At 43.8% G+C, this 72,089-nt stretch overlaps 1 protein-coding gene across 3 annotated transcripts; it reads left to right on the forward strand.

Moving 5' to 3' along the window:
- Positions 1-26,722: 26,722 nt before the first annotated feature.
- Positions 26,723-49,523, forward strand: pcdh10a (protocadherin 10a). Of its 3 annotated transcripts, none has more exons than XM_079647105.1 (5): positions 26,723-30,595; positions 32,277-32,335; positions 32,873-32,979; positions 45,518-45,678; positions 47,826-49,523. In XM_079647105.1, exons 1-5 carry the CDS (start codon positions 28,052-28,054, stop codon positions 47,877-47,879), a joined length of 2,925 nt encoding a protein of 974 aa, XP_079503231.1. In that variant the 5' UTR covers positions 26,723-28,051; the 3' UTR covers positions 47,880-49,523. The 3 variants fall into 3 exon arrangements, with proteins under 3 accessions (XP_079503231.1, XP_079503229.1, XP_079503230.1); XM_079647104.1 differs by having other exon boundaries at positions 26,728-30,595; positions 45,518-45,901; XM_079647103.1 differs by having other exon boundaries at positions 26,725-30,595; positions 45,518-49,523.
- Positions 49,524-72,089: the final 22,566 nt, after the last annotated feature.

Here is a 72,089-nt window from a genome sequence, read left to right on the forward strand (position 1 = left end):
TCACCCATTTTTGATGGTTCTCCAAAAAATAACTCTGACTTTTTCAGAGTGTGGAGGAAGGTGAGGGGAGTTGACAGGGGACTTTACCCGCCTTATGGGGCACTATTCTCGGATACATTTTTTCATTTTCACCCATTTTTGATGGTTCTCCAAAAAATAACTCTGACTTTTTCAGAGTGTGGAGGAAGGTGAGGGGAGTTGACAGGGACTTTACCCGCCTTATGGGCACTATTCTCGGATACATTTTTTCATTTTCACCCATTTTTGATGGTTCTCCAAAAAATAACTCTGACTTTTTCAGAGTGTGGAGGAAGGTGAGGGGAGTTGACAGGGGACTTTACCCGCCTTATGGGGCACTATTCTCGGATACATTTTTTCATTTTCACCCATTTTTGATGGTTCTCCAAAAAATAACTCTGACTTTTCAGAGTGTGGAGGAAGGTGAGGGGAGTTGACAGGGGACTTTACCCGCCTTATGGGGCACTATTCTCGGATACATTTTTTCATTTTCACCCATTTTTGATGGTTCTCCAAAAAATAACTCTGACTTTTTCAGAGTGTGGAGGAAGGTGAGGGGAGTTGACAGGGGACTTTACCCGCCTTATGGGGCACTATTCTCGGATACATTTTTTCATTTTCACCCATTTTTGATGGTTCTCCAAAAATAACTCTGACTTTTTCAGAGTGTGGAGGAAGGTGAGGGGAGTTGACAGGGGACTTTACCCGCCTTATGGGGCACTATTCTCGGATACATTTTTTCATTTTCACCCATTTTTGATGGTTCTCCAAAAAATAACTCTGACTTTTCAGAGTGTGGAGGAAGGTGAGGGGAGTTGACAGGGGACTTTACCCGCCTTATGGGGCACTATTCTCGGATACATTTTTTCATTTTCACCCATTTTTGATGGTTCTCCAAAAAATAACTCTGACTTTTTCAGAGTGTGGAGGAAGGTGAGGGGAGTTGACAGGGGACTTTACCCGCCTTATGGGGCACTATTCTCGGATACATTTTTTCATTTTCACCCATTTTTGATGGTTCTCCAAAAAGACAAGTTAGTCTTTTTTCTTCCCCTTCCTCTTCTGATTTCTCACTGATCGAATGGCAAACGCGACCCGCCATCGGAGGGCCTCCGCCGGCCCGGCCTCGTGCCGGTGCTCTGGCGGTCGGTTCCTCCGAACTGCGGGTTCGACTCTGATGGCCGGGAGGGACGAGGGAAACGTCGGGGGGGTCTGCTGGAGGCTCCTGCTGGAGTCTTGCGTTCACTGGGACCTGGCTCGAAAAACTCGAAACCCTGACTCCAGTGCGGTGTTGCGGCCATGCGCCTCCGGGTACCAGACTCCCCTGCCTCCTCCGTGTTGCGTGGGCTGCGTGGGGGTAACCCTGCGTGTCCGTTACCCTGCGTGTCTCTTACCTCCCAGGCCGACCGATATGAAGCGTTTCCAAGACGAACCGTCTGACTCAGGGGTCCCACCACAGGTTCCGTAGCGGGGTGGAAGTTCCACCTCCCCTCTTTGCCGCGGAATGCAAAACAAACACCTGTTTCTCTCATCCTCCACTGTGGCATAGCGGCCTTAGTCGGCTGCGGCATTCAGCAATTGGCCTTGCTCCGGGCACAGGACCCTACTTCATCAAACTACCTATTTGATCCTGCGTAACAACCACATATATGCTTGTCTGCAAAGACATTGATCGAATGGCAAACGTGACCCGCCATCGGAAGGCCTCCGCCGGCCCGGCTTCGTGCCGGTGCTCTGGCGGTCGGTTCTTCCAAACTGCGGGTTTGACTCTGCTCCTGGGAGCACATATGCTTGTCTGCAAAGAGGGACATGCCTGGTCCCGCCCAGGTGTTCTTCTACGGCTAGTGTCCAGCCAGCTGCGGTATCATCAACTTTGACCCGCCATCGGAGGGCCTCCTCCCCGGGTCCAGCTTCCGGTGCTTGGCGGTCGGTTCCTCCAAACTGTGGGATTGACTCTGCTCCTGGGAGCACATATGCTTGTCTGCAAAGAGGGACATGCCTGGTCCCGCCCAGGTGTTCTTCTACGGCTAGTGTCCAGCCAGCTGCGGTATCATCAACTTTGACCCGCCATCGGAGGGCCTCCTCCCCGGGTCCAGCTTCCGGTGCTTGGCGGTCGGTTCCTCCAAACTGTGGGATTGACTCTGCTCCTGGGAGCACATATGCTTGTCTGCAAAGAGGGACATGCCTGGTCCCGCCCAGGTGTTCTTCTACGGCTAGTGTCCAGCCAGCTGCGGTATCATCAAATTTGACCCGCCATCGGAGGGCCTCCTCCCCGGGTCCAGCTTCCGGTGCTTGGTGGTCGGTTCCTCCAAACTGTGGGATTGACTCTGCTCCTGGGAGCACATATGCTTGTCTGCAAAGAGGGACATGCCTGGTCCCGCCCAGGTGTTCTTCTACGGCTAGTGTCCAGCCAGCTGCGGTATCATCAAATTTGACCCGCCATCGGAGGGCCTCCTCCCCGGGTCCAGCTTCCGGTGCTTGGCGGTCGGTTCATCCAAACTACGGGTAATCCTGGAGCGGACATAAACAAAGAATGATATTTTACAGGACATGATGGATATGTGTTTTTTCCAGGCTTTTTGGAAATAAACCAAATGTGATTTTGCAGTGCATGATATAGCTCATTTTACCCATGTGATGTTGTGCAGTACATTACTGAGCTCATTTAACGATATTGGTCTACCAGGTGAAGTGGGATGCTGCCATTTCCCAACTGGTCTCCGGAGGAATATAAGGAGAGTTGACAGGGGACTCTGCCCAGTGCTCATGAACCAAATGAGGGGTGTGTTAGAGGGGAAAGGCTCTGGCTGTTTCTGCAGCCTCTGCATCTACCTTCTCTCCCCACCCCGATACCAGCGCGTGCCTGCTGTAAAAGGCAGGTGCACGGGCTCTCACTTCCACTAACTCTGAGCCTGGCTCCCGAGCAGCACGTTCTCCCCGGCAGTCCGCCAGCAGATGAAAAACACCCACCTCTCCGCCTCTTCCGAGGGACGAGGGAACCGCGCGGGGGGGTCTGCTGGAGGTTCCTGCCGGGTGCTCCGTACTGCGTTTCACCGGGACCTGGCTCGAAAAACTCGGAACTCTGACTCCAGTGCGGTGTGGCGGTCTCGCCCTGGCCGTCCACCGTGCGCCTCCGGGTACCTGACTCCCCTGCCTCCTCCGGGGGCAGGTGCGAGGGGTTCAATGCCTCCTCCCCCCGCTGCGGCGAAAGCCGGAGCGGGACGGAGCGCCCGGAGGTACTGTTACCCCCACGTTTTGTACCAAAACTGTCTTGTGAGTTCGTGGCAGAACCATGAAACAAAAAACAATCAATGTATCGGACCCATCGCCAGTCGCGTTGGTGCGGAGGTGGGACCATTTTAACCAGGTGGTAACCCAAGTCCTCCCCTTGGTCCGTGTTCCCTGCATTGAAGCATCGGACCCATGGTTGCAATCAGCAGTTGGCTAACGCATATAAACGGAGAAACAGAAAACCATTTAAATAGAATTCATTGTGTGTGTTTTTGGAAGGATGTTGACCGAATGCCCGGTGTGCAGCCTCCGCTATCTGGCTTTGAATAAGCACCTTAAGCACAAACATGCAGTGCGGAACCTGGATGAAAGAGGCATCATTCTTAAAATGGCCAGTGGTAGAATAAATGTTCGGACCAAACCCTGTCCCATCACAGGGTGTTCGTATGCTGGGAGGAAACTACACCGTCATGTAACTCGTGACCGCCCTGAGTTCTCCCGAGATGAGGCACATCAGGTCATGGCAAGGCTGAAGCATAGTGTGGCCCTGCAGTTGCTCCATGACCTCCGAGAGACTAATCCCATCATTGGAATGGCTACATCATTGGATATAGACAATGAGGAGGAATACCCGGTGCACCCTCCACCCTTCTCCCCACATACCGAGTGTGACGAAGAGGACTGCATGCAGGTGAGGCTGGACAATGTGGCATTGAGGGCTCAGAAGGATGCCCTCATTGATGAGGTGAAGACCCTGCGCTCCAGGCTAAAACAGGGTCTAAAACCCAGGAAGCAGAATGCCACTGCTGCTCTGCTTGAGGAAGACGAAGAATGTATACGATTTAAGGGCGTAGCAATCCCAAGTACCCCCGACATGAACTCAGTAGCCTCCGGCAGCAATACCCCTCTCAAGACCCCGGTGAAGACTGTCATGCGGTCCATAGAAGCCTCTGCGAGTGAGACCCCCCTCAAGTCTGTGATGCGGTCCCCAGAAGCCTCCGGAAGCAAGACCCCGGTGAAGACTGTCATGCGGTCCGACAAAGCCTCCGGCAGTGAGACCCCGGTGAACACTGTCATGCGGTCCCCAGAAGCCTCCGGAAGCAAGACCCCGGTGAAGACTGTCATGCGGTCCGACAAAGCCTCCGGTAGAGAGACCCCTCTCAAGTCTGTGATGCGGTCCCCAGAAGCCTCCGGAAGCAAGACCCCAGTGAAGACTGTCATGTGGTCCCCAGAAGCCTCCGGTAGTGAGACCCCAGTGAAGACTGTCATGCGGTCCATAGAAGCCTCTGCGAGTGAGATCCCTCTCAAGTCTGTGATGCGGTCCCCAGAAGCCTCCGGAAGCAAGACCCCGATGCAGACTGTCATGCGGTCCGTAGAAGCCTCCTGTAGTGAGACCCCTGTATGCCAGAAGACCCGTGCGTCTGTCTCCAATAAGCTGAAAGCTAATCTGGCTAAGGACTGGCCCTCTTCCCAAAATCAATGGTGCACTGGGAAGGGACTGCGGAATACCATGCGTGAAATCACGTTGCCTAAAAGCATGGAGACGTACATTCAGACATACAGAGGTCATTGTGAGGGTCTTGCACCGACAGTAAAACGGAAAGAGAATTGTATGTCCAATGTCAGCCGGATAAAGAACTTCATAGTATTCATGGCCCATGGTTTTGACCGGCTGTCAGACTGGCTGTTTCTAAAAGACACAAAGAGGGTCCGTGGCTGGAGCAAGTATATTTCAGAGTCGGGCCGGACAGTCACAACATCGCTGTTGTTCCTGAAGACTGTGAACCATTTCCTGAGGTACTTGTCTGCATCAAAGCTCCGGGGGTGCAGGCTCACCCAGTCTGATATGACCAACATCATCAGAGAGGTGAAAGCCAACATTAACGATTTGAAAAAGTCTGTCACTCTCCACCAGTTTAAGGTGAAGAGGGACAAGCTGGATCGTCTGCCGAGCCAGGCGGAGCTTCTCGCCGCCATGGCGGCCGCTGAGAAGCGCATCCCTGATCTCCTTGACCTGATGGCTAGCAATCCGACCACAATGACCCAGTACCTGCTATATGGCTATCTAACCCTCCATTGGAGCCTCCTGTATGGCCACCGTCCGGGTGTGTATGCAAACATGACCAACACGGAGGTCTTTGAGGCGGACAGAAGGGGCACTGCTGAGGGCTACATCATCCACGTGCAGGATCACAAGACTGCCAAGACATTTGGTGAAGCACAGCTGGTGCTTACAATAAAGGAGTTTAGCTGGGTCATGCGGTGGATGGGGATAAAAGAGGGCTTGTCGGGTCCTCAGAATGAATTCTTCCTTTTCACATCGGGGAAGCAGGCTTCCAAGAACCTGAACGCTCACTTGAAGAGGGCTTGGGCTGATGCTGGGCTAGAAACAGCCGTCACCTTCACCATCTTGCGCACTGCCCTGGCTGACAATATCAAGCATCACCAAGATCCAGAAAGCAGGTCGATTCTGGCTAGGTTTATGTGCCACGACGTAAGCACTGCAGACCGGTTCTACGCGAATACGCCTGGAATAAAGGAGGCATTGAAGATCCGCTCCATGTTCAGGGCGGCGGCAGCAGCTGCAGCAGCATCATCATCAGAAGGAGGTCTACCACCGTCAGCTACCTCCGAAGAGGATTCAGGGGCGGAGAGCAGCGATACCTCTTCTTCAGGACCGATTGGTACTCCTGATGAGGGGAAAGGGGCCGTGGACTCAACCTTTTTTCCCCGGTGCACTGTACAAGTTAGACGGCTAATATGGCCCCCAGGCCCCTGTTAATCATGTTGTTATTATGTTTATTTTGTATACTGTTTTTGTAAAAGTGGTGTGATAATTAAATAAAAAATAAAAAAAAAACATTAGTATAACCTTGAAGGTTCCCAGGGGCAAATACAGTGCCTGTCATTTTGCAGGATATAATTTAACATGTAACCTCTCCTGGAAATGGACATACTCTGTGCATTTCCAGGAGAGGTTCCATGTTAAATTATATCCTGCAATATCCTCCAAAGAAGGGGTGGTAGTGTCATGAATAAGGCCGAATATGTATGCCGATGTGCGGACGGTAAAGCACCGCAAAATCCACCCCTTTAGGGTAACCAGGGGCATGAAGTTCTGTAGGGTGTGAACATCTGGGTTTAGTCCGAGTGAGGAGTGCTCGAGCGTGGGAGGATGTGTAAGGCAGAGGAGGGGAACAAAAGGTGTGTGCAGGAGCAGGGAGAAAAGAGAAAATAAAAAGCCTCAAAGTGTTCCACCTTCCAGCAGCAGCAGCAGCAGCAGCGGGCAGGCTCTGTCTGTGGTGCTGAACACCTGCCTGTCTATGTGGAATACAAAAACAAACAAAGACAAACACCTTTAAGGTCACCAGGGGCGTGAGGTTCTGGTTCTGGCGGTGTGCATGGAGGGGTTTAGTCCGAGTGAGGAGTGCTCGAGCATGGGAGGATGTGTAAGGCAGAGGAGGGGAACAAAAAAAAACGAATACAAATAAGTTAAAGTGTGAACCTCCAGCAGGGCAGGTGCTGCTGCTGCTGCTGCTGCTGCTGCTGCTGTGAAGGAGGACGAATATTGATGCTTGTGTTCGGACGGTAAAGCACCGCAAAATCCACCCCCCCTTAAAGGTGACCAGGGGCATGAGATTCTGCAGGGTGTGAACATCTGGGTTTAGTCCGTGGGGGAGTGCTTAAGTCCGGGGGCCCGGGGTCTCACGGTGCACGAGGTTATGGAAGTGCCACTGTTGCCGGAGGTCCTTAGTCCGTCCTTTGGGGCTCTGTCAGGGGCTACATAGAGGTGGTTTTCCCGGTCCCTCTCCTGGAGGTATGAAATAACCTGAGCTCCATGTGAGGGAGCCGTGCTGGAGCTGCTTAGTCCGTCCTTTGGTGGTCTTTGAGGGGCTAATGAGAGGTGTTTTCCCCGGTCTATTTGATGGAAGTCTGACACGAGCAGAGTGTGCATGCTTTGAAACTAATCCACCCACACTTAGCATGCTATTTTAGGGTATACATCGTACCTTGTCACCATGCACTGTGCTCCCTGGGACGACGCGCCCTCCTGTGGGGACACATGAGAACTGCACTCAAATCACTTTGTGCTTTTTAAACAGTTTAACATATTTTTTTCCACATTTAAAAAACGCTTTCTGCCCTGGAAATCATTTCTAATCATTATTACCGTTATGGAGGGGCTGCAGGAACACTTTCCCCGCCTTGCAAACATTTATTCCTGGTTCAAATAATCAATTTGTTCCGCCTGCTTTGCGTCAGCACCTCTGCGGCTGTCGGATTAACACAGATGAATGCACTTTTAACACTCACGCAGCCAGAATTCCTGCTCTTTTCCTGGGTTACAAAGTGAGGTGACGCAGCCTGTCCTCTGAGTCTCCCCGCCTCTCATAGACTTATTTCTGGGTAAAAAAAGCCATGTGCTCCGCCCCCTGGATCTCTGCATGTGTGTGTGTGCCTGTGAGTCTGTGGCTACTGTCCACATGCCCGCATTAGGAGGCACTATTTTCGGATACATTTTCTCATTTTCACCACTTTTCATGTTTTTATTATGTATATTGTTATATTATTATTATTATTATTATTGTATATATGTATACTGTGTATACTGTTTTTGTAAAAATCATGTGATTATTAAATAAATAATAAAACATGAATATAACCTTGAAGTTTCCCAGGGGCAAATACAGTGCCAGGTGTCAGACTATTTAAACAATGTTTACCCAGGATTCCGACACCTTCCCTGGCTTGTAAAATGCGGTGATGCGCCCTGGAGGTATCAGAGTATTTTAAACAACTTTTCCCCGCCTTTCAAACACTTTTTCCTGGCTTATAGCCTGTCATTTTGCAGGATATAATTTAACATGGAACCTCTCCCAGGGGCAAATACAGTGCCAGGTGTCAGACTATTTAAACAATGTTTACCCAGGATTCCGACACCTTCCCTGGCTTGTAAAATGCGGTGATGCGCCCTGGAGGTATCAGAGTATTTTAAACAACTTTTCCCCGCCTTTCAAACACTTTTTCCTGGCTTATAGCCTGTCATTTTGCAGGATATAATTTAACATGGAACCTCTCCCAGGGGCAAATACAGTGCCAGGTGTCAGACTATTTAAACAATGTTTACCCAGGATTCCGACACCTTCCCTGGCTTGTAAAATGCGGTGATGCGCCCTGGAGGTATCAGAGTATTTTAAACAACTTTTCCCCGCCTTTCAAACACTTTTTCCTGGCTTATAGCCTGTCATTTTGCAGGATATAATTTAACATGGAACCTCTCCCAGGGGCAAATACAGTGCCAGGTGTCAGACTATTTAAACAATGTTTACCCAGGATTCCGACACCTTCCCTGGCTTGTAAAATGCGGTGATGCGCCCTGGAGGTATCAGAGTATTTTAAACAACTTTTCCCCGCCTTTCAAACACTTTTTCCTGGCTTATAGCCTGTCATTTTGCAGGATATAATTTAACATGGAACCTCTCCCAGGGGCAAATACAGTGCCAGGTGTCAGACTATTTAAACAATGTTTACCCAGGATTCCGACACCTTCCCTGGCTTGTAAAATGCGGTGATGCGCCCTGGAGGTATCAGAGTATTTTAAACAACTTTTCCCCGCCTTTCAAACACTTTTTCCTGGCTTATAGCCTGTCATTTTGCAGGATATAATTTAACATGGAACCTCTCCTGGAAATGGACATACTCTGCGCATTTCCAGGAGAGGTTCCATGTTAAATTATATCCTGCAAAATGACAGGCAACAACTCTCTTCCAGACGTTTAAAAACACTTTTCCGACTATTTTAAACAACTTTTCCCTGCCTTTCAAACACTTTTTCCTGGCTTATAGCCTGTCATTTTGCAGGATATAATTTAACATGGAACCTCTCCTGGAAATGGACATATTCTGTGCATTTCCAGGAGAGGTTACATGTTAAATGATATCCTGCAAAATGACAGGCTACAACTCTCTTCCAGACGTTTAAAAACACTTTTCCGACTATTTTAAACAACTTTTCCCCGCCTTTCAAACACTTTTTCCTGGCTTATAGCCTGTCATTTTGCAGGATATAATTTAACATGGAACCTCTCCTGGAAATGGACATACTCTGCGCATTTCCAGGAGAGGTTCCATGTTAAATTATATCCTGCAAAATGACAGGCAACAACTCTCTTCCAGACGTTTAAAAACACTTTTCCGACTATTTTAAACAACTTTTCCCTGCCTTTCAAACACTTTTTCCTGGCTTATAGCCTGTCATTTTGCAGGATATAATTTAACATGGAACCTCTCCTGGAAATGGACATATTCTGTGCATTTCCAGGAGAGGTTACATGTTAAATGATATCCTGCAAAATGACAGGCTACAACTCTCTTCCAGACGTTTAAAAACACTTTTCCGACTATTTTAAACAACTTTTCCCCGCCTTTCAAACACTTTTTCCTGGCTTATAGCCTGTCATTTTGCAGGATATAATTTAACATGGAACCTCTCCTGGAAATGGACATACTCTGCGCATTTCCAGGAGAGGTTCCATGTTAAATTATATCCTGCAAAATGACAGGCAACAACTCTCTTCCAGACGTTTAAAAACACTTTTCCGACTATTTTAAACAACTTTTCCCCGCCTTTCAAACACTTTTTCCTGGCTTATAGCCTGTCATTTTTCAGGATATAATTTAACATGGAACCTCTCCTGGAAATGGACATATTCTGTGCATTTCCAGGAGAGGTTACATGTTAAATGATATCCTGCAAAATGACAGGCTACAACTCTCTTCCAGACGTTTAAAAACACTTTCCCCGACCATTTAAACATTATTTATGGCTTGTAAAGTGCGGTGATGAGCCCTGACAGTATCAGACTATTTAAAGGGTTACCAGGAGCATGAGAATATCCTCCACAGAAGGGGTGGTGGTGCCGTGAATAAGGCCGAATATGGATACCGATGTGCCGACGGTAAAGCACCGCAAAATCCACCCCCTTTAGGTTAACCAGGGGCATGGAGTTCTGTAGGGTGTGAACATCTGGGTTTAGTCCGTGGGGGAGTGCTTAAGTCCGGGAGTCCGGGGACTCACGGTGTGCAAGGTTATGGAGGTGCCCATGTCAGGGACACATGCTGGAGGTCTGTGGTCCGTCCTTTGGGGGTCTTGGAGGGGCCACAGAGAGGAGATTTCCCCGGTCTCTGTCCTGGATGAGTGAAATAAACAGAGTCTCCATGTCAGGGACACATGCTGGAGGTCTCTCTCCCGAGAGTGGACGTCCATTGCCTGTAAATTGGTCTAACATTAGGTCTGTCACTTTGGCTAACCGCACCACTGTCTGTCGTCTCCCGCAAGTGGACATCCATTGTCACTTTGGCTAACCGCACCACTGTCTGTCGTCTCCCGCAAGTGGACATCCATTGCCCCTAAATAGGGTCAGGAGGCTGCGCCCAGTAGTGCACGCCTCCACCCCGCAGTGGGACCTGCCCCTGGTGCTCGAGGCTCTAGTATCAGAACCATTTGAGCCTCTGGAGCTCTCCTCCCTGAAAGCGCTGTTGTGGAAGACAGCTTTGCTTCTTGCCTTAACGTCAGCCAAAAGAGTGTCCGAGTTAACGATTCACTCGAGCGGCTTACTGATTTGGGGTGACCGGAGCGGCGTGACACTCAGACCGAACCCCTCCTTTGTGCCCAAGAGCCTACGGAGTGTGTTCAGGTCGAGGGCTATTCAGTTAGGAGGCTTTAGTCTTCCCCCCCATGGTGGGGCCAGGGAAGCTAAGCTGCACCTCCTCAGCCCGGTGCGTGCGCTAGGATGTTATGTGGAGCGAAGGGCTGCCCTTAGACGCACCGAACAGCTGTTTGTGCGCGTCAGGGGCGAGGTGATCGGGAGAGCTCTGTCCAAGCAAAGCCTGGCAGGCTGGCTCTGTGAGTGCATTGCGCATGCCTACGGACAGGCGGGGAGAGCCTGCCCCACGGGGATTCTTGCGCACACCACACGGGCTGTAGCTGTGTCAAAAGCCTTATTCAACGGTGTGAGTGTGGAGGATATATGCACAGCGGTGTCTTGGTCAACACCAGGCCCCTTAATAAGGTTTTATCTCTTGGACATATCTGGCTCTTTCTCCTCGTCTGTGCTTGCTGGGACAATACATGTGGTGAGGAGGGGGGGAGGGGGGCGGTGGGTCAGTAGGCATCTGACTTCCTCCCCCGGACGTAATAATAATAATAATAGATTTAATTTGTTAGCACTTTTAGAGGTGCTCAAAGATGCTTTCCAGATAATAGTGAAGAGAAAAGAAAAGAGAAGAAAGGAACAACAAATATATATATAATTAAAGTTAAAGTCAAATAATACAAAAACAATCACACATTAAAAGCCAGATTGAAGAGGTGAGTTTTTGTGAGTTTGTAATGCGTCTTCGCCCCATGCCGGGCCCTCTGAGGGGTCCCAGGATGGGTGAGATGCGCTTTGGCCCATTACGGGGTGGAAGCCGTCCACACTATAGTCCACAAACACTGTGCATGGGGTCAGTGCTTGAGTGTGGGGCATGGGCACTTGCACTCTCCCTGTGATCCTTAGGGACTCAGAGAGGTAGGTGCACAGTGAGCCCATACAGGGCTGGGGATTCTCCCCATCTACCTATGGGCGGAGGGGGGGGGGGGGGGGGTGGACCTCAGCACTGTTTTTTGAGCACACTTTCTGCGAGGCAAGCGCAGCAGAGTGTGCTCTGTCAGCCGCAGCCCAGACTTCTCCACCGGGGTAAAGGAAAATGTGGGGCAGCAGCTGCTGACCGGAAAAGCCGGTCAGGGGCAATAGGGTGGAATGGTATCGTTGGACGACAGTGCGCATATACATCAGGGCTCCACCCACTGTACCCATAGAGTCCAGTAGAGGGCGGAGCCTGTGAGAGATATAACAAGGGTTACGTATTGTAACCCTTGTTATATTAACACAGCACTTTACTTAGGGCACTGTCTGTCCTATACTGCTCGCTGAAGAGAGGTGTAGGATGATAGTCAGGAGGCGAGGCCTCCTTTTATACGGTGAGATGCGCGCGCATTCAGGTAGGCCCGCCCCAAGGCCGGCTACGTCTATAGAAATCTCAGTTGGTGAATGATGTCATAGAGGGTAGTAACGATAGAGTCCAGTAGAGGGCTCCGTCTGTGTTAATATAACAAGGGTTACAATACGTAACCTGGCGTTTTATAATGCCAAAAAGCTGCTGTGTTGTTTATTGCACCTCAAACATGAAAACAAATCCACAGTTACGTTTTTCTGTACTTCCTCTAAGAAAAAAGGACAGTAAAAGAAGAGCTCTGTGGCTTGAGGCTTGATCGCCATTGAAATTACAGTGTTGTTTCCCCCAAAACTGGGCGGGTCGTCATTTTCGCCCTGAAGTGATCTAGATGTTACTCTCATCTATGGACATCGATCGTCTACTGCTATATTTAACCATATATCGAGCCCGATCGTCGATTTCCAATTATTTAATGTAATTGTTCGCCTGTCTGGCCATTGTAATCGGGCTCTTTGAAGATCCAAAAATCCGCGGTTTTCTTACATTTCTGATCGGATTGGCAAAAACTTCAGAATTTGAATGGACCGCCATCCAAATGACAGCTTTGTTTTCCCCCAAAAGTGGGCGGAGCTGTAATTTTTGCCCGGAAGTGACGCATGTGTTACTCTCATCTATGCAAACGTCGAGACCGGCTTGATATTGAGTAAGAAAATGTTTTTATGAACCACACAGCTTCCAGTTTTCTAAGACCCGACCGGACAAAAAGACGTGGTGCAGGCACGAAACATACTACCAATAGAAATACATTGATTTTAAAATCGTTCTGTGTGACACAAAAAAGGGGATAATCGTGTTGGTGAACACAAATCAATAGATTGCATTTCGTGACTATAACACGAAATGCCGTGAGACTGGGTTGTCCGATGAAAATGCCAGATCGTCTAGTTTGGAAGGTCAGACAAGAAAATGAATCTGAATTGGAGGAAATGATGAGAAAGACCGAGATATAAGAAAAATAACAGATTGACCATCTAAAGCAGGGATGGGGAACCTCCGGCCCCCAGGCCATATACGGTCCGCGAGAACATTTGATACGGCCCTCGAGGTAATTTATAAACACACGCAAAAAATAAATTAAAATGTAAGAAATCTAGACCGCAATAGAATTAAACACGCGACTGCCTGTTTTTCCTGGCCAAGGACATTTTTCTTTAACACAGCACGAGCGTAACGTGTTATCAGGTGGTGTAGTGCTGCCGGAACGCCGCTCCAGCACTTCACAAATTGCAGTACACATGAAGAACCAGCACCTTACCGTGGTAGAGAGGTTTGTGTGCCCTGATGAACCTGGGGGCTGTGTTGTCTGGAACCTTGTGTTCCTGGTAGGGTCTCCCATGGCAAATTGGTCTCAGGCAAGGGGCCAGACTAAGATTGGTTCAAAAGACCTCATGAAAGACGACACACGAAGTGAGGATACCCGGCCCGGAGGAAGCCCGGGGTCCCCTTCTGGAGCCAGGCCCAGAAGGAGGACTCGTCGGCGAGCGTCTGGTGGCCGGGCTTGCCACGGAGCCCGGCCGGGCACAGCCCGAAAAGGCGACGTGGGCAACACCTCCGCTTCTCCGTCCTGCGGGCCCACCACCTACGGGAAACAGCGATGGGGTCGGGTGCGCTGCCAGAAGGGTGGCAGTGAAGGCAGAGGGTCTCGACGGACCAGACCCGGGCGACAGAAGCTGGCTTTGGGGACGTGGAACGTCACCTCTCTGGGGGGGAAGGAGTCGGAGCTTGTGCGGGAGGTGGAGCGTTACCAGTTGGATCTGGTTGGGCTCACCTCTACGCACAGCGTCGGCTCTGGAACCTTACTTCTGGATAGGGGTTGGACTCTATTCTTCTCCGGAGTTGCTCAAGGTGTGAGGCGCCGGGCGGGTGTGGGGATACTCACAAGTCCCCGGTTGGGTGCTTCGTTGTTGGAGTCTACCCCAGTGGACGAGAGGGTTGCCTCCCTACGCCTGCGGGTTATGGGGGGGAAAACTCTGACTGTTGTGTGTGCTTATGCACCCAACAGCAGTTCAGAGTATACGGCCTTCTTGGAGACCCTGGAAAGAGTCCTGTATGGGGCTCCTGAAGGGGACTCTTTAATCTTGCTGGGAGACTTCAACGCACATGTGGGCAATGATGGAGACACTTGGAGGGGAGTGATTGGGAGGAACGGCCCCCCTGATCTGAACCGGAGTGGTGGTTTGTTACTGGACTTCTGTGCTAGTCATGGATTGGCCATAACAAACACCATGTTCGAACATAAGGATGCTCATAAGTGTACGTGGTACCAGAGCACCCTAGGCAGAAGGTCCATGATCGATTTGGTTATCGTATCATCGGACCTGAGGCCGTATGTTTTGGACACTCGGGTAAAGAGAGGGGCGGAGTTGTCAACTGATCACCATCTGGTGGTGAATTGGGTCGAGTGGCGGGGGAAGCCTCTGGATAGACCTGGTAAGCCCAAACGTGTAGTTCGGGTGAACTGGGAACGTCTGGAGGAGGCCCAAGTTCAGGAGGCCTTCAACTCACACCTCCGGCGGAGCTTTTCGGACATTCCTGTGGAGGTTGGGGACATTGAACCAGAGTGGTCGGTGTTCAAAGCCTCTATTGCCGAAGCCGCGGCGGGGAGCTGTGGTCTCAAGGTCCTAGGTGCCTCAAGGGGCGGTAACCCTCGAACCTCCTGGTGGACACCGGTGGTCAGGGAAGCCGTCCGACTGAAGAAGGAGGCCTTCAGGGATTTGTTATCCCGGGGGACTCCCGAGGCAGTTGCAAGGTACCGACAGGCCCGAAGGGCAGCAGCCTCAGCCGTGGCCGAGGCCAAGCAGCGGGTGTGGGAGAAGTGCGGAGAAGAAATGGAAAAAGACTTTCGGGCGGCACCAAAGTTGTTCTGGAAAACTGTCCGACACCTCAGGAGGGGGAAGCAGGGAACCATCCAAGCTGTGTACAGTAAGGATGGGACGTTGTTGACCTCAACTGATGGAGTGTTAGGGCGTTGGAAGGAGCACTTTGAGGAACTCCTGAACCCGACAACTCCGCCCTCTATGTTAGAGGCAGAGCTGGAGTATGAAGGGGGATCGACACCAATCTCCCGGGGGGAGGTCACTGAGGTCGTCAAACAACTTCACAGTGGCAAAGCCCCGGGGGTGGATGAGATCCGCCCAGAAATGCTGAAGGCTCTGGGTGTTGAGGGACTGTCATGGTTGACACGTCTCATCAACGTTGCGTGGAAGTCGGAAACAGTACCGAAGGAGTGGCAGACCGGAGTGGTGGTTCCCCTTTTCAAAAAGGGGGATCAGAGGGTGTGTGCCAATTACCGAGGCATCACACTACTCAGCCTCCCCGGGAAAGTTTACTCTAAGGTACTCGAAAGGAGGGTCAGGCCGATTGTCGAACCTCAGATTGAGGAGGAACAATGCGGATTCCGTCCTGGTCGTGGAACGACGGATCAGCTTTTTACTCTCGCAAGGATCCTGGAGGGTGCCTGGGAGTATGCTTATCCAGTCTACATGTGTTTTGTAGACTTGGAGAAGGCATATGACCGGGTTCCCAGGGAGTCACTGTGGGAGGTGCTGCGGGAGTATGGGGTGAGGGGGTCTCTACTCAGGGCCATCCAATCTCTGTACTCCCAAAGCGAGAGCTGTGTCCGGGTCCTCGGCAGTAAGTCGGACCCATTTCAGGTGAGGGTTGGCCTCCGCCAGGGCTGCGCTTTGTCACCAATCCTGTTTGTAATATACATGGATCGGATTTCGAGGCGTAGTCGTGGGGGAGGGGGTCTGCAGTTCGGTGGACTAAGGATTGCACCACTGCTTTTTGCAGATGATGTGGTTCTGATGGCTTCATCGGTCTGCGACCTTCAGCACTCACTGGATCGGTTCGCAACCGAGTGTGAAGCGGCTGGGATGAGGATCAGCACCTCCAAATCTGAGGCCATGGTTCTCAGCAGGAAACCGATGGACTGTCCACTCCAAGTAGGGAATGAGTCCTTACCCCAAGTGAAGGAGTTCAAGTATCTCGGGGTCTTGTTCTCGAGTGAGGGAACAATGGAGCGTGAGATGGGTCGGAGAATCGGAGCAGCGGGAGCGGTACTGCAGTCTCTTTACCGCACCGTTGTGACGAAAAGGGAGCTGAGCCAGAAGGCAAAGCTCTCTGTCTACGGGCCATTTTCGTTCCTACCCTCACCTATGGTCATGAAGGATGGGTCATGACCGAAAGAACGAGATCGCGGGTACAAGCGGCCGAGATGGGTTTTCTCCGCAGGGTGGCTGGTGTCTCCCTTAGGGATAAGGTGAGAAGTTCGGTCATCCGGGAGGGACTCGGAGTTGAACCGCTCCTCCTTCGCGTCGAAAGGAGCCAGTTGAGGTGGTTCGGGCACCTAGTTAGGATGCCACCTGGGCGCCTCCCTAGGGAGGTGTTCCAGGCACGTCCAGCTGGGAAGAGACCAAGGGGTAGACCTAGAACCAGATGGAGGGATTATATATCTTCTCTGGCCTGGGAGCGCCTTGGGATCCCCCAGTCAGAGCTGGTTGATGTGGCCAGGGAAAATAAAGTTTGGGGCTCTCTGCTGGAACTGCTACCTCCGCGACCCGACCACGGATAAGCGGGAGAAGATGGATGGATGGATAAGGAGCCGTACACATGCCGCATTTTTTGCGTGGCTGTGTCTTTCATTGTAAGCCCAGTGGCGATATGTTCATCTGTAATATTGATCATACAGTCAATAACGTGATCGGAAATAATATGCTACATTGCAATACAAGTACTTCTGGGTCTTTGTGTGTCACTCCGGAGATTGTTGTTATTAGCATCTGGTTAGCCAGCTATGCTAACAGATATAAAGAGCTTTTTCTACAACCAGGTGGAAGAGAGCTCTCTCCTGACAGACTGAGAGGCTGACAACCTCAGCTCAGTGAGGTAAAGGCACACCTTTACACGATCATTATAGTTATAAAAAAATACTATAATGACAGTAAAAAAAAGTAGTTATTAATAAACAAGAATACAGTTTAAAAGGGGAGCGATTTGTAAAATATCCATAAAGAAAAATAAATCTGTTTACAGTTATGTTTCATTTGGATGTTGAGAGATGTATCCACAGATCTCTTAATGTTGCTCTCAAAGTGCACCAGATGGATGCTTTTAACTTCGATATTAAAAAAAATAAAATCTTCCTGGGGGAGAATTTCCCCGGACCCCTCTAGAGGAGGTTAGGTCCACCCCCCACTTAAATCAAGTTCACATGAATAGTATACTAAATACATTTGCTCACATCTTGTGCCTTCATACAGTATTTCTATTTTGGTGGTCATGCCACAACTGTGCACGTGCATGCATGCGCGAGTCATAGTGGGTGTCTGCATTTAGGTCCTTTAGCCTTTTACACACTCTCTCCAAAGCACAACATAAAAACTTTGAAAATAAAACAGAAAGATATCTGGATTAAGAGGTTACTTTATCTTTGCACAGCATGAAAGAAAGGCAAAATGAATGGGCTGTGATTTTAGTATTTTTAAGCAGAGATTGAGTTCAATAATTTGTACGGAGGTTGTTTTCCCTTGAGAGGAAAAAGGTTCCCCACCCCTGATCTAGAGACTGAAAACAGTGATACCTAAATTCCTCATTAAGAGAACATCCAGCGGCCCTATCCTCCATCTTTGTTCAAAGAGCATTATAGAGATTGGACTATGAAGTGTCCAGAACAACAACGGATCATTTCGTGGCTAACATATGGATGCACTAGACTAGCAAGGAGTGGTCAACATTGCTTGATTATAAATTATTTCAGTTACAGAGTTATAAAACACTGGTGGTGTGTTCCTTTTATAATTGGATACATGTAAACGAGAAAGCTAAATTATCTCAAAGGTTGTTTAGGGACATTGGGGATGTAGCATCTCCATTTACAGTAAGATAATTTTTAAAAGGGAAATCGCTTCATCAAAAGTGCCTGAAAGAAATGAGTTCCCAGAACATCAAACCCTGCATTCATGTTAGGAACATACTTAGAAATGTTGACAGGTACTCCAGCCAGAATCGTATACTTAAATATGACATTAGCAGCTGAGCAGAAAATTGCATTTCAGCATCAACTAAAGTGCAAAAAAAAACTGAACAAAAGACATTATCTTTGTTGATGGAAGACAGATGTCTGCAACACCCATAGACCAAAAATCCTGAGTTATAATGATTCCAATGGGGCTCTGTTAGGAAAATCCAGCACCACACACAGTGCTGGTACTCTCCAATTGAGCATTACAAAAACAGAGAGTTGCCCCAGGTTTGTTTATTTTGAAACCCATCAGGACAGCTCTGTGTCTGAAGAAGCATGCCTACCACCTGTCAATCACAAAGGCACAACTCGGCCCTAATAATGCCCACAAAAATGCAGAGAAACAAACATGTCCACAGAATAGGTGACAACGCCAAATTTCAAATACCCTTTTACAAGGAAGGAAGTTATTTATTTCCTAGTATGTGGGTGGATATTAGGCGCCAACATACACTTCTTTGAGTCCACTAGTGCAATGTATCTAAAGCTCAGCATTTATGGAGAGTAATTTGTTTGTGACCATATACTGGCTATAGTAGTTATTCTCTTCTGGTATCGGTAAAAACGATATACTGATGCATCTAATTTAAAAGCTTGGATTCAACATTTTTGCCCAGTGAAAGAAAATTGCTCAATCAATAATGATCCGATCTGTGCATGCTATAATGCAACGGGTGTTTGTGTTTTACATAAAAGGTTTTGAATCTTAAACATTTGACCACAGTTAATGGGGTTGTGCTGCTTTCTAGTGTATAACTTGTGTGAGCGGACCCTTCCTGTAATGCAATGTTTGTGTCTGTTCCTGCAATGGCTAATGGCCAGTCCTCCTCCCCCGCATGGGCTTTAAGCATTCTGCAATTCAGAGGAGATAAAGGGAATAGCAACGATAATTTATAATTGAAACAGGTCATCGGCTGCTCTCGTAATGTTAAGTGTTTTGTTTAGTTTAGAACTTTTTCTGTTTTGTACTGGGGATTCTATCTTCATTGATTCATGTGTGGCTTGACTTTGACAGTCTGTTGCTAGAATATCCCATATCATGCCTGCATTTAGACAGAAATAAATACTATTCTCTTGCAATACCTTGATAATTGTGTTACACGCTTACAGTATTGTCCATTATCGGGTTTGCACTCCTACTGCTGGGAAGGTATTTGAGACCTTGACCTTCAGTGACACAGCATGTGGTTGTAGTGACAATGAAGACAAACAAATTAGAAAGCATCATTGATTTGTGTTATTGGTTTAAGTTTAGGTGAATACAAGGGTATGATACATAGTTCCAAGCTCATTCAATCCTATTGCCACATTAGGCCTAAGAAGAAGTTATAGATGCAAGTCTCTTATAACTCTCTGGTTCTTATACTGTAAGTCCCTGAGAGTGAAAACAAATTGGTGATCCATTTTAGATATATATATATATATATATATATATATATATATATATATATATATATACTGTAGATATAGATCAGATATAGGTCATTTATTATTATTATAATTATATAGGCCTTTATGAATTTTGTTTTCATTATGTTATATTTTTGCAGGTGACAAAAAACTTTATAAGTAGTTTTTCAGAAGCATCTTTACTTCCTCTGTTAAAATTGATGCATTTTTGCTTTCGTAACCAACACGTTTCTTTTCAGTTTTTCGTTACCATTTTTCTTTTTTTTATGTATCCCGGCAAATGTTATTTTCAATTTTAAATATTTGCTTTTCCTGTTGAAAGTCTTGAGATTGTAATGTATACAAATGAATATCAATGCAAGTAAAGGCCAATGAGTAGGGATCCTTTCTTCTCACAATCTTACAGAAAAGATAAGTTATCTTATCACCTGTTCTTAGACTACAAACACAAAAATGGAAAGAAATATAATCTGATTAATAAAGTGGATCACTTGAATTTATTTATTTGTCCCTGTCAAGGCTATCGTTGAATTGCTTGCACTTGTTTCATTCCGCATGTCATCTAAATTTGATTCCGTTGTTTCATGCTTGCTTATAAATGATTGACTTAGTCATAGGTTTTCATTTCTGCACTGCCTTAAATGACACCAGCTTTCATTATGGGCTGTTTTTTAAAATGTTTTTAGCATCATGCCAAGATGCAAGCGCTGAAAAATTATCTCGGTGACAATCACTGATGTATTTACAGAAATGGTGATGGATTCTCTCCCTCTGTGAAAATAAACCAATTACCTAAAGTAGCATCAGCTTCATCTTCCCCCCTCTTCCTCCTCTTCCATTTCTTATCAGCACCATTCACTGCTGTCAAGCCCCGATCCCAGATTGCCATCTCTCCATCTCTCCACCTCCCTTCTTCTCACTTTAACACCTCAAACTCCCGAGGCCCCTGTTCCTCCAGCCGTACCCTCATGCTCTCTCGCTCATCCTTCCCTAATGTACTGTCTACTCCTTTATTTGAGCCCCATCTCTGCCTCCTTCCTTCCTTTTCTAACACCCCTTTCCTTTCCTCCCCACCACTCCCTCCGCTATCCATCACACTGAGTAATGGCCTTCAGGGCAGGGAGTCACCCTGCAGCTGTCTGGGACAGACACTGATCACACACACAGTCACTTTGGGCTGAGGGCACGGCCATTCATTTTATACATGGTCTCATGTACTCACACATACTGTGCTTTACGTTGGCCGACAGGGGCCAATGCGTTACAACTGCCTAAACACTTCGATTAGGAGACACGTGCTGCAGTTCAGGAAATGATTCAAATAGTTTGTAGTCAGCGCTGTGCATGTTTGGTCAAGTAGGTTAATGTGTTGTAGATGCTGTGGATGTGTTTTCAAGTTGTTGAAGATGTTTCTTCATTTGCACATGTTTTAGCACATTTGTGTTTTTATAATTGCATAGTTTTGAAAGTGCAGCGTGTTTCTCCCAATGTACGTTTATTGGACCGTTGCAGCGCCTTTCCACAGGTCCGCCCCCATAGTACTTTCTAGGATAAAGCAATCAAAAGAGCCCAGATGAGGCTGATTCCACCAATTTGGGGTTAGAAGGTGAATACATTGTGCTTACATTGCACAACTGTATTCCCACTGTTGTGCATTTCACTCTGTAAAATGGCTGAATGGAGTATAACAGTTATTAACAGCAAATTGTATTTGCTGTGTATTGATCCGTTTTCTCCTAACCTTGATTATTGCGACAATAACAGGGATTGACTCGGGTGTCCACATTTACATTGTTTGTTTATTGACCTATTCCATTCTCTTTTACAGTTTTCACCAGCATTTATGACCCTGGGGCTTCAGTAAGCCAATGAGCTAACATTACATAATTAACAAGGTTTTCTTTCTGTACCCAGAGTACATTTAAACCAGGCTCATTTTCCTGAGCAGTTATTGTGTGCCTAAATCCAAACAATACAGACTCCTGTTGACATATTGAGAGGGCCTATAGCTCCCGTTTACTAGTTTGTCATTGGGCCACAACTCACTTCTATAGTGGTCTCTGAAGTGCAGTTTTTTAAGCAGCGGCTGGGTACAATCCCATGGAAGGGCACAGTAATAGGCCTCACGTATATCCTTTGGGTGCTTACCCTCTTAATGATATCTTAATTGCCTTTTTGTTCATATTATGAAATTTTAATGGCCTTCTGAGCTTTTACCTTAGTCTGTTAGCCCCTCACATCAAGGCTGGTTATGACATCATTTGTCAAACATTATGTCCCATTTGTCATTTGGGAGCTACTAAATTATAAATGGGGCAACAGTTAAAGGAGAACGACCGCTGATGTTGTTAATACTTGTGAAAAAACAACCAGGACTAACGCCTAACCAAATGCAGCCAACCAAAGTCTTTATGTGTGGAATATTTTTCTTATGCTAATTCTTTGACAGTCTAATCAACAGGGAAAGTAGTATTGCACTAATGTAAAGGTCCCTCAAAGGGGCCTTCTTAGGCTTTATGGGTATTCCCTCTCCTGTAATGTGATATAAAGGTCTTGGGGCATATATGGTCTTCAAATGCTAAAATCTCAATGTTCCCTCCAGAGGGAGTTTCTCTCCCACACCCCCTCCATAACATGATGACATCATTATGTAACATTCACACTTTTATTGGCCACTGCCACCGGCAGTAGTGGTTGGACTGTGAACTGTAGGGTCGCCGGTTCAAGTCCCTGACTAGACCTAAATATGGAGTGTGGACTGCTACTTGGAGAGGTCCCAGTTCACCTCCTGCCCTGCCGTGGTGCCCTTGAGCAAGGCACCGGGCATCCCCCTTCCCCCACTCCCATTGCTCCCCAGGCACTGTACACTAGCTGCCCACTGCCCCTGGTACTAGGAGGTTATGGGTTAAAAGCAGAGAACCAATTTCACTGTGTGTGCTGTGTGCTCTGCATGTGTGACCATTAAAGAGGGTTTCATCCCTCTGATTCTATCTATGATTCTCTATCTAGCACTCAAACACATTGTATGTGATAGGCTAAGGGGAAAGACATATCTAAGTGTAGAGAGAGCTGGCCAGCTAACCAATCAGAGAATCAGAGCAGACTGTCTGCAGTCTGCTCAGGATTCAGACGGAGGGTGAAAAGAGGTGCTGCAGCACAGGCAGTATTAGAAAAATAAAGACCTTTTTTAACATTAAAGCATCTAAACATGTCAAATACAAATATGAACCTTAACATTAGCATATTAGGTATGTACATGAATAACTAAATATGTTGGCAAACATGCTTATTCATCTCTTTTTTTGTGATCACATGTCTCATATCTACAGCTAAAGCAAGTAGATGGTAATCCTGGCTTAGCATAAGGACTGGAACACATACATGTGGGCCTTTCATAGCAGAAAGGCTCATGTGTACTATAGTACAGTATAGTATAGTATGCAGTTTAAGCTATTTATTCCTTTTTCCATCATTGTGTAACTTGCACTATTTTACCACACGTTTTGTTACTTATCGCTTTTCATGTCTAAAACATATTGTATGTTGCACTGTTGGAAGAGCTAGGGACTTAAAATGTTCCTTGTCAACAACAACAACAACGCTGTAGCTTTTGTGAGTATGACAATAAAGCCTTTGAAACCTTGAATTGAGGTAAAGACTTTTTTCGAAAATATATTGTGAAAAAAAGTTGTACAGTCAGAAAAGTATGCCTGTAACAGATTGTAACACGAATCAGAACAACATTTTGTTGTTATACGAAATAAAGTTTTTGGGCACAGATTGGTTAAAAACAACCTTCAATTTGTGAGTTATTGCATCAGTTAAGGCTTGGTGGGACAAGTCAGAGATTCAGCTTTGAAAAAAAAGGTCTATTAACATGTGCTGGAAGGCAATATTTCTCCTCTGCTTCCTTTATGCTAATTAAGCTAAACTAACTAGCTTCTGGCTGTAGCTTAATTTAAATGAAGAGATATGAGAGTGGTATCATTCTTATCTTACTCTCTGCAAGTAAGTGAAAACATTTCATGACAACTCCTTTAAGCATGTTTCAATTACAACTGTGATTAAGCTACAGTTTTGCTAATATTATCGTCTGTTTTCACAAGCTTGTTCTTAACATGTCATGTCCTTAATTCTACCTGAGAAATTGTGCACCTTTAATATTCTTATAGTCTCCTTTTCACAGAAGCCATTATGACAGGAAACGCACCAGAGTAGGCAATATAATAAACTATGACTGAATTCCATTCAGCTGCTTTGCATTTCACAGCTCCCCTGTCACTCTGCCACTGTGTTAACATTAAAAGTAACACCTTTGCATTTACTACCACGGCTGTCATAACTCATAATGACTGCTCTTACAAAGGGATGTTTGTGCAAAGAGTTTGGTGGAGTAATTCCCAGTGTAGCTCCACCTAAGGCCAATCTGACTAGAGAGCAAGCCAGCCACAGTGATGCAGACCACCTGTGGGCGTTTACCACAATGCAAAAGGTTATATTGAGCCTACATAAGCGAAGGAATAACAAGAAGAAATGTTCAAGGTTACACCTTTCAAAGTATTCATGCTCGATCCAATCTGACACAAGTTAGCAGATAGTTAATTAAACAAAGATAAAACTGAGGTAATGTTTTTTGAAGCCAAGGCAGAACGTATAAAAGTTAGCGCTGAGCTTCAGTCTGCAATGTTCAAAACAACAGATAAAGCCAGAAATCTAGGTGTAATAATGGACTCTGACCTGAGTTTCAACAGTCACATTAAAACAGTTACTAAATCAGCTTACTATCACCTGAAGAGCATATCTAGGATTAAAAGACTAATGTCACAGCAGGATTTGGAAAAACCTTTCCATGCTTTTATCTTCAGTAGACTGGACTACTGCAATGGTGTCTTCACAGGTCTCACTAAAAAATATATTAGAAAGCTGCAGCTGATTCAGAACGCTGCTGCTCGAGTCCTCACTAACACTAAGAAAGTGGATCACATCACTCCTGTTCTGAAGTCTTTACACTGGCTTCCTGTGTGTCAAAGAATAGATTTCAAAATACTGCTGCTGTTTATAAAGCACTGAATGGTTTAGGCCCAAAATACATTTCTGACCTCCTGCTAAATCATGAACCATCCAGATATCTTATGTCTTCAGGGACTGGTCAGCTTTCTGTCCCCAGAGTCAGAACTAAACATGGTAAAGCAGCGTTCAGTTATTATGCTCCAAATATCTGGAACAAACTCCCAGAAACCTGCAGGTCCTCTGCAACTCTTACTACTTTTAAATCCAGGCTGAAGACTTTTCTTTTTGTCGCTGCTCTTAATTGAACTATTAATATCTTAGACTGCACTGTAACTTTTATCCATGTATTTTTTCTTTTAATGTTTATTTTATTAGCTTTTCTTTTTAATGACTGATTTTAAATGCCATTTTCTTAATGTCTTTCATTTTTTGTAAAGCACTTTGAATTGCCTTGTGTTGAAAAGTGCTATATAAATAAACTTGCCTTGCCTTGCCTTAGTGGCAGAGATTGTGCATACAAACAGAACCTTAAACACTGTCATGTACGTCTGTACGCTAGTTGAGTAAACCAAATACTGTGTTTATTTTATCTGAGGAATTGGTGATTTTAATGACCGGATGAGTTGACACTCTCAGGAAAGTTGGGCTTTTAAAGCTAGTCTGCCAATCTCACTGCTTTTTTTCAATTATCTGTTTGTTTTTGTTTTTTAAATGAAATTCATTGCATCTTGTTTTTTCCCTAGGACTTTGTATGTTGTTGTATGCTTGTAAATAATGTTTATGAGTATCTAGAAAAGTGCCATGTAAATTAATTATGTTATTATTAATACAATATTCAAAGGAACAAACTGCAACATTTAAAGTAAACGTACAAATGTATTTATATTGCATGCCAATCTGTCCATACAAGATAATTAGCTTTAGTTGAATACAGAGTTAAGCTAAGGCACACCATTTTATTAACATTTACGTTCACCTACTGAATAAAAACAAAAACAAAAATTCAGGCAGTGGGCGTATATATTAACCCTTAAAGTATGAGCCTACAGACAGATTACATAGAATAACTCAAATCTACAACAAAGACAATAACTGCTAGTAATACTGTTTATAAGTAATGTAACAATTACCTGATTTTTTTTGTATGTAACTGTAAGGGAATAGAGTCACCTTAATGGTTTGTATCTTGTTATCCTGATTACATAATCCTGTTACAAAAGTTCAATTATTGAAAGAAAGCTTTAGGCCTATAGCTGTCAACTGTACAAACTATGATCACCAGTTCAATACATTTGACAAATTCGACTTGGTTTCTATACTTATTTGAATCCAAAAACCCCCCAAAAAAAGATGTTTGCAATTTTTTCCCCCACATTTTCTTTTTTATAGGATATGTACATTTCGGTTAATCGGTTCACCGTCTTTTTGGAGGTCGAATATTCGAATATACATTTGCTTTCAATTCCCATTCCTAGTAAGAACCAATAAGTTCCCTGGTCCCCTTTCATACAGTAATGTGCTTAAAAGGAAAAGTGTGCAGACGCGAGGGGGCGACGTCGCTCTCTGCAACACCCTGTCGGATCCAGTGAGGGGGAGAGGGAGGGAGGGGGTAGAAAGAGAGAGGGAGGAAGAGAGAGGATCTGCTGTGCGCTCCTGCTCCGAGATCCGACTCCAGTGTCAGCTCGATTCAGTCACACAGCTCCGGCTCAGACATGGCTGGAAATTCATCTAACGTCTCCTCTTTTGTTTCTTTCTGACTTCTATGGCGAGATGCAGAATCGCGAATCTCGCGCTGTTTAATCCGCCGCACAATGGGCACGTCGCTTTGCATTAACTGGCCGACATTGTTGCATTACATTTGGAGTCAGAGACGTATGTTAATTAGCCTCAATTACGCTCTTTTTCATATTTTTAACATCATCCTCCAATAAGTAGTTAGACCCCCGCTACTACTCCCCATTTGCATTTTTAATGTACGCCTTATGAATTAAATTAGGGTGTGATGCAACTTCACTACAGTTAAGGCCAGTACGGTGGGGGGGTTAATGATAAGAATGGGAAGATAGGGGAACTAATAGACTCCAGGCTATTAGCAACACGGTGGGACTAAAGCATGGTGCTTCATTACACTGAATTAAAGGAAGTCGTGTGTGATGCTGCTCTGATGGAACCTCGGATCGCACTGATGCTCGCGAGCAAACAACACAGGAGATATTACTTCATTTAAAATGCTTTCTGTTGCCCCCCTATTGTGCATTTATGTTTCTATCTGAGAAAGAGTGAGAGAGAGAGAAGGGTAGATGGTAGATTGAATTGCGTCAAGGGCAAATTCATGACAGTCATTGTACTTTTTTATAGCAATCTCACATCCATTCGTTACACTAGAGGTGAAGAAAATAACATTATTTTATGATTAAAATGAATAAAAGCATTTTTTATAGTATGATATTTCAGAAATTCCAGCACTCGTTGTAATTTTATCCGCACAGGCTTTGCGAACTGTCAGCCAGTTATTCGACTTCCTTAATTCACTGGATGTGTAAAACATTTAATTTCCCTGCTACAACTGAGGCCGGACCCGGAGGAGAGAGGGGAGAAGAGAGAGGAGCGCAGTGGCACTTAACTGGTTTTGTTATGAGGGGCCCGGTGTGTGCTCTGGCTGGCGTCGCGCAGCCCCAATCAGGTGCCATTACAGCCGGTGTTTGAGCATACCATTGGCTGGTGGGGAAAGGAGCTGTGCGCAAAACCAACCCCGCTGCTCACAGTCGCCTTACAGAAGCCGAGCTGCAAACATCATCCGCTTTGAGCGCTTAGGCGCAGTGATTACATGCTCTCAGAGAGAGATAGAGGGAGAGATTCGCGGGGCTTTATTTAGAAGTTGCATTTATGCTAGATTTGCAGTGCGTAAAAGCAGGACTTTTTTCCCTACTCGTGTGGAATGTCCATGTTGTTTTGTGACTTTGTGTGAAGAAGAGGCTGTCTGTTCTGAGCACAGGGAGTGTTGGCTATGCGTCCTGGCTGCAGCCTGCAATGTTTGCGCTGACGCCAAAACTCACAGACCGGTGCAGAATTGATTAAAACAGAGGAGCTCGGATCAAATGGCCGTGCTTCTCACAGCTGAAACGACACAATGTTCCACTGACCCGAGGCACAGGAGAGGAATTTCACAATCGTGCAGCCTTGTTGCTGTTTATTTCACTGCCTTTTTGCGGACAGAGGACATGGGAAATGCTAATTTATTGTAAGAAAAAGGAATAACACTTTTTTTTGTTCATCTTGAAGTGCACTTTGTGAGAGGAGATGATTTGGTTAATACTCCTTCTCTCCATCCTGCATGGAGCTGTTTCTCAGCTACACTACTCCGTGCCAGAGGAGCAGGAGCCTGGCTCCGTGGTTGGGAATATTGCAGAGGATTTGGGGCTGGACATTACCAAACTTTCCGCTCGCCGTTTCCAGACGGTGCCCAGTTCGCGGACACCTTATCTGGAGGTGAACTTAGAGAACGGAGCGCTTGTGGTGAAGGAGAAAATCGACCGAGAAGAAATCTGCAAGCAAACCACCCCGTGCCTATTGCACCTGGAAGTGTTTCTGGAGAACCCGCTGGAGCTGTTTCGCGTTGAAATTGAAGTGATGGATATCAACGACAATCCACCCAGCTTCCCTGAGACGGACATTTCCGTGGAAATATCGGAGAGTGCCATCCCCGGGACCCGTTTCCCGGTAGAGAACGCCTTCGACCCGGACGTGGGCACGAACGCTCTCAGCACATATGCCATCACGAACAATAACTATTTTTACCTTGATGTGCAGACACAGAGTGACGGGAACAAGTTCGCGGAGCTGGTTCTAGAGAAGTCTCTGGACCGGGAGCAGCAGGCTGTGCACCGCTACGTGCTGACGGCTGTGGATGGGGGCATCCCTCAGCGCACTGGGACGGCTCTCCTGGTCGTTAAAGTGCTGGACTCGAACGATAACGCGCCCACCTTTGACCAGTCAGTGTACTCTGTGAATCTGCGGGAAAATTCTCCCGTGGGTACTCTGATCATCCAGCTCAACGCCACAGATGTTGACGAGGGACAAAATGGGGAAATAGTTTATTCTTTCAGCAGCCACAACGCCCCGCGGATAAAGGACTTATTCAACATTGACGCCAGGACAGGTAGGATAGAGGTGGCGGGAGAGGTGGACTACGAGGAGAGCAGCACGCACCAAATTTACGTCCAGGCTAAAGACATGGGGGCTAACGCCGTCCCCGCGCACTGCAAAGTGCTGGTGAAACTCGTGGACGTGAACGACAACACACCGGAGATTGGTTTCAGCACTGTGACCGAGTCCGTGAGCGAGCAGGACGCCCCGGGCACCGTCATCGCACTTTTTAGCGTCTCAGACCGGGACTCCGGCGAAAATGGACACATGAGCTGCGAGGTTTTGGGAGACGTTCCTTTCAAGCTCAAATCCTCCTTTAAGAACTACTACACTATCGTGACAGACGGACCGCTGGACAGAGAGAACACAGACTCCTACACCATCACCGTGGTGGCCAAAGATAAGGGTCAGCCGTCGCTCGCCACCAGCAAATCCATCAAAGTGCACGTCTCCGATGAGAACGACAACGCGCCCCGCTTTACGCAGGCTGTTTATGATGTTTATGTGACTGAAAATAACGTGCCCGGGGCTTTCATCCACGCTGTGAGTGCCATGGACCCTGATATAGGACAAAACGCTCTCATTACCTACTCCATATTGGAGTGTGAAATACAGGGCATGTCCGTGGACACGTATGTATCCATAAACCAGGATACCGGCTATCTTTACGCGCTGCGCTCTTTTGACTACGAGCTGCTGAAGGAATTTAGTTTCATGGTGCATGCTAAAGACGGTGGAGCTGCCGAGCTCTTCTCTAACGCCACTGTCAATGTGATCATAGTGGACCAGAATGACAACGCACCCACTGTCATAGCCCCCATCGGTAAGAACGGCACAGCCAAAGAGCACCTGCCGCGCTCTGCTGAGCCCGGGTACCTGGTGACGCGCATCATGGCTATGGATTCGGATGATGGCGAGAATGCACGGCTGTCCTACAGCATTCTGCGGGGCAACGAGATGGGGATGTTCCGCATGGACTGGAGGACGGGGGAGCTGAGGACAGCCCGCAGGATCTCCCCCAAGAGGGACCCGCAGGGCTACTACGACCTTCTGATCGAGGTGAGAGACCACGGACAGCCCCCTCTCTCCTCTTCTGCGAGCGTGAGTGTAATATTAGTGGACAGCGTAGTGGAGGGCCGCAGTGGGGACCGCGGCTCGGCCTCCAAGGCGAAGGAGACCTCCCTTGACCTCACCCTCATCCTCATCATTGCCCTGGGCTCTGTGTCATTCATCTTCCTCCTGGCCATGATCGTGCTGGCCGTGCGCTGCCAAAAGGACAAGAAGATCGACCTGTACACGTGCCTGCTAGCCGGAGAGTGCTGCATGTGCTGTGGCTCGTGCTGCAGCAGGCAGGCCCGCGGCCGGAAGCAGAAGAAGCTGAGCAAATCCGACATCATGTTGGTCCAGAGCACCAACGTGACGTCAGGGGTCGGGCCCGTGGGGCAGGTGCCCGTGGAGGAGTCTGGTGTGGGCGGCGTGGGAGGGGGCTTCGGCTCCCACCACCAGAACCAGAACTCCTACTGCTACCAGGTGTGTCTGACACCGGAGTCAGCCAAAACGGATCTGATGTTCCTGAAACCGTGCAGCCCCTCCCGCAGCACGGATACGGATCACACCAACCCCTGCGGCGCCATAGTGACGGGTTACAGTGACCAGCAGCCGGACATCATATCCAACGGCAGCATTCTCTCTAATGAGGTAAGAGCAGCTTGAATCAGCCATCACTGAAAGTGGAAAAACACCCATGATTCAACCCAGATCATACATATCTACAGAGATTCACGCTCTGTGTCTGCTTCACGTCAAAGTCTGTTATCCACCCAGGTCACGCGCAACACAAGTCCCGAGAGGATGTGTGTGTGTGTGTGTGTGTGTGTGTGTGTGTGTGTGTGTGTGTGTGTGTGTGTGTGTGTGTGTGTGTGTGTGTGTGTGTGTGTGTGTGTGTGTGTGTGTGTGTGTGTGTGTGTGTGTGTGTGTGTGTGTGTGGGGAGGGGTGTATCTGCTATTGACTTGGCTGTCATGCTCGGTGGCCTTTTAATAATTGTCATGCGTAATGGTGATTGGACATGTCAATGTTCGAATCTTGCGTGGCCTTTTGGCTTCATTCGCAGTAGTGGTTCTATCAGATCAACCTTTGGGGTCGTGCGCAAAAGGCTGAGTGTGACAGGGAGTTTGACTTTTGGGTATACACTGCTGATCATTTTACTGTCGAACCAGAATTGGATGGGATTATTCTGTGTTCAGTTGAAACAAATCCATAAACAAAAAAAAGTTAAAACCTCTGACTTGGGTTTTCAATATGTGGTTGACCCGAATGGCAATGTGTTTCAGACCATGAGCACATTTTGTTTACCTTATTGTAAAGTGTTACCCTCATTTGAGTTTAGACAATTGCCAAGATGCTTGCAAGACAGTTAGATTACATCAGCAGCCTTAATTAGCTTACCCTCATAAAGAACAGGCGTTTGCAACGGATATATTCTTAATCTTATTAGGTTATAAAGTTTGGGCTGCTCGTATCAGCATGAAGAGTAGGGGGACTTGATAGCGCTGTTTTGTGTGCATTCTGCTTGGGGGAGCTGTGGATTTTTTTTTGTGGAGCTTTTGTGTTGATTGCGCTGCAGGGCTGGAGTAGAGCCAGTCACACACAGCATTGCCTTTGCTGCGCGTTAAGTATTCCGCGCACGAGCCTGCACGGCAGCACCGTGAACAAAGGTTGTTCAGTCTCAGCGTCGCGCGGCTCAATCATTTACGCATTCAGTCGCCTCCCCTAACCCACTCTCCCCTGCTCCCGTCTCCTCTCGCCCACTCGCTCACCGAGTGGATGCGCGCACTGACGCCCCCACCCCACTCCTCCTTCCTCTTCCTAGCTCATTCCATCACCGTTAACGCGTTGACAGCCAATGTATGAGGATGAAAGTCAGTGGTGGAATTTGACTAAGTACATTTACTAAGGTAGCATGTTTAGGTACTTGTACTTGAGTTTATCTTCTTTATAGGAGGTGCTCTACTATATTTTTAAGCAAGTATCCTCCACTACATTTAGTTTGACAGCTATAGTTACATTGCAGTTTTGGATGATTAATAATTAATGCATAATGATGAATAATGGAGGGTTAAGCTACCAAGCAGTACATTCAAATTAGCCACATTTTAACTAGATGCATCATTAAAGTGATAATTGATCTATCAATAATTATAATGTAATGCGCAAATGGGATTTTATGCATGATGAGTATACTTTTGGATTTGTACTTGTACTGAGAATGTTCACATTGTAGTATTGCTATTGCTGTAGTATACTGCTGTATATACCCTGCTTATTTGTTCATGTGTGTATTTAGCATTAACTCTAATCAAATGTGTTTTTTTTTTCTAGACGAAACACCAACGAGCAGAACTCAGCTACTTGGTGGACCGGCCCAGACGTGTCAACAGGTATTCAAAAGCTACATCTCAGCACTTACACACAAACACACACGCCATATTATTATTGCCAACGTGCCGAGCCTATGAGCCTCACACCAGGACCTGTAACATCCAATAGGCCTCATGGAGCTCAGGCTATTCACAGATCTATAAAATTGAATATTACATCCATCAGTGTGAGTCCCGTATACTCTGCATCGTTAATTGTGGCTTTGAGAGGCTACATGGTTCCCAATGTCTCCATAACGTTCATCTTCAATTTGGCATCCGTCCCATAACTAACAGAGCAGGGCCTATTACACCTCTAATGCTGGATTTCATTACATGCCATGTGAAACATCCAATTTCGCCTCTTGACGGCCACCGTGACTGTATTAACGCGGTGTTGATTTCTGGTTCTCTTTCTCTCTGCCCCCTCATTTAATCCTCCTCTCCTCTCTTCCACCCCTCCCTTCTTAATATTGTCTCTTGACCTCTGTCTTTGACCCTTCCATTATTCTCATCTCTGTTTTTTCTGACACAACCTCCCTCCCCCACCTCCTACAGCTCTGCATTCCAAGAGGCAGACATAGTCAGCTCCAAAGACAGCGGGCATGGCGACAGCGAACAGGGCGACAGTGACCATGATGCCACCAACCGGGGTCATTCTGCCGGTGAGTCCAACCCGGCCCAAGCAGACCAAATTACACTGTCATTACCCACACATACACCCTCCAATCCTCCAGTTTCCATAGAGTGTGTTTGCAATTGTGAATGGGATAATTCCGATTTTGTGGTGCGGACCAGTGGTTTTTAATTTCCTTAATTTGAGAGTGCGAATGCCGGGGCCCCTGCCTGGCATGAGCGAGCCCCAGAAGTGTTGATTGTTTTTCACACCCGGATGAAAGGGAGGAATATTTGGGAGAGATCTACTTTTCCTTTTTTTTCTCTTTGCCTTTCTCTCTTTCTCACCGAGTGGTGCTGAAAGGACAGCGACTCGCAGAGAGGCCGTTTGAGGCCCTCAGTGCTTTAGTGGCACAAATCAATAGGTTCTCTCAAGTGAAAGGGAAAAGGCTTGGGATCTAAATTGATATAATGAGATGTGTTTCAATAAACCACGCAGTCGGCGTGTTGTACGGCCTTTGTTGGTTATAGATTCAGCTGAGCAAGGACATCAGCAGCTTTTGGGTTCTTTGTGTTGTTGGCAAAATCTTTGCAGATTTGGCACAAGTTAAGGCAAACATAACATGTTGGAATTAGAGAACATTTCCTGCACTTCAGCTTTGTTTACTTACTCTCTTCTACATTTTACAATGCAGTACTTTTCCCCCCCTTTTAGACACGGTTTTATCATAAGCCTCGTCCTGTTCTCCCTCAAATTCGATTAGGTTAGTACCTGTTTATTGATCAAAGTGGAGTCAGACAAAAAAGTGGAGCAAACAAAATCTCATTTCATATTGAATTGCCCTTTTCCTTCTGAGGAATTGTTCCACGTGACTGCAGTAAGACCCCTGTCTAGACCGGAGCCTGCCGAATATAATATCAGTGCTGGGAATACAAATAGACTGGATTAGATAGGTGTTGTAGGATAGTGAATGGTGCTCATCAGGCTCCATGATGTTTGACATTATTAATGAACCGAGCCAAAATAGAGAGCCGATATGCAGCGGTGGTGTCACAGCCTGCCCTCACTGATAAAGCAGGCTTGGAAGGTCAAATCTGTGCGAGACTGAAATGCAGAATTGGAAGAAATCCAAAAGGCTTGCTTATTTTTCGCTGAAAAGTACATTGTTTTTGTGGAATACATATTAACAAGGGCGTTTAATCATACATTCTGAGTTGTATGTAAGTTATTTTTTAAACAGATTTTCAAGAGGTAGAGAAGGTATAACAAAGAAGATATATTTTATGAATTTGCGATGCATCTTAAACTCTTTATCTAGCAGTCAACATCATTTAGTGATAAGCTAGCCCTTAAAGGCGGCAAATTACTGTATGGTCACTTTTTGGTTCATACTTATGTTTTGGGTTTCTATCAAAAAGTGTTTACATGCTTTAATTTGAAGAAAAAACATTAGACTTTCTCAGACTGGCTGTCTCAATATACTTTATTTATCTTTTAACATAAACAATCCGTTTTAGCGCCTGTCTCTTTAAGACAGACTGCAAAGGTTGTTATTAAGCAGTAATTGGTGATACTCAAATATAGGCTGGTGTTCTCTGATTACTTATAGGCTTTATTGCGAAGAAAATAACTAATAACATTTTTACTAAATACTTCAATAATACAATCAATATTGCAAAAATATCGAATGTTTTCTGAAAATAATCGAACGGGTTGTCTTATTTCACAAGTACCCAAATATATAATAATAATATATAATATATATGATATAAATACATACCGAAGCTCTAACAAACTCTTTTTTTTCTTAAGGCCCCCTTTAAAACATATCTTATGCTAAGTAATTGCCGTGAACTCCTTCTGACTGGTTTGCTTGCATATTTAAAAGGACCATATTAATGAACTGAGAACATGTTTATTTGGCTACAAGGGCGCTCATTTGGCACTGGCCAAAAATGAGGAGTGCACCCAGTTGATTCTGTACTCTGTTCGCTCGACGAGCAAACCAACATTTGTTCATCATGTTGGATTTAGAAGGGAACAGCTTATCGCTCCATGGGAGGTAATATCTAGTGAGTGGTATTTGGAAAGAGGGACAGTTGAGTTTCACATACTTCTGTAAACAGCAAAACCAGATGGAGTGTGTGTGTGTGTGTGTGTGTGTGTGTGTGTGTGTGTGTGTGTGTGTGTGTGTGTGTGTGTGTGTGTGTGTGTGTGTGTGTGTGTGTGTGTGTGTGTGTGTGTGTGTGTGTGTGTGTGTGTGTGTGTGTGTGTGTTTGTGAGTGTGTGTGTGTCTATAAAAGGTATGCCATTGACTGGATTAATATGTAGGCGTATAATACCTGTATGTAATCCGCTTGTGTGTGTTTTGTGTAGGAGAAAGAGAGGCTAGGTGATGATGTCTGTATTGAGTCCTTTGAGGCGGGGCTATGGAAAGCTTAAATGAGATTCAGTTTAAAGAGAGATAGAGTGGTAGCTAGTGCCTGGCACTCTGCCATGAGCACTGCATACTGCCTCTATATAGGCATACAAGAGACTCCTTTTAGGGATGAGAACATTAATGTTTGGCTACTGTGGGTTGTATGACATGTGTGTGTGTTTTGTGTGTATAGGGGTTTCATGCTGGTTACATTTCAAGCTGTCCACAATTAAATAAATGATAAGTCAACTAACATGCAATTTTGACGACAAATTGAACATATTTTATACAGCATTGTATCCAGTCCTTTCAACCCCCTCTGCTTAAGTTATCATTCAAACATTCACACCCCATTGATACAGAGCAGTGTGCCAATTGCTTTAGTAAGCTAACATTCACACATCGTTGATAGAGAGCAGTGTGCCACTTACTAACATTCACACACCGTTGGCCATGCCGATTGAAAGACGACCGCACTATCTCAGTCCCACTCGCCCAATGTTTGTACAAAAGCTTGGATCAAGTGACTTAATCAACAACATTTCTAAAATGAAGTTGTTCCACCAAGAATCATGCAAGAGCACCACCTACAATCTTCTTCTTTTACGAATTGTTTGGACCAGTTTAGCCTTTATAAGTGATCTTCCCATATGAAAGTGTGAGATAGGGGTGATAACAAGAATAAAGGAACTGCCAGCTCTACCAAATGGTCCACCATTTTAAATCTCGTGTTTACTAAAGATGTTCTGATAAGGTTCTTCACCATAAAAAAAAGGATGGTAAAAATACATCTTAGTTGACTAAGACTAAAAGCTAAGTATGGCACGTGTATTTGCCATGAATTTCTGCAGCGTTTGCATAAGTAAATATAGATGTGCACATTCATATGCACACATATGCAGAGCATGCACCAACAGTGTGTACACTCTTATTGTGGATGTGTGTTTGTCACACACACATATTCTATTTCAGGGTTTTGTGGCAGGGTCTCATCCCTCATTCTGTCTCCCCCACACGTTAGCTCTCTGCAACACTCGGCTGATCAGTAATTCATTTCTAGAACCTTTGCATAGCAATTATCAAAGGAGGGCTGGAGAGAAGGCTTCCTCACAGGACCAGCGTGGCACACTCTCCCTTTTGGTGCACCTCGGAATATTTCAAATCAAGGGGAAAACCATTTCCAGTTGGCATATCATCAACTACACCTGCCGTGGCTTCCCGCTCGGCCGCTCGTCTGACACTTTAGAAAATAAGTCTCTTGACTAGGTTTTAAATCAAAGGGACGCTTGCCTGTGAGGATTGGATATCAGCAGATACCTTAAAAAAAGTTGGCAAATGGCTTTTCTGAAGGCAGCGTGTCTGGAGTGAGGTACCGCTGTGTCAGGAGCCAAAGCACTATTGATTGACTGCAAGACCTCCCAGCCTTTTTTTTATTGTTAGATCCGAATAAGACTTGGTTTACCTCTTTAATTCCCATCATGAACCTAATAGGAGATGGCGGCAAGAATGATTAAGCAAAATAAAAAAATAAAAAAGGTGACAGACAAGAGAGGATTACATATTCATTGGCAAAAAAAGAAAATAATATTGGCACCTAAGAAACGTTCGATCAGATGTGGAAGGCTGTGTGACGGGTGGCAGACTGGAAATGATCATTATCTTGACGTTTGTTGTGGTGGGAACAACAGCCTTGACAAATGGGACAATTAAATCACTGTGGCAACGGTGTATTAGATGGCTGATTATGAATTAGTGGCGGGCACCGTGTTGCAGTTTCCCCATGTCAGCCAGTTGTCAGACGAATTTAGCACACATGGTTCTGAAACACACTCCTCTCAGGCCAGAGATACTGACAAAACTGTGGGCTGTGAACCCTGACTCCATCATCAATTACACCGAAAATACTGTCTTTGTTTAATATAAAAAGCTCACTTAATGAAAGCATGGAGACCTTGCTGAATGCAAAGGACAATAAGTTGTGAAAAGTCAGAATGCTTACAAAAGACAATAAAGTTGCGAAAAACTGAAAAAAGGCAGTGTAAAAGAATTATAGCACCCAACTAATATTTTAATCAACAATATGTATTTTTATTATTTATTTTAATGTCTGATTATTTTCCTGATCAATATTGAAAATTGTTCATAATGCTTCCCAAAGTTCAATATGTGTCTGACCCAAAGATAGTCAGTTTAGGATCATGTAAGAGAAATAGCAGCAGAAAGTCCTCGAATACAAGTGGCTAGAACCGGAAAATGTTTTGAAAATGTACTCACAGGATGTCACAATCTTTCAATAAGGATAGATGACACCAGAACATCTTACAAGTACAACTTCTAAAGGCTAGAGAAAGTAAATGGTCCAACGTAAGGCTTCAAAAGCCCATAAGCAGATGCAAACAGGAAATACAGTATCTCTATTTGAAAAGGAGAAAATCTATGACAGCAAATTGGATAAAAAAACATAGCCTCATTAAAAAAAAAAAAATCAATTTGCATTTAGACTGTTACAGGTTAGGATGTCACCACTTCTTCCAAACTGACTGGCTGGTTGAATATCAATTAAAGTCACAGTAGACAAAGGACAAGATCAATTTGATTAACTAATTGCCTTGATTTCTTTGATTACTTTCTTACCTCAAACAAAGTACGTACAAAAAAAAAGAAATATTACATGACCTTTTCATAACGCGGTTAAGGTCGATGGAGGAGTGGATTCACTGTGACTTACTGAGTTCTGTGTGGAAATGAATCAAAAACTCAAACTCATTAATGTAATGATTAGCAAAACACTGACGCATCTCGTCGAGTGGCTCGGTGAATGTGTGAATGGTATGAATAGGCTGGGCTTTCTGAAGGAACTGAATAGCACATTAAGTGTTCTTCTATGAAATGGAAGAAAAAAGGAAGTCATGATCCTTCTTGAATAGGGCCTAAAATATGCTGAAAACATGAGATCCAAAAGGAAGAAAGAACAAGTTGTATTCTTACAATGGGTCCTTGGATATTTAGTTGAACATGAGGCAGTTCATGGAAATCTCAGTCATGACAAAAGTAATCGCGCTTTGGCCATGACTGATCTGCTCAGACATCAGGGAACATCTGCTCCAGACATGCTGCAATGCTTAACTTACATGCATGGAACATATATGCATGCATTCTGGCAACAGTAATTCCTCTTGATTACACATTTTCTCTACATTTTGAGGTTTTAACCCTGAAGCATACCCTATTCTAACATCATACTGTACTTGAGAAGATTTTAAACTAGCAATTGATACCATAAAATCATTAGGAAAAGGTTTAGTGAGGTATTTAAATGAAGTGAGGAGTACGGTAATTCTCTCATAGTCTTTTATACAGTAAGATGCTTTTTTCTAACCTGATATTAGAGCGATTCGTAATTAAAGAAACCTTCGCATCGGCTTTTATTTTCAGAAAAAGGATATCATTTTTACCAACATTTTGGGTCTAATTACTCTCACTTATACTTCCAAATAAAGTGATTTAGATCATTTGGTACCAACCCTGTCCATGAGGAATAAGATATGGGATCTGTGTGTTGTTACTTGTTTGCTAACATAGGTTAAATAAACTAAAGTAGAAAACTTATTTAGAGAAGTTATGGAACTTAAAATGCCTATTATGTGCTATGATATACTTTGGTTAATAGAAACACCCCACTGGTTCATGTATAAGACTTATATGGCTTATATATAGTATGATATTATATGGCTTAGAACTGTTCTTTATTGATCTGTATTTAGTTCTTGTAATGTCACAATTACTCATTACTGACCAGTACAATGGTATAACTAGAAGGGCATTTGGAGAGTCATTGGCCAGTGCTCTTTCCACAAGTATGAAAACACATGTGTATGTTTTACTCATTATTGGATCCAATCGAAAATGGAATGTCTTCTTCCTTGGCCCATGCTAGACCCTTCCACCAAGTTTCATGAAAATCGGGCCAGTAGTGTTTCTGTAATCCTATTGAAAAACAGACGAACCAGATCAAGGACTTTTAAAATGGATTGCTAAAACTAAGAAACAATACCCGTTGTAATATACCACTATTACCATTAATGGGGAGCTAAGTCATGATCAGATTATATCTTGGACATTGACTTCCACTTCCTAAGTGATGAAAAGCGTACAAACTACAGATCAATAATCAGTGGTCATCCAGAATCTTTGCTCCTACATTACAAAGGGCCGTATTAATCAAACAGACACTGTTAGGGCAAGCGGCCATCTTGGCTCTCCCTCCCAACTCAGGAGCTGTATAACAAAAAAATGGAAAATGGTAGCTGCCTTTCCAAGAGTCTGAACAATATCTCTCACTGTCATCACGGGATATGGTGGGAGCCATCTTGCTCTGTTTTGGCCCTGGGAGGTCTCTGGTTTGTTCATCACAGTCTCACAGGCCAACCTGTGCAAGAAAGCTATGCTACTCCTCTGCTGGCCTGAGCTGCTGTCCAAATATTGATGTTGTGTGTCTGTATTCTCTCCGGAACAGTGGAGGACAAGATGAAAAACAGACGTATGGATAGAAGACACCCTTTACCTGGGGGATAGATGTTCTTTTTTTTGAGGGAAAAAGAGATAAAGAGACAGGAAGAGCCAAGCAGAAAGGATTGAAAGTGAGAGAAAATAACCAGAGACAGTGAGGGTGATATACAGAGGGGGGGCTACGAAAACCGAGACAGACCTGATTGCAGCAGAAATGTGCCCACATGGTGTGAATTCACCAGTTTTCCCTATAATTTGTTTTACCTACTCCCAGTTGCTGGATGTATGTCAGGCAGCACAATTAGTCAAATCCCACCAACGTGGGATTTCGGAAACACTCCGGGATGTAATTGGGAAAAAAGGAACAGAAGTGCTGATTGCATATTAGCAAGTAGATTGTGTTTGCATTGTGTGGCGTCGTCTTTACCTCTCCTTGTGCGTGTGTGTGCGTTTGTGTGTCTGTTTTCCCTGCCTGATGAGGTCACAATGAGAGACGGTGCTGCTGGCAGGGCCTGTCATTGCCAGTCACCGCTTTTAGTTGTTGTTTGGTTTTCTGCCAGAGGAAGAAAAGGTGCTTCAAGGGAATCAACAGCCACCGGGTGTCATGTGCACATGGCCTTTCTGTCTGTTAGCTTGTGTATATTTACATATCCCCGCGTCAAGAGACTGTTTTTAAGTGTGTCCGCAAATGTATGTGGTGATATCGATGTCTTTTTAAGACTGAGTCGACAGGCCAAAACAATATTGAGTAGTTTGAAAGCCAAAAGTTTCTCAGAGCGTGATTTAACAGGGCTTTCTGCAGAATATATTTATACATCATCTCCAGAGAACAATACGCTCCTTGTGCCTGCTTAATAATATACTAGGAGATGAGACATTTGGAACAAACTGAGCTTTCTCTTAATCCTTCGGCATTAACTCTGTTCCTTTATCTTGCATGTGCGTTTAGTTTTGCACCTGGGTGTCTGGGTTTTTTCTGGGTGTCTCAGCTTATTTGTTTGCACATTTTGAGGCGTAAGCACTGTGTCTACGGAACGCTTTATCTTCGCTTTAACAGCACAGAGATGATTGCGAGGGCCCGAGCTCAACACCCTTGTGTGTCCGTGGAGGACATTAATTTGCCGGAAGGTCCATTAAAAGGCCAAAGGCTAACTGTAAGGTGGGAATTAACAGAAATACTATGATTTATAAGCCCCCAGACCTTTAAAGACAGCCATAAATATACATTAGTTTCAAGAGGTGAGTTGGAGGGTAATGCAAGTTAACGCCACTCAAGTTCTTTAGTCCCAGAGTGCTGCATTGTTCTAGTTTAAAGGTTTTTCTTTTTTTCTGAACCTTATAATTTCTCTGAGTCTGAGCTACAATTGACCCACAACCTGCACATGCAAGGAGGTGATAAGACAAACCATTTGGCAGAAAACAAACAGGTAAACAGAGCGAAGGGTTATAGTTAGAGGCCATATGGGGTTTCCAGTTTCCTGTAGTGTGCTATATGTTTTTTTTTCATGTTATTGGTCTGCAAAGGCTAAAATCCCAAAGTTCCCTCCAGAGGGAGTGTCTTCCCCACACACTCTCACCCTGCCTGAAACGCCCCCAATTGGAGTCCTTTGTCTTAGTCTGAATAATCACAACAGAGCCAGCCAGCTAACCAATCAGAGGAGACTGGGCTCTGGTTTCAGACAGAGGGTGAAAAGAGGTTCTAATTTTTATTTTTGAAAATTAAAGCACGGACATAAAACAAATATGAAACCTGAAAATTAGCATGATACTTTAGGGCCACACTAAAACTTGCTAAACCAAATACAATACGTTCAAGGGATAGTTTGGGATCTTGAAAATGGGATGGCATGAGGTAATCATTCATAGTTAGTGTACAGATGGTGTCTGCACACCCCCAGTTTAGAAAACTAAACTTGTACACCTCATACAAACCCACTTCACCAACCCCAAATATCATTACAAATGAAAATTGAATATATAGAAAATAGAAGTAATTAATACAATATTTGTTCTATATTTGCTTGTAAAGCAATTTGAGCACCAGGAAAAGCGCAATATAAATAAAGTGTTATTATTATTATAAATGTTCGGCCCTTATATGCAGCTATTTACAAATAGACCAGATTGTAGTCTCCCACAGGAAAACAAGATTGTGCTGTTAATCCTCTGTTGACTTCATTAATTCAATCCAAGTTTAAGCATACATGAACCGTCTCTGCATCTATTCGTATTCATTATTTTACCCCCCAAAAAAACCTCCAGCGACACATAACCCTGCATAGTTCGATAAGAGGGTACTCCAACCCTGTCAAAAATCCATATGATGGAAAACATAAAAGATCATGTTTAATTGGAGTTTTTATTTTATTTCAAGTACTTAAATGTATCTCCCTCCCAGCCCACCTCTATGTAACCCTACTCTCGTGCCCAATATGGGTCTCCCCCCCTGTCTTTTCTGGCCATTGCTGTTTCCATCTGCGATAGCCCGGGTCTCCCCTCTCCTTCCTTATGGTTCCTGCAGTATTGCTGATTCTCCTGCCTGCTGTCTCTCTCTGTGAAATCTGTGACTCCCCCCCCGCCCCCGGCTGTTTGGCCCTTGCTTTCCCTTGTCTGTGAGACTCGTGTCTCCTCTGGCTCTTTGGCCACGGCACAGTCTTTGTTGCCCGTCTCGCTCCCTGTGAGGCCTGAATTAGCAACACGATTAGATCCACACCATGCACACAACAGTAGGCCTTAGACAGTGTGTTGACAGTGCTGCCGTAAATAATAGATGGTATTTACATTTGGACCAGATGACATTGGCAGTTAGAACTTGCATTATTATAATAGCGGATTGAGTCAAGGTTAGTTTTGCCTTTATATTCAGTATCTGTTCTGGTACTAAGTTATATCAGAAAGGTCTTTATTTGGACCAAATCGACCCTTTTAACTTTTATTCCAATTTCCTTAATTACTTATTTCCTTTTGGCTTTAGAACATGAAAAATAACAACTAATACGCATATATGTATACATCTATGATCTATTTCCCATAAATAAAAGTCATTGTTTATTTAATTCAAGTTGTATTAAAGGTCCCCTATTATACTGTTTTTTATTTCTTTATTATAGGTCTCAGATATACAAAACATGTCTCTGAAGTTTTTTGCTAAAATACCTGACAGATCATGCATTGCAGCATCCCATAATCCCCTCTGTTTCAGCCCTGTTTCCAAAGTGCTGATTCTCTGTCTGTTACTTTAGATGAAAAATAAGCAGCCACTCCCCACGCCCCTCTGAGAGATATTTGGTTAAAAAGAACACAATGGTGCTCTCGGAGGAGAGTCAGGTGATAAGGTGTGGGGGGGGGGGGGGGGGGGGGCTAAGGGTTACACAACACAAAACATCGTTATGACATCATAAAGTGGCCAAAATCTGATCAGCTCATTTTCAGAGAGGTTTTTATATAAATGGATCAGGCCAAAAAGAGAGAGAATCTTTGTTCCTGAAACCTTCAGAATCTCTTTCCACAGAGGGGACACATGTTGATGTATAAAATACATGACAAAATGGATTTTGTATAATAGGTCCCCTTTACTGTAAAACTACATTTACAAAATAATGATGACAATGTTCATCACAGTTTCCATAGTGATTGTAACCCAATATAATTACAAAAGTAGAAAAGTAAGTAGATGCGTTTACTTTTTTGCTGTTTTGTTGAAACTTTAACCCTTCCTGAAATAAGGTGTAGTTTCTCTGATAGAGACAGTAGGTAACGCTGCATTTGCATGTGTTTTACAGCCTCATTTTGATTTAAGTTTTAGCAGTCAACTGTGTTAACTAAAGATACAGATTTTTCTATCCGAAACCCATACTGAGCATGACAAATTATGTATATCTGCAGGTATGTATGTGGCCTGAGAAACACGATGTAGCCGCAAAAAAGGGGCCCTATTCATCTTTTGGGGGATCATTTCTAGTGACACATTCTCTATACTCGGCTCCCTCCCTTCGTGTAATCCGTAATCTGGTTCCTATTCTAAAATCAGGTCTTAATATACACAAAGAAGAATGTGGATGGGATTTTACTATACTTTATTTACTTAAAGCTGCAAGTTAAGGTGAAGCTTAATATAATATTATATATCATGTCCTATGGTAAAAAGTGAACCTAATAAAACTCTTGTCAAATTAAAACATCAAAATGACATTATATATAATTGCCAGATATCTGTTTTCTTTTTTTAATCATTATTGACAGTATATCTGCAATAAAAATTGATTTTTTTTCACTTTCCCCCATTTGAAGCCATAACTGTGTGATTTCCTTCGAGGGGAAAAAGGCAACAATGGGTGAAATAAAAATGCACTGAAATGACTCTGAAAGGGTTCATAGGGTTCAGATATCTTGTTACTTCATTGAGATGGCTGGATTGATTTATGCTGATTATTAAAAGTGATACACACTCTACTTATCTTTCTCTGTAGTATAATATCTATTGATATGTATACGCTTGCATTACATTGTTTGTGTGTGCGCCCGTCTGCTTTTAGTTATAGAGGTACAGAGGCATTATCAGTGGAATGGATCAGTCGGATAGATTTGTGTAAATGGACCCTTTGATCTGAAGGCCTCTCAGCCCTTGGGGAATAACAGATTAAAGATTGTCTAGTTTCTGGAGTTCTCTCGTTCCCTTTTCAGTCTCACTGATGTATCGCTTTCCTCCTTGGACCCTAAACTGCTCGTCTGGGCTTTGATCCTGCAATTCCGACGTGCTTTCCCACATGGCTTTGCTGGAAAACCGGGAAATAACTGGAACACCGAGAAATAACTACAAATTCCGGTCTGCGAAGGAGTAAACAAATGGCTGCAGAGTCCCTTTACTAAGATGAGTGTTTATATCTATTGGTGCTTTCTCTTCCCTTTTATAATCTTTCTGGTATTCTCTTCTCTCTCTATTCTCTCTAAAATCAACTAATTTACATAACTGATACCTCTTTTGTTCCAATTGCAGGACTGTGTGAGGTATTCTATGATATGATTAAAGATGTCAATTTAATTTTTTTGTGTTGTCTTTGTTTTGTCATCTGCATTAGCTCCGTGGCAATTACACACTTTGTCGGTGTGTATAGAGATGATTACTGTAAGAGTGTGATTAAGCAATTAATAAATATTGTGTTGCTTATCTGAGGCACTTTTCTTGCGAGAATTTGCGTTTTTTATTTTTTCTGTGTTTGAAGATGATGGGATATGGATTCACATTTTGATCTCTTGGTGTTTGAGAATCAATGGTGAGTCGGAGGATGTTGATGTTGAGAGTGGGGTGGTTGAAATGTTTTCACATCATTTTGATTGCACATTTCATTGGGAATGAATGAGGTGAGGAGGAAAACAAACAATTCGCTTCATCAATGTTGGCCTTGTCTCTTTGATGAATAGCTTTTGCTGCACTTATTCTGCTTGCAACATTGGCAAATGATTACTAACTTGTCTTCTCTCTTCTGGTTTCTTTCATTCATCTCCTCCATCTCGCCTTTTCCACTCCAAATATCTGCTTCTGCCTCTCTTCCCTCTTACTTATCATCCCTTACATCTCTGTGATCTCACATTTCCACCTCTCCCGACGCCCAACCCTCTCACATTTTTCCATCTACCCTGATCTGTGACCTCACTGCAGGCGCTGACCTGTTCTCCAACTGCACGGAGGAGTGCAAGGCCCTGGGTCACTCGGACCGCTGCTGGATGCCCTCCTTTGTGCCATCCGATGGGCGCCAGGGGCCGGACTACCGCAGCAACCTGCACGTCCCCGGCATGGACGCCACGTTGCCCGACACTGAGGTACCCTCCTCGGTCAACCTGCCCGATCAACTCACCATGGCCTCGTCCACCGCCTCGTCCAACGATAGGTCATTCTCCACCTTTGGCAAGGACGGTCAAAGGTCACAGTCACACCAAAGCCTTCACCATCACCTCCATCAGCAACAGCCGCAGTACAGCTCCAGCACGCTAGAGAGGAAAGAGTATGATAGGGGGACCCTACCATACAAACCCACCTTTCTCTGTGAGTATCAGTATGAAAATTCCCTGGGACCCTATGACTTTGGTCTGGTCCAGAACAGATACTAAATCAGGGGACCATGAATCTGCCTTTTTGATTCTGATCGGGACTTTTTTATGTTGCTTATCTATCTATATATTTTTTTCTTTTTTAAACACAGCTTTATGTTTTGTTGTAACGCTTTTTATTTTGTAATTTATGATTTTTTTGTTGAATGTAAAATGTAATATATTATTGCTAACTCCCTATCCTCCAAAAACCCACTTTGATAAATTCAATTTAACGCCATCGTAACCCTAAATCATTTCTGTGAACATGTCATTTATAATAAAATAATTTAATACAGACTCATGATAAACTGTTGTGGCCCCTTTTCTTTCTTTTTTACCTTTCTTTAAATTCCCCATGAAATCCTCCCCAATAAGCCTTTTTTTTAATCTGATGCTCATACAAGTAAAGGTTAGCAACACAAGCACACATCACACACAATTAAAATGCCAAGTACTGTTTAAAACATCATGTGAGATTATGGAGAGGAAATGAAAGGTAGCTCATCTCATTGTAAAGGACATATTTTTCCATTTGCTCAACAACAAGCTCGATCAAGATGACTTCCCTACTGAATAGCTTCGAAAGGTGAAACACACAACCCACGCTACTTATTTTTCACAAGGATTGAAGTCCATTTGTTCTAAAAAGGAAGTGTCAAGTATCTATACTTGCTTGCTAGTGAATCAATACCTGACATAAAGAATGGTGGGTGAGGTTGGGCTGACTGAGGTCAACATTCTTCAGTTGGTAATATCACGAACACAAGTTTGTGTGCAAGAAAGAAGGAAAACTATAACAATATGAGGAAGGCGTCATTTGGCTAATAAGAGGTATTGATATCCATTGGAATAAATTGAGATGGCATTCTAAAGACGCAGACAGGGAATCATTGGCAGGACATTTCTTGTAGATGTCAATTGCTTTCCAAGCTCCCACATTACATGAATATTCTATTAGCTCTAAGAGTAGGGAATGGATTCGATATACACATTCAGTAGAGAAGTCATTTCCAGTCAAGTCACCACCATGTTAACCACCATCCTCCATGATACTGCATGCTGGCTGTGGACTGTCTCTCAGGTAAACAATAAGCTCTATAACCTGCTTTCCCCCCCACTCCTTGTTTGCGTCTTAGCAAACAGACCCAAGCAATCTTCCTCTCGCACATCAGGAAAAATAATTTGTATTTAGCCTTTAGGTGCTAGAGCGTGCTATGCTCCAAATATAGCTGCCTGTGCGTCTGCTCATCTCGTCTGCCTCGAAGGGGTTAGGATAAATGCACTCCATACTCGCTCTGTCCAAAAAACTCACAACTCTATTAATCGTTTAATATTTTACTCATTTGATATCATCCATCTTTCCAGGTCTTTTTTAAATAAATTGACCACCCGTTGAAACTGGAAAGGTTCTGTTGTTCATCAGAGTGTGAAAGTGATGGGAATAGTCCCAGAGGCTGCAGCTCTATTAACCAATTGGCATCATGTTCTACTTTAAAAATAGCACCGCATGCTACTGGCTTTGGCGTTGCTCTGATCACCAGGGTTGCCTTGATAAAGGGTTTATGAATGTTTAATGAGCCATTTATAGATAATTAATGAAGCAATTAGTGCTCTGTTTATTTTCTGGCATGCATTATGTAGCCACCACATTTCAAACGTTTATCTTTACTGATGGACATGTTTTTTACCCAATTCCCAAATTAGTTTGCCATTAAAACTGTGAGGACCAGCCTTTAGGGTATATAAATAACTTCACAGAGAGTCCTTTGTGGCACGTATCCTTCAAGAGACGGTATTTCGAGCCGATTGTGTCACCAAAGAGTCTCAAGGGATCGGGTGCCATTTGTCTTTAACAAGTGTGTTCTCTGTGTTTTCAGCCCGCAAAAGGATTTGCTAGCTCATTCCACGTAGACCTGTCGGAGACAGCGTGAATTTCTGTGCTAAAACCACCAACGCTGATACCGGAGACAGCAACATAAAACTACACAAACAGTAACCTGGACAAAAGCAACCTTGGTTAAGCTTCATTATCTTGGGCGCGAACTGTAACAAAGCCTTGGCAGTGGTCGCCGGGGGAGAAGAGGAGAACTAAATACTGAGTAGCTGTAAACCTCAAGATATTTTGAGGAGCAATCCAAGGCCTTATTCCTCTCAGCAGGACTGAGACTGGGGCCGAAACACTCAACATGTGAAATTATTAAGTCATCAGCAGACAGATTAGAGGAACTGAAATGGACATAGGAATACAAAACCTGAAGAGGGACCCATTAGCCCACAGAGGTGGGTTGGTTTTTTTTGGACTGAGGAGTTAGCCTCTAGAGATCTGTGTGTGCCTGTTTACATGACGAAGAAAAATAATGTTTCTGTACAAACTTCAACCAATGTCACACGGAGCCCTTTAGCTATTTCTATGGTCACCACTAAGCCAACTGTACAGAGACTGTGTGGGGTAAAAAAATTGAGAGGAAGTGAGAAACTGAGCAGAAGGTTAGACATAGAGTGAGAAAGATCAGGTGTTGTACAGGTATAAAACACGGGGAAAATAAAAAAGAAGGACAAGGGGACGAGCAGAGATGATGTGCAGTACTATAAATTCTGTATCTCCGGTTTTTTGACTTGACTGTCTTTATATAACTTCTCTTTTTTTGTTTCTGTTGTTCTTTCTGTGTGGTTAAAGTGTGCAGACTAAAGTATTCCAACGTACTGTTACAGACAGGAACATGCTGTCAGGAGCCGGGTTCAGTCCTCTTTCAAGTTTAGCCACTTCAGGAAGGAGATTTTAACACTGCGTAGAACAAAAGGAGAGAAAAACAATCCACATGTTCAGTTTATCAATAAAATATCACAAATGAATGTTCTCATGTCTAAACTAGTGACTAACAGTTCCTTCCTGAGCTGACTGCAGATAAAGTGAAATGACCCTTTACCAGGATATGGTTCCCTTGATGCCATTGGCCTATACATAAACAATCAGACACACTCAGTGGTTTTTATCATGTGTGCAAAGTGTTTACTGTGCTATTTTAAAAAGCTTATAAATGAATATAAATCTATATATAACTATATATATATATACAATATACTTTTTTCTGAAAACTGTGTAACCATTGGTTAGTTTCTACACCTCATACTGTCATTCAATCTAATAATTCCAAGTGCTACAAAATCAAGACATGTATGGATAAAATTGAGGAGTAGTGCTTCTGCCTAAATAAGCAAACTCCTTCGCACCAACCAAGGATTAAGTTGATGTTCTTTTTTGATGTTACTTTTCACCGTTGACAGATGCTGGGCCTTGTTGTGTGTAACAAAGACACCAGTTGAGTTGTTTTGGCCTGTTGTGTATTTTTACTAGCAGACTATGTGTTCATGTACAGGAACGGGGGGCAATCACAATCGAGCTAGATATCAAAGGTTTTACAATCATACAAGAGAGGCATACATGGATAAATATGGACATAATCAGACAATACATGGTGCAAAGTATTGCACACACAAACATGCACACACACAAGCAAACACACACACACACACACAGGTCAAATGGTGATTAATAAACAGTGTCATTGAAATGATCTAATGTGTGTTTTGTTGGGTTTCTTAAGAATATTAGCATGTATTGATCAGAAAACACTAAGCTTAAATCCATGTGCTTAAGCCAAATACTAATGTCAGCATGGAAACAAGCTCACAAGGACATCACTAACAGGTTATTACAAAGCAGGTGTTATTGTTTAGAATGCTAACATTTGCTAATTAGCACTAAACACCAAGTTCAGCTGAGGCTGATGTTAGTTCTGCGGCTATTTGGTCATAAACCAAAGTATTCAAATATTACAAATTTGACCATGATAGTGACGCTAGATGAAAGTCAGATATGAACAACATGTGGACATGAATGGTTGAACCAAATTTCATGGGAATCTATCCAATGGCTAAGACCTTAAAAAGCAAAATAAAGGTATTAAAGTTATTCTCAAACCAAGAAAGGCTGAACAAATGTAAAAAGTTGGGCATTGTTTGATGCTAGTGCTCGAGAAAAAGTTGGGGGATTAGGATATATCCTCTCGGGAACAAAGGTTTTCATCAATTTCCATAGCAATACATCCTGTATTTGTCTTTTGAAGATAACAAAAAGTCTACTACCTACTACTAGAAAGTGATCACCAAGGTCAGTATGATTAATCCTCTGGGGACAATGCATATCCAAAAATGTACAAACTTTGATGATAATTCATGTTATCAATAGTGTTGCCATTCCAAATGTGCTAAAAGTGTGGTTCATAATAATGTTGTAAGCTTGGATTGAAGCCAGTTTATTTATTACAGACAAAGGAGGCATAGTGTAAAAACAGCCAAAAGCTGTGAACCATTTGTTCAGTCAAAGCAAGAAGCAACGTATTTTTTTAAATCCTCATGGAGCACATCCACTGATTTCCCTGTTGTTTTTAGCACATACATTTTCATGAAAAGACATTTAGTTATCCCAAAAGAATCTCATGGACTGTCAAGATGTAATCACTATGGTTTTGTTCTACTTTTCTCATTCCCTGACCTCATTAGCTCATGAAAAAAAACTTCTGGTGCCTGCCACTTGAGCCTTCGGTCCATTTTCTTCAAAAATCACCATCCCCCTACATCCCAATCCTACCCCTTCACTCCAGTGTGATCTTTACATGGCCTGGCACTAGTTTACAGAAACAAGACGAAGAAGAAGCACGCTGGAGTCTGAATCTACTGCTGCAAAAGCCTTGGGGTCATCAGGGGGATTCAACAGTCCCTCACTTGACAGCCTAGAAACAGATATGATCTGTTTGTATCCTTCACAAGATAGCCTTCTTTTTTAGGAGCAGGGATACGTGGGACCAGGGCATGCGACTGATGCAATGTTTGCCTTCTTGAATTAGAGGCCTTTGGGGTCCTGATTAAAATCTTACAGAGGAAAAACCCAGCATATGTTTATGACTGAAAAATGGGCGGATAAGAAAAAGAAAGAACAGTTTGGTTATTGTATAGGAATACGGGGTAATAGGGTGTAAATATCGTCATACCAGCATGGTCATACTGTGGTATTAAAATGTGTATTCACAGTTATTACTCCAACAAAGCCATACTCAATGACCAGCATTATATTATTAGAATTAGCCCGAGAACCCATATATTGTAAACAGGATATCCCATTAGATCCTCGAGCCCATCTGATTGCCAGTTCTCAACATTTTCCATTATGACACTCTCTGAATACCCTTTTAACATTAATTGAGAAGTCTTGAAAAATGCCTTAAATCCTCATGAAACCCCTTGGGGTATTCAAGGGGGGCTGATAGGGATTCTTTCAGAAGGCATTCAAAGTGTTGTTTGTGCATAAGAATGTTTTTTTGGTAAAATCAGAAAAAAGAGAGTGTGAAGAGTTCAATCTTTGCCTTGGCCTGGGTCATTTGGAAACTTGGTGTATTGCTTTGAGAATTGCATGTTTGATCGTCGTTTTCGGAGTGTTACATACATTCTGAACTACTCAATCAACATATTTTCCAATATGTCCTTATAGAGATACGTGAAATAACCATATCATAACTTTATTGTTCTTCTCCCGTTACACTGTTATGAGCTTGATACCTCAAGAGCTGTGGTGTATTGCTCTCCCATGGCTACCTTTCCCAATTGTATTAAATGGGTTCAGTCATACTTGAGGAATAGATTCCAACATAATATTAACACTTTTGGTTTTAGAACATAAAGATATTAGACATAGAACATGTTCTTTACTGATAAACTACAAATATGTGGTCCGAAATTAGAAATGTTTCCTGATCTACATGTAGCTGAGTAACATATTGGTCCACATGGTCAGAAAACAAGTTGCAGTCAGCCCAAGCATTCAATGTCAACTTAACATAATTAATAGTTAACAATGCAACAGACCCATTTATGGAACACTTTATGGAACAATACAGCATTGGAAACTCAAGGTTTACTTCCCAGTTTCATTTGGAGTGAGAATCAAGGGATTTAGTTAACAATCAAGGTCAACAGCTTGAAATGTTACAATTTAGAGCTTTTATACTGAGCTCAAGTGCCACTGAGACAGATAGAAAGAAAGTCAAGGCAAACATGTTGGCTTGGAAGTACAGGCCGCATGACCTACAGGTGAAGACTGACATTATATCAATGGCAGTGAGTTTACCTGATCTGTTTGTCCTCCAAGGCGCCTCCATGGCAGACAGAGTAAGAATAACAGTCATTGCAACTGAATCATCTTGTCCATCTCTCCTTTTCTCTCCATACGAGGTTGAGTGAGGTGACCTAGCTGTCTGTCTGAGCCTCCAAGCCTGTCCCTCATATTCTTCCCCTGGCAGACGCACTTCATTACTCTGGCTAAATAGACTTTCAAGAGACCCCATCAGCCATCATTTACACAGCCCGGCCCTATCACCTTTCACCACATCCACTACACACCGCCTGCACTACACGACACGCCCATGCAGACACACACCTACCAACTGGACCCACTCTTATCCCTCGCCACCCCATCAATCAACACACACACACAATTCCACACACACAAGCAGGAATCTTTGGGCTCTATTCCCCAGCCACCTCATCAGGCCAGAGCAGACAGCTATTACAGTCCGCGCTCCAATGCCCATTTCTCCTCCCATCTCTTCCCTTATCTGCGGGCCTGCTACTTCTGCAACAACCTATTGACCTGAGACGTAGCCTCGCCGCCCTGTTGACCCCGTGCACGTCTAACGAAATGCCTGCTATCTTTCCCCGCGCCAAACTCCATCCAAACTGATAATTGTATTCGTTTCACCTTAGGTAAGAAATGTTTTGAAATTATTTTCGCCCCATGGTGCAAATGGTTGTCTGAATGATGTTGCAAAATGGAAAAGCAATGGCTTTCAAGCATTAATCATTTTACACGATTAGCTTCACAAACACATCCTGCATGATAATCACACCTTACAAATGAGTATGGGTTGCTAAATACCAATTTGAATAACGTGGTCACATTAGTCCAAAGATAATTTTTTAATTGAAACTCTTTTAAAAAAGGACACTCCAATGTGAAAGTCAGAACAAAACATTTTTAATTATGCTTTTGTTTCAACAAAATATGTTTTATCTGTGGTTTGATTCGATAAAAAGTAAAGAGTGTCACATACTGAATCACTGTTCTTTTGTTCATATTGTTCATCGTTTTATTGTCTCAGGTCTTATTAAAGATGCTGTCGACAGCATATTTTACCGTCTGATATCTCCAGAACAGCGTGGACAGGCTGCACAAAAAAGCCCATACAGACCCAAATTACCCTCATCTGTGCTTTTTCTTATCTATTCCAAGGTATGAAATGAGTCAGGTTCTTCTTTTTCAGTTTCGCAATATGACCTTCATCAAACCACTGAGGCCACGGTTACTTCTGTCTTCACATATTTAATCCAAAAATGTCTGATATTCGTAAGACATAGCATATGTGTCTAGCATTAATGATCTTAGGGCTAACTTAAGTAAGTCTTGGAGGGCATATTTTACCTTTATTATTGGTTGATTTGAAAAATGCATTAATAAATCTCTTTCTCCAGTGTGAGCACCATGGATGTGCAATAAACAGAAAGTAAACTCACTTACCACATAATGTATTTATTGGTACTGCTACTATTTTGTTTACTCTCACAATCTCATCTGCCAAGTGATAGCAACCGCATAGCTTTTCCCTCCAGAGATTGTTGAAAATAAACCAAAGCTAAACAGACAGTGATTATTGGACACACAATCATGTGGAAACAAGAGCAAAATAAAATAACATTTTGGAGAGAGAACAACTCCTAAATCCTGATGACACAGAAAATATATACACTATTATAGCAAACCCAAAACCTTACCTCCTTTGCAGATGTTGCTAATGAAGTTTCGCTCCATTTCTATGTGAAAATACAACATTATTGCCGCAATGAAAAAGTAAGTTTTATTTTGAACTTAATAATATCTGCCAATGGCCCCTGGTATTACCCCATACTGTGTTTAAAATAGTGATTATGATATAAAGACTAGATATGTCCATCCTCTGGGCTCAGTGAAACCAGGACAAAAAAACAAAACAATTTTCAGCCTGGATAACAATAACTGCTTTTCCAATAACACCACACGCACACACACTCACGGGGCCTGAACCGTCTTGCCCTCAGCCACTATGCCCTCTCATTCTATATTCTGGACAGGAAGTAGTGAGTTGGTAACCTGGGGTGACGGAATCAGGCCTCTGACTCACGCCCTGACCTTAAGGGGGGAAACAACCCAGTGGAGGACAGACCTCACCCTCCAGCGGTAGGCTAACACAACATGGCTGACAGAGACAAACAAGCAAAAGCAAAGCCTGGATGACTACTATAAAAGAACAAACATCACTGAGAGCAATAGATGCCCGCACGCAAAGCAAAACAAAACGGCTAGTGTATGGCTGGTATGCTAGTGGAACAAGAAAACAGTCTTCATGGATCCAGTGGAAAGCTACATTTAATTTAAGGCTGTTAAAACAGAATGTAAGATAAACAACGTGGACACAGTGACTTGAAGGGGCACTATTATGCTAATGTTTATTCAATCAAAGCTTTAATGTTCAAAAAGCTAGTTATTTTTCTTATATCGACTGTGATGCAGCACCTCTTTTCATCCTCTATCTGAAACAAGAACCCAGTCTGCTCTGATTGGTTAGCAGGCCGGATCTCTTGTGATTGGTCAACCACTTTGGTAAGGAAAGGGAATCCCCAAAAAAGGCCCCTTTAATAACATTTGACTGATAAAAGGGGTAAACACAAACCACAACAAAAATACGATAACGTCTGCCTTTTCCCCAATGTCACAAAAGCAGCTACCTGACACGATGGAAACAAAATAAAGAGTTTGGTTTGAGGACAGGGAAACGCTTGAGTTGCTGATTCAAAGCCTGGCATTATTTTCAAGAAGATGTGTCAGGCGGAGGGATGGGGGTTGGTGGGGACATGGAAGTCTGCTGTAGGGTGGTGACACAACAAAGCTTGTAGCCTCCAGAGACCAACCTATTCTGACGCCCTGCCCCCTCCTCACCTCCCAACCCCGCAGATGCAGGTGCAGAGATGCCAAGTGAAACATGAGGTTAGGCTTTATTTCCTCTTTCCAGTCATGCCCCCTCAGAAGGAGAACACCTGGTCCCCAAAGAGGGGGGAAGGTGGGTGAAGGGGATGATGTAGCGATAGCCACTCCTGTATTTCTACCTCTTTCCTTCTCCTCAAATTCAAGCCCTGCCTCTCCCCACATTCCCTCATTGCTCTTTCGTTCCGCTGTCTAGCTCTCAGCTGTCAGCCTGAGAAATGGCAGGCGAGACAGGGGTCCTCTGCCTGGGGAAATGGGCAAAAGAGGACAGAGGCCTCCAGACAAACATGTGTGATGACACTCACACACACACATAAAAAAGTGTGTGTACTAGTCCGCACCTGCCAACCTGTGCACAACTTTGTAACACCTCTCTGTTTTTGACCTTGTCAGGCCAAAAAGGACTTGAATTAACACTTTAACTGCCAGACCAAGAAAAAAGCTATGGAAAAATTATTTGTTTGCATTTTTTATCAAATGGGCCACAAATAACGACAAACAATTTTTATGTTTTCGACTGACCACACAGTTTTGTTTTTATGAGCCTCTACCAACTGGTCGAGCTGGTCTTTTATGGTAAAAGTGCATTTTCAACAATCATCATATACAGTACAGTATTTGTATGCATCAAACAAAAATAAAACACAAACTCAAATACATTTGCTTCTTTTATGGAAAATTAGTAATATATACAACCAGATATATTCATAAAAGATAATAAATCCATCCATCCATCCATCCATCTTCTCCCGCTTATCCGTGGTCGGGTCGCGGAGGTAGCAGTTCCAGCAGAGAGCCCCAAACTTTCTTTTCCCTGGCCACATCAACCAGCTCTGACTGGGGGATCCCAAGGCACTCCCAGGCCAGAGAAGAGATATAATCCCTCCATCTGGTTCTAGGTCTACCCCTTGGTCTCTTCCCAGCTGGACGTGCCTGGAACACCTCCCTAGGGAGGTGCCCAGGTGGCATCCTAACTAGGTGCCCGAACCACCTCAACTGGCTCCTTTCGACGCGAAGGAGGAGCGGTTCAACTCCGAGTCCCTCCCGGATGACCGAACTTCTCACCTTATCCCTAAGGGAGACACCAGCCACCCTGCGGAGAAAACCCATCTCGGCCGCTTGTATTATAATAAATTATAATTGTAAACAATTTTTTGGGGAAAAAGTAATGTTAAGTATTTTTCATAATAAAAAAAAGATTAGCCTAACAGGAAATGTCTATATCCTGTGTTGGCCTAACTTGCTCATCTGTGTGTAAATCTACCGGTTGGTTGACCATATTTTCCAAAAAATAATTACACCCTTGCTAAAGAAAAATGTGTGCATCAAGTTATCTAATTATGTTCACTCAGTGCTCTGACACTAAAATGTCACAAAAATGATATGGTTACCTTACAAATGTTGACCAAAAAGAGTGATTTCTTCAGCAGTGATTTTTTAGAATGCCAACTTTCTCAGTTGAAGCTAGCTGAAGGGCATTCTGTTTGAACCACAGTGACATCTAGAGGTTGTTTTGTGCATAACATGTCAACCAAAGGGTAGAGCTGGCTGAATCTGATGGACTTACACTTTTTTTTTTTTTTTTCAACAAGATATCAAGACAAAAAATGTGCTCGACCAAATGGTGGCGCTGGCGGTTAAAGGGTTTTAAACAGAGAATTGGAGCCAAGATGAGCGACATTTGTGGATTTTTAATCCAATCAGGACTATTTAATTTGGTGTACAATTGCTCCTTACAGGGCTCATATACTTACATGTATATGAAAACATGACAAAAATAATAATAGTAATTTTTGGATGCATTTTCATGGGCCATAACTTTCAGGTTGAAGAGAAACGTTTTATATTTAAGGAGTATCTTTTCAGTTATATCATGGCAAGAGGTAGTTTAGAAGATCAACACCACCCTCATCTCTATCCTTCAAAATAAACAATATGTCAAATTCTGCCTCCAGGGGTTTATCAGTCGAAACAATAAAAAAAGATAGAGTTTGGTGACGTCATGAAGTAGCATGCCATAATTGGAGTTGTTGTCTTTACTACAATCCGTCCTAACCAAGAGAGGAATATTTAGAAGATTTGAATCAGGACCACTGAGCTCTCTTGAAAAAAATGACCAGATAATTTGAAAAAACACTAAATAAATCAGTTTCACAACACAAATACAGTGCTCGTTTTTCTCTCGTGTTCGGCTGGGGCAAACATTTTCTCATTTAGCTTTTCTATTAATTTAGTAAAATAAATATATTATATATATTAACTGGTATCATGCTTTAACAATAATGCTGCAATATTGTTTTGGCAGGGGGAAGTCACTTTCTGCATCGTAACTTTGAGTTGGTGAAGAAGTTTCAGCAGTATTTTTTTTATTTTTCACTCCGGACTAGCTTTTTCCCACTGCTTCCTGTCTTAGTGCTAAGCTAAGCTAATCACCTGCTATCTTTTTTATTATATTTTATATTAATTGCACAGACATTGATTGTGGCCCCTAACAATAAATGGAATATGCATATCTCCGACTATGTTGAACACTATCAATTATCCAACAGAAATGAAAACACTGTTTATAAGCCATACATGAACTACTCGTGACACTAGTGTTTTTCCGATAAGTGATAGACTGGGATTCATCAGATCAAGTAGGAATATATAACCAGGGGGGACACAGCCACTTCATTATCAGTGTGAAGTGCTGACAAGATCAAAGAAAACGTATGCACTGACTCTGAACTTTGTTCTGCAACTTTTTTTCTTGTGTGTGGAAAGTTCTGTCAGTATGCATTAAACAGACTTCTTACTTGTTACTCCCTCATCAAAAACAGACCTGCACTACTGATGATATGGCCCCGTCAACATTGATGTAACCTCAAAATACACGCCTCATTGCTGATCAAAGTCTTTGTATGCACAGCTCACACAATAGACAGTATTAAATAAACTAAGAGTGATACAATCAAAACAACTGGAAGACTGAGTTGTTTTATGCTTACTCTACTGGCTGTTAATTTGATGGTCATGTTGTTCCACATTTTTCAGATCATGTCATATTTTGGGCAAAGTCGCATGGGACCTCCCCTATGTTAACTTGTTATAGGGAAATGTCTACCCACTCTGTTAAAAATCACCTTCAATTAAGAGTTTTACTCCATACAAAATGTTGCTTGTTAGGCAATTGGATAGCCTTCTCTGTGACCATTTCCAGATGTTCTTTGCTGTTTGTGTTGAGATTAAACAACCAATATATAATGTGATTATACTGTTCTTAGAAGCTGTTTAAGCCTTCTTGAGGTTTTGGTACCAAATTCGGTACTTTTTAAGGGTAACAACCATATAACCTTGATACTACAGAGGACTATTTTGTGTCAAATATTTTGGTGCCAACTTTAGATACCTAATAGCGCATCTTGGTGAGAGACTGTTACCTTCAGTTGAGTTATGAATAAGCACTCTAGCAGGGAGAGCGGGTCAGCAAGAGGACACCCCCAAAAGCATGTGAACAGACACTTTTGCTGCAATAATTGTAATGCAAAAATGTTAGAGTTGGGTAAATATATCAAATTCAAGGAACTGCTATTGATTCAAATGTGAATATTATCCAACCTCACATGTTTTAAACTAAGCTAATTGGCTCCAGGCTCAATACTGATACATGTTCGCCAAACTATAGGCAAGACAGCTTTTCCTAAAATGTATGTTCTGTTAACCTTTTTAAACCCCCTCAGCACTCACCCTACATAGTCTAAGTAAAACAGTAACAATTAAATCTCTTTGGAAGCCAGTAATCTGTTCTTGTTATAACAGTTTATTCTTTACAATTATTTCAGCAAAATCTTAAACCCAAGGAAAAATGAAAGACATCTCACTGTGGCATAATCATATTGTTTCTTTCTTATGTCACATGTGTTCCTTTTTGAGGATAGCATCCCACTCTTGAAACCCTGTTAATCCTCAGGAAGGGCCTTGCAACAGTATTTTGCATTTCCTCATGGACTCCCAGGCTTTTCTCTGGGCTCTTTATTTCCTTGTTGACGGAAAACGATTGCAGAAGGGTAATAGAGAGGGAACAGACAAGCATGTCTTTTTTTATTTCCAAAGAGCATTGTAATGTTAACAAATGGTTGATCAAAGCCGGGTCTTTGTTCCGAGAACCATTCTTTCAGGTCTTGTTTACTTGCCGATTATGTTGGGGAGGAAATAAATGTGTCTGTGACAACTGTGTCTGAAAGAAAAGTAATGTATTTCTATACAAAGGCAAGGCACTGAAAATGTATACATGAAAGAAGAGTGAGACAGTAGCAGTGGTGGGGGAAATTGGAATCTAACACTGTCAGTCACATAGGAAACCACTTGTGTGACCTCCGTGTGGTACTTCCATCAAGACAAGACAAAACACGCCACATCTGCCCTCAGAGGGAAAAGGCAAGGCCCTCAGATGGGAAGTGATGCCGCATCTGTGAACAGGAAATTACACAGGAAATAAACAACACATGAAAATAAATAGTATAATAAGAGTGCACACTCCAATTGTTGCATGCTATTACATAATTGTCTACAATCTGGAATGCATTTAAAAAAGGGGAACATCAGTGTGTCTTAGGGCAGTGTTTGGCAGGTTCTGGTTTAGTGATTCATTTGATTAAATTAGTTTGTCCTATTTTTTTCTAGATTAACCTTCATTAATGTATAACAGTGTGGGCCGTCTTTTGTGTTTGTGTTAGGAGAGCAATTTGTGTTTTTTGACAGTGGTTTAAATGTTTTTTTGTGAAAAGATGAATGATATAAATTAGGATTGAAGCAGAATACTTTGAGAAAAATAGGGTAATTTTGTAAATGATTCAATCTCATGCTTTAACCTCCAGTTCTGAGACGTTAGCGGCGTGCGTAGAAGCTTGCCGGGGGCGTGTATGAAGCTCGACCAACAACCAATCACATGAATCTCCCGCCCCGGACACACAAGCACGTGGTTTGATTGGCTAGAGCTTGTACTGGCATATGATTCGATTGGCTGACGATTCCGTCGAAGCTTCAAAAGTAGAACATTGCTCTACTTTTGAAGCGAGCAACGCTTCGCTTTGCTCCCACAATGCAGTTTGGCAAAGCGTGACGTCACCCCATTCAAAGTGAATGGGCAGAAGCGTTGAGGCTTCAACGCACGCCACCGTGTGTAGGGGCCGTAAGCCAATGTGGTTTGGCAAAAACTGACGTTCATTAAATGCCACTTGAAGCTAGCTCCAAAAGTTAGTCAATCCCCATACATGACAACAGAAGAGGCATGATATTTGAAATAGCTCATCCATTTTGATTCAACTCAAGGAATACCTCAACCTTAAAATTACCATCAGTTTGTCGATTACTCGCCCACTGTCACCTTGAACTCTAAACAAAGCTTGTTTTTCTTACATGCCTCCAAGATGAATGGAAGTCACAAAATGGGTTTTGATAAACCAAAGAAACCAGGTTGACAAAGGCAATCATGATGCATGGACAGTGAGCCTCTGCAATTTTGAGACAATGGTGTCTGAAGTGTTTCAAATAGTACAATTTTGTGAAAAATAAATGGGTTCGGATATTAGTGAGCAAACACATGGATAAATGATTATACTGATTACCTACTGGATTACACAGCCAGGCTCTGTGAGAGTTTGTAATTGGATGTTTCGATATTTTATTCCGCTGTTGTTAATGTTTTCCATTTACTTCAACTCATAAAGGATTACTCTCATTTCAAATTCTTTGTTCATTGGGGAGGCTTGCGAAAAAAAAAGCATTTTATTCAATGGGGAGTGATTGATATAGAAATGGTTATTTTACGTGAAAAAAATACTCCTTTAAAGAGCAACTTGCAGGTTAGAGACCCCAGTGAATAAATGTGTAGGAAAATGATGTATACACTAGATTTTCGAAAAAATATACATTTATGTATATATGTATATATGTATAGAGTGACATCTGGCGTCGTTTTTGAAAGACATTTTTACTTTCACATAAAAAAAGACCACCCGCGTGGCGCCACATGAGGGAGAGCGGCCGGTCTAACGTATTAATAAACATGGTTCACAATGCTAGTTTTGAGACAGAAGACGATCAAAATGTATATTCGAATGCATATGACGGACCACAACCTTATAATTACGAGCCTGCTTATGAGCCGGCGTCCAAGAGACCAGGAGCAGCCAAGGATTAGAAGAAATAACGGCCATCGGAGAGAAATTGAGCTGTGGTCTTTGGAGAATCAGTGGAGAACTGGGCAGCTGTCTTGGTGAGTGACCGGCGTTAGCTACAGTTAACGTCAGTCACATCACAACATTGTAAAGTTAGCTATCGTATATCAGGCTATAACTAAAGTAGTATTGATAATATAGTAACGTTACTGGCAGGACTGTTAATACTGATCCATAACAGAAACTAATGCGCAAATATCAGCCGTATCTCAAGTTACCTAATGCAACTCCACACTACGTCTTACGGTGCTGTATACCGGAGGAGAGAGAGAGAGGAAGGAATGGATGAGAGAGAGAGAGTAGTGAAGGGGGGGAGAGAGATGTAATATGGTTTCCTGATAAACGTTTTGTTTGATAGGCTTCAGCTGTGGAGAGTATGTGCTGCAGGGAGGTGGATGCACCTCGCAAAATGCACCCAGGAACGAGAGCTAGCTCCGGCCCTTTTCCTGTTAGGGAAACTGTGGACTCGATGTCCTGACAGTCAAGCTCACCATGATTAAAAATGGTGAAATGCAATGTAAAATTATCGGAAAAATACCAGCACACTAAATCACAACCTAAACACACAAACAAAACCTGCAAGTTGCTCTTTAAGGATTACAGTTGTCCATTATAAAGGCCATAGCCACTATGAGTGACAGATAAGAGCCCTCCCTTGGTCTAGAGCAGGGGTCGGCAACCTTTTTGATATGAAGTGCCATTTAAAAAAAAAGAGTTATCAGCGTGCCAACGATCGAGAATTATCAACGGGGGGGGGGTTGAGGAGCTTGATGCTCGTCAACTATCAGCAGGAGGGCGAGGGAGTCTCGCTGCGGGGAAGCAGTGTGTGGACCTGCAACTTACATGATGCCGAATTTAACAAACACATTTAAATAATTGGTTTAAACGGGATAATAATAAGGACGATCGTCCGTTCTGTGATTCTCCAGACTAGCACACATGTTATGATATTAGGCTCATGCAGAGTGAGATGAGATCGCTGTCCCTTTAAGAGAGAGAGAGAGAGAGAGAGAGAGGGGTGTGGCTTGTGCATACTGTGTGTTTGTGGATGGTAGAGCGACAGTGAGGGAACGTGTGTATATTTCTGGAAGTGAAATGAGGAAGCAGAAAAACAGAGGTCTGTGATGTATTTTGTGAAACAGAAGAACAGCTAAATAAATGCAACGGCCTCCCAAGAAGAGCTCGCCTCTCTCCAGTCATTTAAGCTAAAGTGGGTTATTGAACCTGAAGCTTGTTGCTTCTGCCCTCTTCGACTACGGTCTGGGAGCCGACAGGAACGTTCAACACACAGATGGCCAGTCCGCCCCTTTGTAGCATATTATTTCGATGATAGATGAGAAGATCGCCACTGTGCTTTCAACTAAAGACACACACAGCCACACAAAAATTGCAGCCTTTAAAGCTCCTTATGGGTAGGCCTACTGCAATTTGTGAAGTGCTTTCCTCTGTGGTGAAACGATCAGCACTGTGCCACGGAGGAAAGCGGCAGAAAGTCACCTGGACATAAAGAGAGCGGGGCTGCGTTGCGTACATGGCTTCCTTCTGCAGGTAACGGGGAGACGCGCTCTGGCGGCGGTCTCGTTCAGGATCCGAAAATACAATTTAAATATTTTGCACACTTATTCCACTTATTCCTAGTGTGCCACTGGTTACGGTGCCGTGCCAGGGGTTGCCGACCCCTGGTCTAGAGACACTAGCTATCTCTATCACATGTTCGTAGTGGCCAAACGGTTTTACTACACTTCCTTATCAGTCTGTGACATCATCAAAACCTTTTCCTATTGACTTACATTCGGAAAGAGAAGTATGTATATAAGCGAATAATTATGTTTTTGCCCGGACAAACACTTAAAGCTCACCTATTACACTGTATTAGAACAATATATTATAGGCCCATATCTATACAAAACACTTAGCAAGTGTTTTGCTAAAAATACCAAACATATCACCCATTGTAGCCATTCCTCATACCCCTCTATTTCAGTCCTGTTACAAAAGTGCTAATTCTGGGTATGGCCCTTTAAATGTAACCAAGCTGCGGCTGGCCACGCCCCTTCGGAGCGTCCGCATGCAAGGAGTGAGCTCTGAGAAGATAAGGCTATCTACCAGCAGAAACTCAACTAAACGCGGCCGTGATTAAACATTCAAGGTGTGCCTTAACCTCACTGAGCTGAGGTTATCAGAACCTCTCAGTCTGTCAGGAGAGAGCTCGCTTCCACCTGGTTGTAGAAAAAGCTCTTTATATTCGTTAGCATAGCTAGATAATCAGATGCTAATAACAACAGATCACTGGGCTTACAACTAAAGACACAGCCACCGAAAAACTGCGGCATGTGTACGGCTCCTTATGGGTACTGCAATATTTGAAGTCCTGGAGCGGCGTTCCGGTGCTCTCCGTCAGCACTACACCACGTGTTGACACATTACGCTCGTGCTGTGTTCAAGGAACCTATCATTGGTCAGGAAAACAGGCACTCTTTTGTCTAGATTTCTTTAACATTTTTTCTGTTCGATTCTCCACGAATTACACAAGTCACCCAAATCGGAGTTAAAAAAGCGGGAGGCGCCGAAAAGCGACTAATTTGCATGCATGTGTATGGCTGTTAAAATACTCTTTATGCCTCATAAACACTTGAACACAAGGCCGACCCTGTTTTATCAATGGTGACACCCACCATGACCTTTTTTGAAAGTAATTAACACAATAAAATAAACATGCTCAGGTTATTATATTAACAAGGCCACACACAACTTACCTAGAGTACATGCACTATGAAGGAATACACATCTCCAAGGTCTCATCTTGTAAAAGGTCTCAAATGGAGTGTTTATTCTAAAAGAAGCTGTGAGGGGAGCATGGGCGTGGGGAGGGGGCATATACTTCCCTGGTTTACTTCAGAGAGTGCATTGTGCAGTATTTCATCCACAGTGCACAACCAGTAATTCCATATTGAAGGCTACGGCCATTTATTTCTATAATACATTTCCGGCTTCCTTTCTTACTACATCGCGTGTGCACACACACACACACACACACACACACACACACACACACACACACACACACACACACACACACACACACACACACACACACACACACACACACACACACACACTTTGGTGGTTTTGTATACACAGCCATTGAGTGTGACTTTTGGCCACGGTAAACACAATGAAAGATGATAAGACTTTCTGCTACTTATTAACACTGACTAGCATCAGAGGTGATAGAGTGAATGGGGGGAGCTCATCATTAAAGGTAATTCTTTCCAACAGGCCTCCCCAGACCCTTGTCAAATGGAGTCATTGCATCAAAAGACTATTACCACTACCTTTGCAGTAACTATACATCTCCTGCTCACTGTGAAACCACTTAAAATATATAATAACTGGGAATAGGGTGAGAAAGCCAGCTTCTTCGGAGCGTCCAGAACTCGAAGAAGGTCTTTGAAGGTGGGTGCTCTTATCTGAATCAGGGTTTAGTACAACAATAAGGGCCCAAAAGGAGGAATTGATTCTCTTGATATTTGTGTTAAAGCGAGAGAAAACGGTGCATCTTTTTTTTTTCAGTTTATTTTTCTCTGAGCACAGAATTCGTCAAAAGGAAACTGAAATTCTTTTCCCCTCTTTCCTCTTTATCTCTTTCCACTCCGCCGTTGATGTCCCGTTGAGTGAATAAGAGGGAGAGAATAAAAGAACAAGGCATGTCAAAAGCGGCCTTACCTGGGTGGCAGAATTCGAACGGCACGGTTCTGCATTTTCAGTATAATCAAGCATTCCAGGCTTTATCGACAAAACACGAGAGCATAAACAACAAACAACCCCACAGGGACACTGGGAGCAAAAAATGTTTCAGCCAACCAAAGGCAGGTCTCCAAGGTTACATGTTGTATTTAATCCCCTGAACCCTCCATAGGCCTGATGCTGGAAGAATGTTGTTGATGTCTTTGGTTGTCTGCATGCTGTGTTTGTGTCTGTGCTTGGGTAAGTGTGCATGCATTTTCCTCCCTCGGGCCACAGTTAAACCTCAGTGACATCAGCAGCCATGTCTTATTTCCCCTATTACAAAGGTCCCACTGTAACAGAGTGTGTCAGAGCAGGGACTACTGTCACAAGCACAGACACACACACACACACACACACACACACACACACACACACACACACACACACACACACACACACACACACACACACACACACACACACACACACACACACACACACACACACACACACACACACACACACACACACACACACACACACACACACACACACACACTCATTAGCACACATGATGTGCCTCTCTCACACACAGACACACCAGAGGGAGAGAGCAAGAGAGCAGAAAAAAGGCACAAAAACAAATTAAACCAAGTGCAAGATAGGCCTTTCATCATAATTACCATATTCAATAAAACACAGATTAGATAAAGGAAGAGAAGCTCTGTGAAAGAGGAAAAAGGGTTTGTGCGTGTGCGTGTGCGTGCGTGCCCGCATTTGAGCATATTTCTCCATGAACTTGAAAGATGAGTGGAGGATTGTGCATAATTTACGCAGTAGTTTTCAAAGAGGCCGATACTCCGCAGATGGTACAAATTACGGTAGCTCCTCCACTCAGTTCTACTCAAGCATCTAAAGTACCTCTAAAGTACTGAACCTGAAGTAATTATAAGATCCAATCAATTTTAAACTAATTCCGGCTTTGGCAGTTAGCTCCCTCTCTCTTGTCGGTACATTATTAGTGACTTGGTTAATTCTGCAGGTGAGTTATTTACACCCGTGCAAACAACACGTTCTCACTCCCAACCCGTCACATGTTGACGGTCGGTCAGGGCCTCTCCCCGTCACTCTATAACGGACAGGGTACCCCTTGAGAGTCAGTTTCCAACGGGCAGGGCTTCCCATTAACCTTCATAGACCTCCCATAGCGTTGATAATCAACGCCATGAGAACGCTCCCCGACAGTCGGTTGTTATTGTCAATATTAATATAATAATTATTTATCTTTTAATAGTCACACTCGATTTCGCCGATTTTCTTGTTGCCCCAGCTGGTTGACACCTCTTTTAGCAGAAACAAAGGCTACATTAATGTATTACATCAATGTTAATCCATGTGTTTGGTTGTGGAATTAATGGTCGTGCCGTTGTGCGATCGTTGCCAGGCAACGCAATAATTTACAAACTCTTCAACTACAACCCTAATTATATTTAAAAACATTTTAGAAGGCCTCACGAAATACTTTAATGTATATTAAAATTGAAATGTGAAGGGATGTGTGTAATGTGGTGATTGATATTATTCACCCACGGATCTATGGGTTGGGGTATTGTTCCGCACGGACATTTTAGTTAACCGGACTTCCTGTTAATGTGAAATCCGATTTTTTTTTTTTAAATAATACTTTATTCCGGGTTTGCTTGCTTTTCTCTTTGAAAGTCATCACATAATGGCATTGTAATACACGGTTCGGCTGCATTAAATATTACATATCTGCCGTAGTTCGCTATTTATAGAGCCCTGATGAGAAGACTTCTAGACAAACAGGAGCAACTGCCGCCGAAACTGAATATGTTACGTGGATCATAAATATATAAATTAATCAAAATCTTCAATTTCTCTTCACACAATACGTCTCTTTACAGTATCAATACTAATTCGGCTGATTTTTATATTTGATCCATCGGTATATTGGTATATTTACACCATAACGGCGCACAGCTGATAGAAAGCGACACCTGGTGGTTAAAGCAGGTTATTGAAATGTATTATTGTGGTTATTAGATATTAATAGGAGACACAGACAGACAAACTAATAAGGCTTTATTTAAACATTAAAGAATAATTTAGCTTAAGGTCTTATTTTGAATAAGAAAAAAGCTTTGGGGGTATAAGTATTAAGCCTGACAAACTAATATATTGCTTTCCTGCAATGTTAACTAATGCATTTTTAAGCACTTATTTGAACTGATATTATACATATGTATTATACTCTTATAAGATGTATGTAGATAGTATAAGAAATGTGCAGAATACGACAGTTTAATGGTGGAAGTATAACATTACATTACATTACATTACATTGCATTTAGCTGACGCTTTTATCCAAAGCGACTGACAATAAGTACATTTGACCAGGAAGATACAGCCTTGAAGAAAACAGAATCATATAAGTACATCAGGTTTCATAGAACCAAACATTTCAAGTGCTACTCAACTGGCTCTAGATAAGCCAGTCCTTTATTAGTATACAAGTGCTTTGTTAGCAGTTCTTTGTTAGTAGTTCTATCGCTCGAAGTGGAGTCGAAAGAGATGAGTTTTCAGTGTGCGCCGGAAGATGTGCAAGCTATCTGCTGTCCTGATTTCAATGGGGAACTCATTCCACGATTTTGGAGCCAGGATAGCAAACCCACGTGTTTTTGCTGATGGGAACTTGGGTCCCCCTCGCAGTGCGGGTGCAGCAAGCTGTTTGGCCGATGCAGAGAAGAGTGCAAGTGCCGGGGTGTACGGTTTAACCATGTCCTTGGTTTAGTGAAGGGCCAGATCCATTCACAGCATGGTACGCAAGTACCAGTGTCTTGAAGTGGATTCTAGCAGTTACCGGAAGCCAGTGAAGGGAGCGGAGGAGCGGCGTGGTGTGGGAGAATTTAGGAAGGTTGAAGACCAGACGAGTCGCTGCATTCTGGATGAGCTGCAGAGGTCGGATGGCACATGCAGGTAGACGAGCCAGGAGGGAGTTGCAGTACTCTAGGCGTGAGATGACGAAAGCCTGGACCAGAACCTGCGCTGTTTTTTGTGGGTCAGCTGGGGACGTATCCTCCTGATGTTGTAAAGCGTGTATCTGCAGCAGCGGGTTGTAGCAGCGATGTTTGCAGTGAAGGACAGTTTGTTATCTAGGATCACACCCAGATTCCTTGCAGTCTGAGTCGGGGAAACAACAGAGGTGCCGATGTTGATTGTTAGGTCAAGAGTGGGACAATCTTTTCCCGGAAGGAAAAGCAGTTCAGTCTTGTCAAGGTTGAGCTTGAGGTGATGAGCAGACATCCACTGAGAGATGTCAGCTAGACAAGCAGAGATGCGTGCGACGACCTGGGTCTCTGAGCGGGGAAAGGACAGAATTAATTGGGTGTCGTCAGCGAAGCAGTGGTATGAAAAACCATGTGGGGTAATGACAGATCCGAGCGAGTTTGTGTACAAGGAGAAGAGGAGGGGACCAAGAACAGAGCCCTGAGGGACCCCTGTAGTTAATTGACAAGGATCGGACTCCGACCCTCTCCAAGTAACCCTGTAGGTGCGGTCTTTGAGGTATGAGGTGAGGAGGGGAAGTGCAGTGCCTGAAACTCCATGTTTTTGGAGAATGCGAAGGAGGATCTGATGGTTCACTGTGTCGAATGCAGCAGACAGGTCCAGAAGGATGATGACAGAGGAGAGGGAGGCTGCTTTAGCCGTGTGCAGTTCCTCAGAGACAGCAAGGAGAGCAGTTTCTGTTGAGTGACCTGCCTTGAAACCAGACTGGTGCGGATCCAGAAGGTTGTTCTGAAGGAGATAACAGGAGAGTTGTTTAAAGACAGCGCGTTCAAGTGTTTTAGACAGGAACGGGAGGAGAGAGACAGGCCTGTAGTTTATAACATCGGACGGATTGAGAGAGGGTTTCTTTAGGAGAGGGTTTACTCTTGCCTCCTTGAGACTGTTTTGAAAGTGACCAGAAGTTAGAGAAGTGTTGAAAACACTGTGAGAAACACAGTGAAAAACGGTAGAATATCAGGAGCGATAGTCTGAAGGAGGTTTGAGGGGATAGGGTCCAGAGGACAGGTGGTAGGACGGGCAGAGGTAATGAGGATAAGAACCTCACTTGGAGAGAGAGGGGAGAAGGAGGTCAGTGTGTGGGTGAAAGGAGGGTCTGGTGACCCAGCGGTGAGTAAAGGTGAGTCCGAAAAAGAAGAGCGAATATCATCAACCTTTTTTTCAAAGTAGTTAACAAAGTCGCTTGACAGAAGGGAGGAGGGGGTAGGGGCTTTGGGGGGTCCAAGAGGGTGGAGAAGATGGAAAATAGTTTTTTGGGGTTGGAATAGGAAGATTGGATCTTATCTTGAAAGAAAGTGCTTTTTGCCTGAGAGATGGAAGCAGAGAAAGAGGAGAGGAGAGCCTGATAGGTTAGGAGGTCGTCATGGTGTTTGGATTTCCACCGTTTCCGCTCTGCTGCCCGAAGGATGGTTCTATTAGCACGCAGTGTGTCATTTAGCCAAGGAGCAGGAGGGGACTGACGTGCCTTCCAAGATGTGAGAGGACAGAGAGAGTCCAGAGAGGATGAAAGCGTAGAGAGGAGAGTTTCTGCAGAAGAGTTTGGAGGAACGAGTTGGAACGAGTCAGAGGAAGGGAGGGCTGTGTGAAGCGGGTTTACAGAGAGGTTAGAAGTAGTGCAGTTCCTTGAGAATATGAGATCAAGAACATTGCAAGCGTTATGAGTTGGTGGGGATGGAGAAAGTGAGAAAGCAAAGGTGGTTAACAGAGATGTTAGTTCAGATATCTTCCCTGTCTGGAGGTTGAAGTGTCCGAGAAGTACAGCGGGAGGGCCAGTTTCGGGGATGTGTGAGAGGAGATGATCTAATTCCTCCATGAAGTCCCCCAAGGCGCCTGGTGGACGGTAGAGAAAAACAATGGTTAATTGTATAGGATGGGTTACTGTGACGGCATGGAATTCAAAGGTGGAAGGAGTGAAGTTAGGTAGCTTGAAGAGGGAAAAGCTCCAGTTGGGAGAGAGCAGGAGACCAGGGCCACCTCCTCTGCCAGTGGGTCTGGGTGTGTGGGAGAAGGAATATGCTGTGGAGATAGCTGCTGGGGTGGATGTGTTGGATGGAGTAATCCAGGTCTCAGTGAGAGCAAGGAAATCCAGAGACTGCAGGGAAGCGTAGCCAGAGATGAAGTCAGCCTTTGGAACAGCTGACTGGCAGTTCCACAGGCCCCCTGAAACTAGATGTTGGATCTCAGTGGAGCATGTGGGATAGACGAGAGCAGGCCGGTTATATCGATTAGGATATACACGGGGCCAGTGATAATTGCGAGCAGACACATGAACAGGAATGGAGAAAATACACATGATGATAGCATGAGGGGCTAGAAAACTAAATAAAATAAAATAAAACACCAGCGATACTTAGCTCAATCAAAATAGGATTTGCCTCCTCTTTGCCTCCCTCGTGACTCCCACAGGACTCCAATGTCTTTGTCAGTCTTACTCCAACAGGACTCTAATGTCTTTTTCAGTCTTCGTCTGTCTGAAGCTGACGCTCCAGGAAAGAGCTACCTAAGATGGACAGCTGATTGCTGAGTTCTCACAGCTGTGGGGGCACGCCCCTCTAATTAGTTAACTCTCTTCAGCTGATGGGCGACAGCAGAGTGTCCCTGCCTATTGTAATGCAGGGTTGAGGCGCGTGACCCACTGAGACCTGTGTAAATATGCAGTGGTGTTTATTTGTAAACCATTTAATATAATCACACAAATTCTGTGTTTTATATTTAATAATTCTTTGTTCTTTATTTATTGAATATGCAATACCTGACAAGGTCGGAGATGAAAAACTTGGGTCGCAGGTTCCTCAACATTGCATTACAAGACATCTATCAATATGTGTGCATCTTGTCCGGGTGAGGACACTACCTACTGACTCAGCAATCACTGTAAGTTATATTCTTGTTTAAATAGACTTCTCTGTTTCATTTATTCTACTCTGTATAATTGTTCTGTAGTTATTGTAGCTAAAACTGCGATTTCTGAGAGATTTTAAATCTCAGATCTGCTCAACCCAACCTGTTACAACTGTTACACATGCTGATGTAACGCAAATGTTTCCAACTTGGGATCAATAAAGTATATCTTATCTTAAGATGATCGATGGGTGAAAATTGCTTGTGCCCATAATGGGCAGCATTAATATATACCCACATGCCAGCTAAGGTCAGAAGAGCTTTATTTAACAGCTGGTCTTATGTCTGTGACCCCTCCTGTTGTTAATTGATAAGCCTGAAACATGCACTTGTCAAGGTTATCCGTGGTCGGGTAGCGGAGGTAGCAGTTCCAGCAGAGAGCCCCAAACTTTCTTTTCCCTGGCCACACCAACCAGCTCTGACTGGGGGACCCCAAGGCGCTCCCAGGCCAGCAAAGAGATATAATCCCTCCACCTGGTCCTAGGTCCACCCCTTGGTCTCTTCCCAGCTGGACGTGCCTGGAAAACCTCCCTAGGGAGGCGCCCAGGTGGCATCCTAACTAGGTGCCCGAACCACCTCAACTGGCTCCTTTCGACGCGAAGGAGGAGCGGTTCAACTCCTAGTCCCTCCCGGATGACCGAACTTCTCACCTTATCCCTAAGGGAGACATCAGCCACCCTGCGGAGAAAACCATCTCGGCCGCTTGTACCTGCTTGTACCCGCGATCTCGTTCTTTCAGTCATGACCCATCCTTCATGACCATAGGTGAGGGTAGGAACGAAAACGGCCCGGTAGACAGAGAGCTTTGCTTTCTGGCTCATCTCCCGTTTCATCACAACGGTGCGGTAAAGCGACTGCAGTACCGCTCCGGCTGCTCCGATTCTTCGACCCATCTCACGCTCCATTGTTGCCTCACTCGAGAACAAGACCCTGAGATACTTTAACTCCTTCACTTGGGGTAAGGACTCATTCCCTACTTGGAGTGGACAGTCCATCGGTTTCCTGCTGAGAACCATGGCCTCAGATTTGGAGATGCTGATCCTCATCCCAGCCGCTTCACACTCGGTTGCGAACCG

Source organism: Notothenia rossii (genome assembly GCF_949606895.1).
Source record: "Notothenia rossii genome assembly, chromosome: 1".
NCBI classification, from domain to species: Eukaryota; Metazoa; Chordata; class Actinopteri; order Perciformes; family Nototheniidae; genus Notothenia; species Notothenia rossii.

Coding starts and splice junctions, on each gene's coding strand:
- pcdh10a (XM_079647103.1), top strand. CDS start 28,052: ATGATTTGGTTAATACTCCTTCTCTCCATCCTGCATGGAGCTGTTTCT. Junction 30,596..32,276: donor GCAGCATTCTCTCTAATGAG/GTAAGAGCAGCT, acceptor TTTTTTTTCTAG/ACGAAACACCAACGAGCAGA. Junction 32,336..32,872: donor CGGCCCAGACGTGTCAACAG/GTATTCAAAAGC, acceptor CACCTCCTACAG/CTCTGCATTCCAAGAGGCAG.